At 36.4% G+C, this 72,089-nt stretch overlaps 2 protein-coding genes and 2 pseudogenes across 3 annotated transcripts; 3 read left to right on the forward strand and 1 right to left on the reverse strand.

The window, feature by feature from the left end:
* The first annotated feature begins 16,555 nt into the window (after nucleotides 1-16,555).
* LOC114294941 (putative ripening-related protein 1) lies at nucleotides 16,556-25,115 on the forward strand. The gene is made up of 2 exons (XM_082868009.1): nucleotides 16,556-16,580; nucleotides 24,580-25,115. Exons 1-2 carry the CDS (start codon nucleotides 16,556-16,558, stop codon nucleotides 25,113-25,115), a joined length of 561 nt encoding a protein of 186 aa, XP_082724135.1.
* A 6,227-nt stretch (nucleotides 25,116-31,342) lies between these two features.
* LOC114278909 (putative ripening-related protein 4) lies at nucleotides 31,343-37,108 on the forward strand (annotated as a pseudogene).
* Nucleotides 37,109-39,405: 2,297 nt separating this feature from the next.
* Nucleotides 39,406-42,049, forward strand: LOC114294944 (uncharacterized; annotated as a pseudogene).
* Nucleotides 42,050-44,327: 2,278 nt separating this feature from the next.
* On the reverse strand, nucleotides 44,328-58,351 carry LOC114294943 (AT-hook motif nuclear-localized protein 11). 2 transcript variants are annotated; one of them, XM_028239129.2, is made up of 5 exons: nucleotides 56,816-58,351; nucleotides 48,499-48,566; nucleotides 47,588-47,719; nucleotides 46,022-46,183; nucleotides 44,328-44,762 (listed from the first exon to the last, which is right to left on the reverse strand). In XM_028239129.2, the coding sequence occupies exons 1-5, from the start codon at nucleotides 57,240-57,242 to the stop codon at nucleotides 44,532-44,534; spliced, it is 1,020 nt and encodes a 339-aa protein (XP_028094930.2). In that variant the 5' UTR covers nucleotides 57,243-58,351; the 3' UTR covers nucleotides 44,328-44,531. The 2 variants fall into 2 exon arrangements, with proteins under 2 accessions (XP_028094930.2, XP_028094931.2); XM_028239130.2 differs by lacking the exon at nucleotides 56,816-58,351 and adding an exon at nucleotides 50,684-50,999.
* Between the last annotated feature and the right edge of the window lie 13,738 nt (nucleotides 58,352-72,089).

The raw sequence follows: 72,089 nt of genomic DNA on the forward strand, positions 1-72,089 counted from the left end.
GACAAATACTTTCTTAAAAATAAACCATCTATTTTTTTTTAGACAAATGCAATAAAATGAAAAAGTTATAATTATCGAATTGACCAAGTTTTTTTCACGTATGACAATGAACGACTCATATGATAGAAACGGGACCCGCAATAAGCCCTAAGGCTCAAACAATTTTCTCAAATTCATATTTGAATTTGAAAGGACAATCCTATAATTTTATATATCCACCCTAAGCTATGACTTTCAATGTACCAAAAAATAAATAAATAAAGAAGGGCTTGTTTTTTTTATATTCGCTTATGGTAGGGGTATCCGCGGTTCGGTTTGGGACGGTTTGCGGTTCGGTTTGGACCCGCCTGCATATATGCGATTTGAGGAAAAGTCAACCCGCAACCGCCCGCAATGCGGTTTGCGATTTGTGCGGATAGGGTTCGCGGTTGCACGGGCAGTTGCGGGCGGTTTGCGGATTGAACTTTTTTTCAAAATTTTTTTGTTAAACCCTTTTTTTCCCCCATTTTTTATCAATATTTCTTTTAGACCTTTTTCCTCCCATTTTCTAAAATACTCTAACATTAATAATTAATGAATTAAAACTTATAAAAAAGACTTATAAAATAAAAAACACAACAAAATCAATTCGTAACCTAAACAAATCATTCAAAATTTACCTTCATCGTTAACTTGCATTCATATCAATTCGTAACCTAAATAAATCATTCAAAATCTACATTCATCATTTAATTTGCATTCATCCTACATTCATCATTCCTAACCTAAATTAAAAAATCCTACATTCATCATTCCTAACCCAAATGCAAAAAAAAAAAAAAAGGTAATTCTTTATTAACTTACATTCATCCAAAATGTAAAAAAATAAATAAAAATAAAAGAGGTTTTTTTGAACGGTCAGATTTAAAAAAAAAAAAAAAAAAGTTTTATACGGGCGGGTTGGACGGATGCGGGTCAAATCCGCAACCCGCCCGCAATTCGAAAATTAAATAAAATCTAAACCGCACCCTATCCTGATGTGTTTACGAAATCGCCTATACATGCGCGGTTTGGATCGGATAGGACAATTTGAACGAATTGAATGACCCTATGCCCAGCCCTAGCTTATGGTGCCTTGTGCAAGTAGTCATGAACAAGGAATACTTAAAAACATCTTAGGAATAATTTGCCGGTTGTGAGTTTAGAAAAATTTTGTCTGTAAAGACAAAGTAAGAAAAATTTCACACGACACACATGGGAAACAAAAGGTGAGTCTCACTATATCTTTTATTTGTATCCTATTCTGTGAGAATTTTTAATACACTTAGATTTATTCATAATTTTTATCTATTTTTTTTTTCTGAATCAAAAAATAAACATGGTCTGAGGTGTCATCACGGCATTCGTTAGTGCAGATTCCGAGATAACTACTTGCCAACTTAATTTAATCCAATCTATACGAAGGAACCCACCACCGAAACATCAATAAAGTTCAACCATACACTATAAACAAACCTAGATTTCGATCGCAATACAGAACAAGATCACTGCAATAAACCACTGAAAGGACCAACATTTCACTCCCTCCAATAATCAAATCTGGGTCATACCTGCGAAAAATAATACCCTCTCCATTAAGCCAGTATAATTTTTACCCAATTGATATTACAACTTTTGTCCTTGCCTGTCTAGTTTGTTAAGCTCGTCCTTGTAAAATACTAGCACGCCAGTGATTTAATGATAATGACAATAGTGATGTGATAAGATGACCACTAAACAACAAAAAATATACTAGTATTCAAGTGATGATGTGATAGGATGACAATTACTTTAGACCCGGTGAAAGATATCAATTTACAAAATTTGAGAGAGAGAGTGCTCACCCACCCACCTATCAATGGGAGAACAATTTTCTTTTCTTTTTTTTGAAAAATATTTTTCCTTTCAAATTTTTATACGTTTTTTAATAGGAGATTGGTTAATAAATCTCATATTTTATACTTATAATTCATATAGTTTCATATTTTTTCTTGTGAATCATTTAACCCTTTTAAATGTATAATGACTTATTTATCCACCACATTAGAATATCACATTTGAAAAAAGTATATTAAAGAGTTTTTAGTGTCATATCATATCCGTCACGTTAGAGTGTTATATTTGAATAAAGTACACTAAAGAATTTTTAATTTTTTTACAGTGTTATATCATATCAACCACGTTGGAGTGTCACATGTCACGTTTGGGAAAAGTGCACTAAGGAGTTTTTAATTTTTTTAGAGTGTCACATTATACTCATCACGTTGTCACGTTTAGAAAAAGTACATTAAGAAATTTTTATTTTTTTTGAAGTGTCACATCATACCCGCCACGTTGTCACATTTGGAAAAAGTACAATAAAGAGTTTTTATTTTTTTTAGAATGTTACATCATAACCGTCACGTTGTCATATTTAAGAAAAGTACACTAAAAAGTTTTTAATTTTTTTTTTAGAATGTCAGATCATACCCCGCTATACGGTGTCACGTTTGAGAAAAGTACACTAAATATTTTTTTTTAAGTGTGACATCATACTCGCCATATTGTCACATTTGAAAAAAAATACACTAAAGAGTTTTTATTTTTTCTTTTTAAGTAAAAATTTTAAAGTGTCACATCGTATCCATCACGTTATTACATTTAGAAAAAGTAAATTAAGAAGTTTTTAATTTTTTTTTGGACTGTCACATCGTTGGAGTGTCACATTCATACTTGTCACATTGAAGTATCACATCATACTTATCACATTAATAAAAATGTATAGTTGTCTACCAAAACACTACCAAAATAAATAAAAAAAATATGACCATACAGAAAGAAACTCTCCACTGATAGGTCTTAACAGATCAATAGAAAAAACTTAAGGCTAATTAGAATACTTGTTTGTGAGATAAAATTTATTGGTAAATATCCCTATATTTTGACTCTCAAACTTTAATTAATATTAATTTTACACTTAAACTTTCAAAATTTTGATTAATCTGATATCTGTCATCACATTTTATTTACAATTTGACGGAATGTACTAACGTCACACCAAAGTTTATTTGAAATTTTATTTTACTCACCAAACTATACTTTAAAAATCAATTCTCCCAAAAAAATTAAAATCAATTTGCTCTTAAACTATATTTTAAAAATCAATTTGCCCCTCACATCAGTACATTCTGTCTAATTGTTAACAAAATATGATGACAGAGGCCAAATTAATCAAAATTTTAAAAATTGAATATAAAATTAAAATTAATCAAAATCTGAAAATCAAATTAAATATGCGTGAAAGTTTAGAAAGAAAAATGATATTTTCTCTTCTTTCTTTTTTTTTTTTTTTTTCCTGTAGAACTCTATACCGCAGTTAATAATCTAGTATTGGGAAGTTGTTATCTTGGCATGCAGAAACACTAAGGTAGTTACAAATTTTGTAAGTCCTCATTGTGTTTTCCTACCTACTGATTAAAATATGTCCTTTAATTTCTTACAAAATGACTTTCATGCCGCTTCAGAATATCTTCTCGAGGAAATATCATTTTACCCTCTAAATTTTTACGTATTTTTTAATTTGATCTCCAAATTTCAATTGATATCAATTTTATATCTAAATTTTTAAAATTTTGATCAATTTAGTCCCTGCCGTTACATTCCGTTTACAATTAAAAATAATATACTGACGTGGTACCAAAGTTTATATGGAATTTCATTTTACTCCGAAAACTATACCTTAAAAATCAATTTGCTCCCAAATAAATAATAATAATAATAATAATAATAATAATATTTAATGAATAATTTTTTATCTCAATAATAAAAAATTAGATTTTAAATAATATATACTTTGTAAAAAAATATAAAAATTCTCATTTAGAATTATCTTCAGACTATGAAGTATGGATATTTTGACAAACATGTTGTAACTGTACCGGGTTCTTACTAAATTTTGAATTTTTTTCACACTTAATTTTGAAATTACTATTAGTTGATCAATTATATTGAAATTAATTTTGGTAGCAAACCAGTTACAATTGTGTTTGTGCACAAACACAAAGTAGCCAAGAAATTTTCAGCTCAATAAGTTTATCCAGGATCGACTCGAGATAATTTGAGACCTATGAGACATAGGTACAGGTATAAGTACTGGTATTGGTACAATACGAGTACATCGACACAGTAAAATCCAAAAAAATAAATAAAGTAAAGTACGGGTGCGACTTAATACGTTTGTAAAAAAAAAATTGTTTATAATTTGAAATAATACAAAAATTGATTAAATGGTTTAATTTGTTAAATTCAACATACAATTGATATTCAATGCCAAAAGTACAGGTATAAAATAAACCAAAATTAAATATCATTATATTAAATAATTTACAAACTATAACTTAATTTTAAAACCATGCTAAGCAGAAAATTAAAAAGAGATTATTTCATTTTTACCCCTATACTTTGTCACGATTTTCAATGACTCCCCAGACTACTCTTATTTTCACACGTACCTCTATACTATTTAAGTTACTATCAATTTTGCCCCTGCCATCAGATTTGAAATGAAAAATGTTTAAAAAATTACATTTTGGCCCCAAATTTCACAAGAAAGATGCAGACCCACCCTTTTTTCTACCAGCAACCACTATTTCAAGCCATTCTATCTCATTCATCATAACTCTGTTTCGCCTCATTTTTACATCATGGGATTCAACTCACGATTTAGTTTTTGTATCACATCTCATACGTCTTATTCTTCCTTTTTTTGCATGCTGTCGGAGCTCCGAAAGTTGATAAACAAAATATATAAATAAAAAAAAAAAGACTTTTCTTCTCCTTTTTGACTTTTCTTCGAGACATCTTTCGGATTTCATATCTTTCTCGATTCTTGACGATTTTACTTCATTCTTTCGTCATTCTCTTCACCTCACTTCCTACTTTGCCCTACACTACCTTAATTTCTCACTTCTTCATGTAATTGATGGTTATTGTATGTCGAAAATTGTCCGAAAACTAATTTTGAAAATTTCAAAACGTTCATCTTTTTTTTTCTTTCTTCTCCATCTTCCTCATTCTTCTTCTTCTTCTTCACTTATAACATGATGTGGAACATGGTTCTATGTGGTAACGAAACTGGTGATGGTGGTGGTAGCGATCTGGCGATGGCGGTGGGTTTGGTATTGTAAGGTGCTAATGATGGTAATGCTCATGGTGGCGGTAATGGAACTTGGTTATGAAAAAGGTGGGTTTGGTGTTGTAAGGTAATGGTGATGGTAATGCAGTTCGGTGGCGGTGAAGTTGGTGGTTCGGGTGGTGATATTGGTGAAGTTGATGGTTGAGATTGCATATGTCCCGAAGAATATCACTTTCAACAATGTCATTCGAGCACTTTGTGTCGTAGGAAGAGTGAAGGAGGCATTGTCGGTATTAGTCCTCATGCGTCGAGGAAGCTCAGTCCCCACAAAGATTACTTTCAACATTTTGATTTGTGAGTTCAATCGACAAGGCAGGCGGTTGAGTGCTTGTAATGTGTATGGTGCTGCATTGAAAATAGGTGTAATTCCGAAGAGAGAGCCTAGAGGATATTCAACTGAGAGAAAAACTTTTATTTGACATGTTTAGATTCGTATCATGATAGAACAGTCATAGCAAATAGAGAAATTAATAGGTGCTCATTAATTTGTAATTCAACATCAATGGCTATAACATCAAAGCCTTTCTTCTAATACAAAATCAGCTATTTGCTACAAGATTTTTTTTAACGATACAAATTTCTTTTGTTCTTGGCAAAACGGTTAAGGTTTGCATCTCATTTACGATCCAAGTCTGAATGGACACGATGTTCCATTCAAATGGACTGAAAAATTCCAGTAGGAAAGATGATATGTATGTATATAATTGAAGAAGAAAAAGAAGAAGATTACTACTCGAACCACCAACTTCATCGGCACCGAACTCCATTACCGCCACCACTACCATCACTAGTTCCGTTACCACCGAGAACCATATTCCACATCATGTTATATGTGAAGAAGAAGAAGAAAAAGAATGAGGAAAATGGAGATGGAGAAGAAAGAAATAAAAGATAAATGTTTTGAAATTTTCTAAATTAGTTTTTAGACAACTTTCTACATATCAAAACCGCTCATTACATGAAGAAGTGAGAAAGCGAGGTAGTGTAGGGCAAAGTCGGAAGTGAGGTGAAGAGAATGGAAAAAAAATGAAGTAGAACCATCAGGAATTGAGAAAGATATGAAGTCCAAAAGATGGCTCGAAGAAAAGTTGAAAAATGAGACGAGAAGTCTTATTTTTTTTATCAACTTTCAGAGCTCCGATGGCATGCAAAAAGAGGAAGAATGAGACGTGTAACATGTGATACGAAAACTAGACCATGAGTTGAATCCAACGACGTAAAAATGAGGCAAAACGGAGCTTTGATGAAGGAGATAGAAGGGCTTGAAGTGGTGGTTTGCTGGTAAAAAAGGGTGGGTCCGCATCTTTCTTTTGAAATTTGGGTCAAAAATGTAATTTTTTTAACTTTTTCCGTTTCAAATCTGACAGCAGGGGCCAAATTGATATTAACTTAAATAGTATAGGGGTACGCGTGAAAATAAGAGTAGTCTGGGGGGTCATTGAAAATCGTGACAAAGTATAGGGGTAAAAATGAAATAATCTAAATTAAAAATGAAAAAAAAATTCTAATAAAAAGAATTTTATCTTTGTAGTAGAAGAAAATATTATTTCAACTGAGGTAGGACACAACTTATGTATATGCTAGATATGTATGGGTACGCAAAAATTAAGAAGGAAAAATTTGAGTACATGTTTGTGTACCCGGTATGTATGCAGAAATATTATACGTCGGCATGTTTGTCAAATTATCCATACATCATAGTCTCAAGATAATTCTAAATGAGAATTTTTATATTTTTTATTATTTTTTTGCAAAGTATGTATTCTTCAAAATTTAATTTTTTCATTATTGAGATAAAAAAATTATTTATTAAAAATTTAAATTTATTTTTTTATATTTGGGGGCAAATTGATTTTAAGGCATAGTAGTTTGGGGTAAAATGAAATTTTAAATGAATTTTAGTGTCATGTCAGTACATTCCGTCCAATTGTAAACGAAATGTGACGGCAAAGGCCAAATTGATCAAAATTTCGAAAGTCTGAATATAAAATTGGTATCAATCAAAATCTAGGTGTTAAATTGAAAAACGTGTAAAAATTTGAAAGACAAAATGATATTTCTCGATCTTATATATAGTTGAAACTTGCATTAGATTTCATATCAAACCACTACAATTAACACATTATCTAAAAACAAGAGAGTATGAAGACCTTCAAATTGGGAGCATTTTTTCTTATATTGCTTGTTTTCCTTATTACTCATTGTCTAGAAGCCGAGGCTCGAGTTTGCAAACCTAGTGGCAACTCTTGGACAATGCGCCATGGAGAATGACTCTAACTGTTGTATTGATGGTAAACCCTACCCAATATACAAGTGTTTGCCTGCAATTTCTAATAAAATTAAGGCAATTCTTACCCTCAATACTTTCCAAGAGGGTGGAGGTCCTCGAAGGCAACATGGGAAGCCTTGGGCATGTCTAGTGATAACTATGGTGAGATGAATATTACTTGGTCCAGGGGCGGAGCTGTGTTGGGCTCAGGGGGGTCAAGTACCCCGAGTTTTGAGATTTTTTTTTTTTTTTTTTAAAACGTAAAGAAAATATATTAAATAAAAATATTATAAAAATATTATTTAAAGTGAAATGTCAATGACATTTTTAAAATTATGAGAACAATAATAGTTATTTTGATTGAAAATAAAGAGGTTATAATAAATCATATTATTATTTATAAAAATTTCAATATAATGGTGATGTCTATCATTATTGATATACAAACATAATAAATTTCAATGAAGATATAGAATTTATTGAATTGTTAGTTACATTTAACATATGAAGTTTATCCCTCATGTGTTTCTTTCCATTTATAACTAAAATGACAACTATATAAATTATAATCAAATAACACATCTTCAATTAAAAAAATAAAAAAAAATTACAATAGATCATAACTAATATCAGAATGAGTCATAACTAACTATTACTTGATATATAGTCATAATTAAAATAACAACCACAAGAAGTTATAACTAAATTATATCTAACACTATCATGTGTTATAACTAAATTATATCTAACACTATCATGTGTTATAACTAAAGACCACGAAAATCATAATTGCGAGATATGATAGACATTTTTTTTGCGGTATGTTTTATAGAATTTCTCTACTAAAATATATCATTTCTGTCTCAACATATCTTCTTTTTTAATTTTTCAATCCACCTATAAAATAGTTACTCCCCAAAATTTGTATAAAATTTAATCTCAAATCCTTTAGTTTAAAATTCACATTTATCCAAATGAACTCCTAACATTTAAGTTTAATAATATCTCATTGTTGTTTATTATGGAAAAAAAAATTAATCAGTGTGTTTGGTTTGAGTTTTTTTAATTAAGTTTTTTGAAAATTAAATTTTTTGATTTTCGTGTTTTTTTGTTTTTAGTGAATATTTTTGAAATTTTAAACTTTTTTTTTACTTTTTTAAATGCACCTTACTTAGATGTATCTAAAAAGTAAAAAATTTGTGAAAAAAAAATTTAAAAAAATTAATAAATACATAAAAATACAAAAAATGTATTGAATTCTCGTTTTTTTTTATATATTTTTTGTATTTAGTGAATTTTTAAAAGGTTTTTTTCACAATTTTTTTATTTTTTAGGTATATTTATGTAGGTATGTCTAAAAAGTATTTAAAAAATTGTTTAAAATATTAAAAAAATAATAAAAACAAAAAAACAAAAAAACAAGGAAAACAAAAAAAAAAGAATTTTCTACAAAGTATTTTTAAAAAAATAGAACCAAATTATCATTAATTCGTGCCCCTTCTACACTGAATTCCTGATTACGCTGCTGACTTGGTCTGATCCTTAAAATTTTCCAACTACTTCTGTTTGTGTTGAGAATATTATAATTATAAATAATAAAGTTACCTATGTTTTTTGGCTCGCTAATAGAGAAGAACACATTCATACATGAAAGGAATATCAAGGATATAATATAAATAATAAAATTGTTCATCTCTTTTTAACTGTTTAAGTTTTTAGATGAGTTTGTGATTAATAATCTAATAGATCGATTGAAAGTTTTGTATGTCATTTGATCATATTGCTTCCCAAGTAACAATTGTATGAGATTCAAAAATTATGTTTCTTTATACGATATATCTGTTAAGAGTATCTTGTATTCAACATAGTGATCCTTTTTTGTGTGTTCGAATAAAACCTGATTCCGATGTATCTAAAAATTGAAAGTCCAAAACCAGGTAAACTTTATTACATTCTATTAGAATTTTATTTTTATTTTTGATGATATGAATACCCTTTAAGAATTCTTAAAAAAAATAAAATAAAATAAAATAATCTTTGACATCCCCATTATTATTTAAATGAATTTTGTGTGATCCCTTGGAAAAATTTTCTTAACAACCAAACATCCAAATCTTCATCGATTAAAGAAACTGAAAGTTGCTTTAGCAAGTAATTTAGAGATTTAATTTAGCTGAAACCATTTCAATTATTACTTTCATATTCCGATTAAGATTGATTACTTTGTAACTCTGAGTCAAAAGGAACTCGGGCCAATTTTTTTACTTTTATTTATGTTTTGTAAGGGCCTCTCAAGTTATAGCCATTAAAGTATGCATTAGAGTATCTCCAACTGTGCATCATTTATTTCATTAAATTTGAGTAAAAATTTGAGCAAAAACTCCATCTGACATCCAGCCTTCCAATGGAGCATTTTTGGTTGTGATCAACAACATCGGTCGACCGAGTGGTCAGGAGGACGGAAGTCCGGCCGATCGACTAGAAAGAGTAATCTTTCCCCACTTTGAGTATGCTTTTCTGTGGGTTTTTTGGCACAAAGTGGATGACTAGGGGGACATTCGGCCAGTCATCCGGTTTTGCAAAATTAACGGCACCAAACAATGAAATGCTGAAAGCTGTAGACATCCTCTATTTTCTAAAACATTTTTGATATTCTCGATTTGATGTTAGTTTGATGAAACCGTTGGAGCTGAAAAAGGACTCCTTTTTCATCAAATTCAAATTTGATGATAAATTTGATACACAGTTGAAGATGGTCTTATGTGTCACTTTTGGTCCTTCAAAATTTAATTTTATTAATTTTGTTCCTAAAATTTTCAATTTATGTCAAATTGGTCCAATTTGAAACTCCCATTTAAATCATTAATGAAACCACCACCATGGTCTCTAAAGTATATGTTTTGTGTCATTTTGCTCCGTAAAGTTTCACTTTGTTCAATTCCCTCACTCAATGTTGTAAATATATGTTTGATCGATGTTTCAGGACCAAATTGACAAAATCAAAAACTTTAGGAACCATAATAATATGGAATGCATACTTCAGAGACCATGTGTCTATTTTATTATCATTACATTAGCTATTTAGACAGTCCATTTCAAGTTGGACCATATTTATGCATTTTTTTTTTTTGGGGGGGGAGGGGGGGAATGAAGAACAAAATTGACATAATTAAAACTTAAATGATCAAAGTGACACGATATTTTATTATCATTACATTAGCTATTTAGACAGTCCATTTCAAATTGGAACATATTGATGCAAATTGGGGGAATTAAGAACAAAATTGACACAAATAAAACTTAAATTATCAATGTGACACAAAACGTATTTTTTAAAGACCATAAATGTATTTTATCCAAAGTTCAATTTGTCGTAAATAACAATTCACAACGAGGTGCATTTATTAGCCACATTTTCAAAAAATTTGTCACTAAATATCTATTTTTTACTTTTCGGGATGGCCTTTAAGTAACAACTCACATGGCGTTTGGAATTGGTTTCTTAATATTTTTTAAACAAAATTTTCACTTCTCGAAATGAAAATTTTGGTCTCTAAAATCCCTATGCTGTAGTTGATTCACTAAATTAAGATGGAATGAAATGGAATAGAATAATCATTAAATAATAATCACTCTCTTACACATGTGAATAATGAATCTACGGTGAAACACCAATAAATCTCAAATATTGATCTTATGAATTGTTTAGTCCTTCATTTTGTTCTTATGGAAATAAGGTTTCGTTCTAGTGTGAATTACATAAATGGCCAAATGCGCCAACATGTGTTATGTATTAAGAGATAGGTTTTCTTATAAAATTACCAAACGTAACACTTCAAAGAAACTTATTAGTATACTTTTCCCAAACATAACACTCCAATGTAACACTTGAAAAACGTAACATTCCAATATAACACATTAAAAAACTCCTTGGTAAACTTTTTCCAAACATAACACTCCAATCAATGTAACACTAAAAAACTCATTAATGTACTTTTTCCAAATATAACACATTAAAAAGCTCCTTAGTAAACTTTTTCCAAACATAACACTCCAATCAATGTAACACTAAAAAACTCATTAATGTACTTTTTCCAAATATAACACATTAAAAAAACTCCTTAGTGAACTTTTCTTAAACGTAACGTAACATTCAAAAAAAACTACTTAGTGTATTTTTTTGAAATGTAACACTCCAATCAATGCAGCACACAAAAACTTCTTAGTCTATGTTTGGTTTGGGAATTTTTGGAGGAATTTAGAAATAGAAAGGGAAAAGATGTGTGAAACTAGGTGCAATGTGAATAAAATAATGTAAGTATATTTTATTCACATTTCACCTACCTTTTTCCTTTTTCTTTCTAAATTCCTTCCCAAATCCTCCAACCAAATACAATGTTAGTGTAGTTTTTCCAAACGTAACAACGTACCATTTCAAAAAAACTCCTTAGTGTATTTTTTCTAGATGTAACACTCCAATCAATGTAACACACAAAAAACTTCATCGTGTACTTTTTCTAAATGTAGCATTCTAATGTAACACCAAAAAACTACACTAATAGAAATATAGATTTCCACACTCAAAAAAAATCTTCCACAATCTCACCTTTCCATTTCCATCACAAAAACGAATAAGAAAATTAGAAAAATGAATCATAAAAGAGTATGCACTTAAACTCAAATGGCATCAAATCAAATAAATACAACTTTTTAAAACAAAAATGATTAATTGGTTCATAAAAAAACTCTTAAGATTAAATAATTCATCATTCCTCCATATGGATATTTATGAATAAATTTTCCATGATTATATTTGTAATATATTTTTATTATTTTTTTAATCAACCAAAACACCATTTTAGTCTTACTACAAATGTTCAAGATTTGCAACCAACTAAATAGAAGAATCAAGATTGATGCTATGGCTATTGTACGGGGAGGAAATAATTCTCCTCGTATAATCCTGTTGACCAAGTTCACGCTCCTCCGTACGACGTCGCTTTGTTACCTGAAAACACAAACGTAAGCTAGCCGGCGGGTGTGTACCGGAAACCTCTCCGATGCCTAAGTCAGTAAGCTTGACAAATAGACAAAGTTTTATGCTCTCAGAAAGAATAATGTTCAATTACCTCCTCCAAGGTGATGTTTGTGGGCTTTTATAAGTTTCCCGTGGCACAATCCTAGTAGGACTTGTATTTCTACTTACAGAGTCCTCCTAGGATTCATACTCCTAAGGATAATGCTTATCCTTTTACACCCTCCCCCACTGCTTAAACCAAGTGGGATGGTTTTCTCCATGGCCGAACTACCATTTGACCGAGGTAAAGTAGGCCGAACTAACCTTAGTTCAGCCCTTCCCTTTACTCTTCCTTATATCGGTTTCTCATCTGTTCAACCCATGGTGTGTTTGGACCGAACCAACGACTCTCGACCGGTATAACTCCCAAACTGGTATACCTCTAAGGTCGGTATAACTTCAAGTTGCTCCCAGACCGAAGTACATTTACAATCCTCTAACCGAAGTAACTTTATCATTTGTGAGCCGAAGTAATTTCACCTCCTTGGGCCGGAGTACCTTTGTCTCTCCAAGGCCGGAGTAACCCTGCTCTCCTGGGTCGGAGTATCCATTACACCCTTTTTACTTAGTCCTTCGCGTTTTGGGCCTCAAAGCCCAACTCGCAGCTCGGCCCAATTTTTCCCAAAAATTACCCTCTCAATTGTCCCTTAATTCCATCTGCGCAACATGATTGGGATTACCAGTCTACTGGCCGAGCTAGAGTTTATTAAGCCTTTTCAGCCAAGCTAAAAACCCTTTAGCCTCTCCAGCCGAGCGAAAAACCCTCGGGCTCTCCAACCGAGCTAATTTTACTTCGGGCTTCACTATGTCCGGTCAAAACGTCTCTTCAATCACAGCGACTGTAACGCTTCCCTTTCCAATAACACGTGGCAGATTCTGATAGGCTGAGGACGGCTATCACGCCGTCTTTCGTACTTCGTGAATTTTGAACAGTCCCGCCCAAATTTTGGGCTTTCTAACAAAAACACTCCCTGAGGCTAGGGTCCCTTCACTTTTGCTATTCCTTCATCTTCTCTCTCCGCTCTCTTGCTGCTCGTGTTCTTCCTTTTACTGCAACAGATTTTCAACTTCAGTCCCTTCTTCTTTAACCTGGTAAGCAAATCCACTTTCCCTTCATGTTTTTTTTTTTTTTTTTTTGCTTTCACATTTGTTTTATGCACCTATATATCTTGTTTCGTATGTTTTTTGCAAACATTTTGTCCATTTCTGGTTTGCTTCTGTATTTTCATGAGAAAACCATAGAACTTGTACGTGTATGAAATGTTATGTAGAAAAACCAGTCTTAGATCCAAAATCACATAGCAACCGAACTAGGATCCTGTTTTCCCCAAATACGTAGATCTCTGTAGTCAATAACCGAACTAGAACTTAAAAGTTTCAAAGGGTTACCAGAGCCTGACTTACTTAAGCCGAAATAAGATCACCGAGTTTTGAATATAGCAAACTAGGAACCTCGGTTGTCGACCGAACTCAGTTTTTGGGGCCAAACCGGCTTTCTTGGTTCCTAAACCGAACTCAGAAAGCCGCCCCAAGGGGTTCAACCGAAGTAACTTTCTTCACACTGCAACCGATTTAGGCCTTGGGGCTAAACCAGCTTTCTTAGTTTTTTAGACCGAACTCAGAAAGCTGCCCCTAGACGTTAAACCGGTCTACCGAGCAAACTGCTCAAACCGAGCTACCAAACCTTTTGATGAAAGAACCAGTTCTTTGAGGCCGAAGTAGGGCTTTTATACCTTGCTTTTAAATTGTAGCACGGTCCGTTGATCAGTGCTTTAACCCCTCTGTTTTTTACTTTGCAGACTTAGGTTACCCAGGCACTCCTGCGTGCGCTCAACCGAGCTACTGAGCACGATTTTTGCACCGATATAAATTATAAGTAATTTATTCATCAGATGGGTAAGTATAGGTATCTAGTTGAGACCCCTGGTGGCATGGCCGAATTTAGGAAAGATTACCAAATTCCTGATGACGTCCACCTGGTGTTGGCCAAAAGAGATGTTATTCCTTGGGAAAACGAAGGCTTCGTCCCTTTTACCCTTCAATCCATAATAGAAACCGGACTACGGTTTCCTGTCCAACCATTAATCTGTGAATTTCTTAGGCAGACTAGATTATGCCCCACCCAACTGTCCACCAATACATACCGCATTATTATGGGAATAGCCGCACTAAACCATCAAACCGGATTAAACCTTGGCCTGGCCGAAATATTCCATCAATACTCCATCGGTTCAAAAGATGCTGGGTGGGTCTATTACCTTAGGATTCGCCGCCGCCGAGAGAAGATAGTTAAACACACACCGGACAAAGATCTTAATGACGATAATTTTTTCTGGGTCTCTGGGAACTTTGAGGACTTTCAAGCCCAAATTCCTGGCCGACTTATAAATTGGAAAAAGGGAGAGCTCGGTAATTTGACTTTGGTCTTCTTCCTTGTACTTTATTTCAGTTTTTTGGTCTATTGAACGAACTAACACTTCTCTTTTTTGCAGATTTCGCCCACCTCCGTTCCCTGTATAGCTATCCCAACCTTGCGATTTTGCGAGCCGCACTACGGATTAAAGAAAGAAGTTGGGCCAAGCTTCTAAACTTTGAACCGACCTACCGATATAGCGGTCGCCGAAAAGCAAGAGTAACCGATTTCCTTCTTGAGGAAGCACCAAAACCGGACCCAACCTTACCAGAAATACGACTTGTCCCATTAACTGCTGAAGAAGAGATGGCAAAGAAAAGCAGAGTTAGGGCCCTTCTGACCTCGACAACCAGAGCCGAAGTACCACCGACGATTGAGGCGCAGCCTGCCGTTGTGGCCCTCCCTTCTCAACGGCCTTCTTCATCCCGCCCTTCCAAACGCGCCCGATCTACATCGACCGAACAGCCACTTGTTGATGAGGTTGAATCCATCCCCCGAAGTCCTGAACCTTCCCCCCAACCGGAGCAAACTGACCGAGCTGAATCTCCGAAGTGGGCTCCACCGCTGACCTTCAACGACCGAGACATCAAAGCTACTGACTCGGTCGTGGCTGAAAAAGACCACTAATTGGCCTTTAACCTGGCCAAAAGTGTGTGCCTCCCCAAGGACATGGAGCACCACTTGAAGCAACTGAACACCGAAATGAAGTCAATTCGGTCTGCTTCCAAGTCCATGATCTTGGTAAGTAGCTCTGTCTGTTTTTTCTGCCTAAATTTTTTCAACTTTTACTTCGGCTCACAGGAAATCTTTGTTTTGCCAGGCCTTACAAAAGAACAATATTACATACAAGAAAGTCCAAGAACTAAGAAAAACCACAACGCAAGCAATGGCGGAAGCAGAGGCAAAGGCGGCCGAACTAGCGGAGGCCGAAAGGAAAATGACCGAGCTTCTAGCAGAGAACGGTCGACTTGCCGATCTGGTTAGCTCGGCTGAAGCGGAGAGGCAAAAAGCAGCCATTGCAATGAAAGACAAATATCTGCGTGAGCTGCTAAAGCTGGAAAAGAGAAAGGATACCGAAATAAGCCAACTAAAAAAGAGTGCGGAGGGAGCCGAAAAGCAGGGTTACAAGCAGGGCTACAAGAAGGCGGAGGAAGCCTATGTGAAACAATGCGATGCTGCCAAGGAGTTGTTCTTCAAATGTGGCTGGAGGGCGGCTGTTGAGCAGCTCGGTCATGACCAACAGACCGAGGTCTTCAACCCTCCAGACTATTTTATACCGAAGTCCCTTGCGGAGTATGCCGATACCCTGCAGCAAGAGTTTCTGGAAGACTCAGATTCCGATGACTCCTCTTCTGAAGATACTCCGGTCGATAATGTAGACCAGCCAGCCACTGTTGAAGACCTAACTGTTGATCTTCCCAGTGAAACCGTGGTTCCAGCCGAAGTGACTCTCCCCATTGTGAATGAGCTCCCTCCAGAAGCCGGTCTTCAAGTTGGTGGTGATGCAGGTTTTGATGCTGATATTGAAGAACTCTTTTCCTGATTTTGTATTTTTTCTTTTTTTTTGTAACCGAACTATGCCCCTTTGTAATGACTTTTCTTTGAATGAAAAAATTTTGCTTCAACTCTTGTTCCGGTTCTGATGGGTATGCCTGTACTTTGTAATGCTTCAGTTACTCCAACTGTTATTTCGGTTTTAGATGGTTAAACTATACTTGCCAGCCAACCACTCCTTAGCCGATATGATTACTTCGGCTGAGGAGTACAAAGTGTTGGTTTATTCCAGCCAACCACTCTTCAGCCATGCACTTACTTCGGCTGAAGAGTAACAAGAGTTGGTTTATTCCAGCCAACCACTCTTCAGCCTTACCCTTACTTCGGCTGAAGAGTAATAAGAGTTGGTTTATTCCAGCCAACCACTCTTCAGCCCTACCCTTACTTCGGCTGAAGAGTAACAAGTTTTGGTTTATTCCAGCCAATCACTCTTCAGCCTTACCCTTACTTCGGCTGAAGAGTAATAAGAGTTGGTTTATTCCAGCCAACCACTCTTCAGCCTTACCCTTACCTCGGCTGAAGAGTAATAAGAGTTGGTTTATTCCAGCCAACCACTCTTCAGCCATGCACTTACTTCGGCTGAAGAGTAACAAGAGTTGGTTTATTCCAGCCAACCATTCTTCAGCCATGTACTTATTTCGGCTGAAGAGTAACAAGAGTTGATTTATTCCAGCCAACCATCGAAGTTAGTTTTTCCAGCTAACTTCTAGTATTTGGTTATTCCGACCAAATGTCCTGCAGCCTGGATCCTTATCCTGGGCTTAGGAAGGGTGTTGGTTTAATTCAGCCAACCTCTAAGTTAGTTTTTCCCGCTAACTTAGAATAGAATGCTCGCAATATACTTAATCTTTACTAAAGCTAACAAAAAATAACTTGTGGTAAAAAAGAATTGCTTGTTTTATTGAAGGAAAAAGAAACTACATATGTTTGAGGAAGAAAAGCTAAAAGTAAAATAACTTGAGATTGGCCGTATTCCATGGCCGAGGGATTGCCTTGCCATCCTTGTCTTCTAGGTGGTATGCCCCTTTGCCTGCTAACCCAACCACCTTATAAGGACCTTCCCAATTTGGGCCTAACTTGCCGTCTCCTGGGATCATGGTGTTTCCCATTACTTTGCGTAGTACCCAATCCCCAATCTTGAATTGTCTTGGATGTACCTTTTTGCTGTATTTTCTGATTAACTCTCGTTGGTATGAGGCGATGTGGACTAGTGCTCTTTCTCTTCTTTCTTCTGCAAGGTCGAGTTCTAAGGCTATGGCTTCTCCATTTAGGTCTGGATCAAAATTTTCGCTTCGAATTGTGGGGAGGCCGACTTCTAGTGGGATCACTGCTTCCATTCCATAGGCCAAGGAGAATGGTGTTTCTCCAGTTGATCGCCGAGGCGTGGTGCGGTAAGCCCATAAGACGTGAGGAAGTTCATCTGCCCACTTGCGTTTTGCTTTCTCTAGCCTTTTCTTCAGGCCATCCAAGACGACTTTATTTGATGCTTCAGCTTGCCCATTTGCTTGAGGATATGCCGGTGTAGAATTGTAGAACTCTATCTTGTATTCTTCACAAAAGCTTCTAAAGATACTGCCGTCAAACTGAGTTCCATTGTCTGAGATTAGAGCTTTTGGTATACCAAACCGAGTGATGATATTCTGCCAAACAAACTTTTTCACGTCTTTTTCTTTGATTGACGCCAATGCTTCTGCTTCCACCCACTTTGTGAAGTAGTCTGTTGCTGCGAGAAAGAATTTTCTATCCCCGGGCGCTGTTGGAAGTGGTCCTACTATGTCCAAGCCCCACATTGCGAAAGGCCATGGGCTAGTTAATGGTAGGAGTTCCCTTGCTGGTTGATGTATTTGGTGCGCGAATTTTTGGCATTTTTCACACTTTTTTACATATTTTTCTGAGTCTGCTTGCATATATGGCCACCAATATCCTTGCGAAATAGCCCTGTAAGCGAGCGACCTTCCCCCTTGATGACTTCCACACACCCCTTCGTGTATTTCGAACAAGAATGCTTCTACTTTGCTGGGATAAACGCACTTGAGGTAAGGCCCAGAGAATGACTTCTTGTATAATGCCAAAGATGGAGATAGCCAAAATCGCTGCGACTTTGCCCTTATTTTGTTGGCTTCTTTTTTCTCTTCTGGTAGGATGCCGTCTTTCAGGAACAGGATGATGGGATCCATCCAAGAAGGGCCTAACTCTGCACAACATACTTCTTCTGCTTCTAGGTCTTCTATGCTTGGTCTTGGTAAGAAGTCGATGAGTAATGGATGAGGGATTGATGTGTCTGCCATTGAGGCCAGGCCTGCTAGTTCGTCCGCTCGGCAGTTTTCCTCCCTGCCAATTTGTTCTATCCTTACCACATCAAACTTCTTGATCTCTGTTCTGACTAACTCTTGGTACTTGGCCATTCTGTCGTCCTTTGCTTCGTATTCGCCAGAAATTTGGTTTACCACCAGCAGAGAGTCACTGTATACCATTAGTTCGGTTGCTTTCATGAAGTGTGCTGACTAGAGTCCTGCGAGAAGCGCCTCATACTCCGCTTCGTTGTTGGATGCTGGGAAGCCAAGGTTGATTGCTTGCTCTATAACCAGGCCGTCTGGAGAGATGAGGACTATGCCAAACCCTGCACAATGTCGGTTGGATGCTCCATCCACAAAGAGCTTCCACATCTCTCCAACGAATAGTTTCCAGCAAGTGGAAGGATCAGATGATGTCGTGAGGTCAAGAATGGTGTTTTCTTCAAGGTCCATGTTGGCTGTCTGCCCTTCATCTTCTATTTGAACTGTTGGTGAGCCTTTGTTTGCCTCTTCCTTGTTGTCCTTAGTATGGTCTGCCTTGGTACTTGATTGACTACCTTCCACTAGGGGTTGCGCTATTCCGGCATCAACTTCTGTCCCTAGTTCGGTTGTGTCAGTTAGGTCGACTGGGCAGATATGATGACTTCCAGGAGTAAACTCTGCGACGAAGTCTGCCAAAGATTGGGCTTTTATTGCGGTCTTGGGTTGGAACTTAATGTCGAATTGTCCCAACTCTACTGCCCACTTCAAAATTCCCCCACTAAAGTTCGCCCTTTCAAACAGAGCTTTTAATGGAAAGGCTGTGAGGACAACTATGGTGTGGGCGTGAAAGTAGTGCGCCAACTTTCTGGATGCCATCATTAGTGCTAATGCCAGTTTCTCCAGGGGCAAGTACCTTGTTTCGGCTCCCAATAATGTCTTGCTGACGTAAAAGATGGGCAAGTGTTGTATTCCTTCTGCACGAACCAACACTGCGCTGACTGCGTGCTGAGAGACTGCTAGGTACAAAAAGAGTTCTTCACCGGGTACTGGAGTAACAAGTAGTGGTGGGGAAGACATGTATTCCTTCAAGCTTTCCAGAGCTTGGTCGCATTCTTCATCCCACTCAAACTTGGACTTTAAAGCTTGGAAGAATGGTCGTAGTCTGTCTAATGACCTGCTTATGAACCGGTTGAGTGCAGCCGCCATACCAGTGAGATGCTGCACTTCTTTGACCGAGTTTGGTCTCTCCAACTCCTGGATTGCTTTGATCTGAGAGGGGTCTGCTTCTATACCTCGGTTGGTCACCAGGAAGCCCAAGAATTTGTCAGATCCAACTCCGAATGCGCATTTGGACGCATTGAGGCGCAATTTGTGTTTCTTCAGGATCCGGAACATCTCGTCTAGGTCTTTAAGATGGTCATTCTCATCCTTGCTTTTGACCACCATGTCGTCGATGTAAGCCTCCATTGTTCTGCCTAACAATGGTTCGAACATCTTGGTGACCATCCTTTGGAATGTTGCCCCTGCGTTCTTTAGGCCAAAGGGCATGACCTTGTAGCAATATAACCCCCTTGGTGTTGTGAAGGATGTGACCTCCTAGTCTGGTTCATGCATGGCGATCTGGTGGTAGCCTCTGTATGCATCCAGAAAGCTAAGTCGGTTATGCCCTGCCATTAGGTCCACCAGTTGATCTATCCTTGGTAGAGGAAAGCTATCTTTTGGGCACGCCTTGTTGACTGTTTTGTAGTCGACGCAGACACGCCATTTACCATTCTTTTTTGGCACTACGACTGTGTTGGAGATCCATCTTGGGTAGTGCACTTCCCTTATTGCTCCTGCCTCCAGCAGGTTGCCTACCTCTTCTGCCACTATTTCGGCGTGGTGGAGTGCCGATCTGCGTGTGCATTGAATGACAGGTCTGGCGGATGGGTGGACATTGAGTTGGTGACTGATGAAGTTTGGATCAATGCCTGGCATGTCGTAAGGTGTCCAGGCAAACACTTCGATATTAGAGGTCAAGAATTCCAAGACCTCTAATCTCTCAGTGCTGGACAACGATGAGCCAAGCAAGAAGAACTTATCCGGGTTCTTCTCATCTATTTTTACCTCCACCAAGTCCTCCACCGCTTTCTGATCAGCCTCTTTGCCGACGTCCGCGAATAGTTCATTACTCTCTGGTTCTTCCACCGAATGAACGTATCCTTTGGCAGCTCGGCTTCCATTCGCTGTGGCGAAGCATTGTTTTGACATGATCTGATCGCCATAGACTTCTTCAATTATGCCGGTGTCGTTGGGAAACCGCATTACCTGATGGTATGACGATGCTACCGAACGCATGGCATGCAGCCATGTTCTGCCCAAGATGATGTTGTATGTGGAGGGGACCTTCAATACCCAGAACTCCACTTGTTTTGTTACACTCCCTGCTCTGACTGGAAGGATTATTTTGCCGACAGGCCACTCTGGCATGGAGTTGAATCCAATCAGGGGAGAAACTGCAGGCGCCAAGTCTTTGTCTTGCAGCTTCAGTTGCTTGAATGTGTCGTAGTACATGATCTCACATGAACTACCCTGGTCAATCAAAATCCGCTTAACGTCAAAATCCTTGACTCGAAGAGTGACGACCAGCGCATCATTGTGAGGACAGTATATTCGATCCAAGTCCTTATCCGAAAAGGACATGACATTTGTTGCCTCTGTCTTCCCCTTCTTGGCGGCAGGTTGGGCACTTAACACTTCCCTGAAGTGCTCAGCCTTCTTTATTGATCCCCTGAGCTCGCATACACGCTCAGGTTCAAAGACTCCATGTATTACATTGATGATGCCTTGTGGTGGGGCGTCGATTGGCATTCTGTTGGGATGGTTATTATGATCTTGGGGGGCCGGTTGCGTCTCTCCTTCAATGTATTTGTCCAAGTGGCCTGCTACCACCAATTCTTCCAAGTGCTGTCTTAGTGGCGTGCAATTCTCAGTTCGGTGCCCCTTTTCTTTGTGGAAGGTGCACCGTGATCTGTCATCGTAATTTTTCTGAGCTTCCCCTAGCTTGGCCGGCCACTTGACAAAAGGCTCGTCTTTTATTTCGCTCAGAATCCGATATATTGGTTTTTTGAACACCGTTGTTATGGCAGTGCGGATTCTCAACCATCTTTTGTCTGGGTCTTCTCCGTTATCTCGTCTGCCACGCCCGTTTTTATTCTGTCGATCTACTGTATTGACCTTTGCTGAGGTCTTCTTTTCAGGTACTGTGGTTGTACTAGATTTTGTTTTTGCACGTGCGCCATCCTCTTCTACCCTGATGTGCTGATGCACTCTTTCCATCAGGGCCTCCATGGTGAGGGGTGGCGTCATGGTAATCGAATCCCTTAGTCTGTTCCCTACTGGAAGGCCTCTTTTATATTGCGCAATGGCTAGATTGGTGGGGCAGTCTCCAATCTGGTTGAATGTCTCCCAGTAGCGACTATTGTAAGATCTGAGGGTCTCTTTTTCACCCATGTCGATGGAGAGTAACTGGTCTATCTCCACCGGCGTTTTAGTGTTTGTTCGAAACCTCGTTACGAACGCTTCTGCCAATTGGGCCCAGGAGGCTATGCTGCCCTCTAGGAGCTTTTCGAACCAAGTCAAGCCTAGGTCGCCAAGACTTGACGAGAAGAGTATACACATTAAGGCCTCGTTTCGCCTGTACACAGCCATGACTTGGCGAAAGTGGCTCAGGTGTGAATACGGGTCCGTCTTCCCTTCATATGTATTGAATTTCGACTGAAGGAAGCCTGATGGTAGGGGCGCGTTTTCGATCGCTGGGACAAACGGCGAAGTCTGTAGTCTTGCCAATGCCTTGTCCGTTGGTTCGTAGGCCGGTCGCGGTATTGGCATTCCAACCTCGACACTTCCATGCGTCCGAGGAGCCAACCGTTGTAAGGCCGAAACTCGGTGTGGATCCCTTACCCTGGCATCCTCCTTGCATCGTGCTTTTTCTTCGAGCACGGTTCGTAAGTCGGATGACCTGGGCAGCTCTGTTTGTCTAGATCTGGTTTGGTGTGAATGTGAAGGCCAATACGTGCTTCCTTCAGTGTATGATCTTTCGGATCTCGTCCTCTCAGATCTGGAGTGACGAGTTCTGGAAGATAAAGAATGAGTGTCGCCTGTCCTGAGGCTTCTGCTCCTTCCTTGGGAGGGTGTAGTATTCCTACTATGATTCTCTAAGTGGCGAGGGGGCGTCTTGTGCTTGCGCCCCTCTCCTGTCGCCATATCTTTAGTCTTCATCTGGCGTTTCAAAGCCTCCATGTCCGCCGCCATCTTTCGAATTAGTTCATCTTGCTCCTTCACGCGATCTTCCAGGACTTGAGGATCAACCCTCCTCCTTTGCCTGTCAGGACTTTGAGAGTGACGAGGGCTGCTATTCCGCCTTCCCCTGCCACTCCTCCTGGAGTTATGTTGTTGGGGCTCCAGATCTGCCATAGGAGGGACAGAGGGTAATCCTTCTCGCCTTGCGCCCCCGTCTGGAGTTAGCCCGTCGACGGCGGACTGCGGTAGTTCTTCAATGTGTGCCATTGATTGAGAACAGGAGGAGCTTAGTCAAGAGGTTTTTGTTCTTGTCTGTTTGTTTCCACAGACGGCGCCAATTGTACGGGGAGGAAATAATTCTCCTCGTATAATCCTGTTGACCAAGTTCACGCTCCTCCGTACGACGTCGCTTTGTTACCTGAAAACACAAACGTAAGCTAGCCGGCGGGTGTGTGCCGGAAACCTCTCCGATGCCTAAGTCAGTAAGCTTGACAAGTAGACAAAGTTTTATGCTCTCAGAAAGAATAATGTTCAATTACCTCCTCCAAGGTGATGTTTGTGGGCTTTTATAAGTTTCCCGTGGCACAATCCTAGTAGGACTTGTATTTCTACTTACAGAGTCCTCCTAGGATTCATACTCCTAAGGATAATGCTTATCCTTTTACACCCTCCCCCACTGCTTAAACCAAGTGGGATGGTTTTCTCCATGGCCGAACTACCATTTGACCGAGGTAAAGTAGGCCGAACTAACCTTAGTTCAGCCCTTCCCTTTACTCTTCCTTATATCGGTTTCTCATCTGTTCAACCCATGGTGTGTTTGGACCGAACCAACGACTCTCGACCGGTATAACTCCCAAACTGGTATACCTCTAAGGTCGGTATAACTTCAAGTTGCTCCCAGACCGAAGTACATTTACAATCCTCTAACCGAAGTAACTTTATCATTTGTGAGCCGAAGTAATTTCACCTCCTTGGGCCGGAGTACCTTTGTCTCTCCAAGGCCGGAGTAACCCTGCTCTCCTGGGCCGGAGTATCCATTACGCCCTTTTTACTTAGTCCTTCGCGTTTTGGGCCTCAAAGCCCAACTTGCAGCTCGGCCCAATTTTTCCCAAAAATTACCCTCTCAGCTATATATGTCTATTACTATCTAGTTTATTTAATCAAATCCTTGTAAAATTTAAAAATAAAAAAATAAATCTTATTTAACTTCCAAGTGATTTAATGGACATGGAAATTGTGATGTTATGTGATAGGATGGCCATTAAACAAGAAGAGTTTAGAAGTTTAGTACACACAAAACTCCATAGTGCAACTCATAAACTAATAATAATGAGGCTTTTAGTTATTCAACTCAGTAGGCTATAACTTAAAAATTTTGATGTCTCCAATGTATTTTTTCACCATGAGATCTATATATAGCAGAAACTTGAAATATACCTCATATCAAGCACTACAACACATTGTCTAGATAGAGAAATTGGGTAGACAGAGAGAGAATGAAGAACTTGAAATTGGGAGCATTTCTTCTTATATTGCTTAGACTTGTGACATATTGTGTAGAAGCTGAGGCTCAGGTTTGCAAACCTAGTGGCCACATCAGAGGTACACTTCCTCCTGCACTATGCAAGAAGAATGACTCTGACTGCTGTGCACAAGGCAAATTCTATCCAATATATAGATGTTCACCTACAGTTTCTAATCAAACTAAGGCGGTTCTTACTCTTGACCCCTTCCAAGGGGATGTAGATGGTGATGGTCTATGTGCATGTGACAATGAGAACCACTCTGGTGACACACCAATTGTGGCACTATCAACTGGATGGTATAACGGAGGGAGAAGGTGCCTCAACTACATCACTATAAATGCTAATGGACGGAGTGTGAAGGCTAAGGTGGTTGATGAGTGCAACTCCTCCATGGGTTGCGATGCAGACCATGATTATGAGCCCCCATGTGCTAACAATATAGTCAGTGCCTCAAAAGCTGTGTGGAAAGCCTTGGGCGTGTCTCATGATAATTGGGACGAGTTGAATATTACTTGGTCTGATGCTTAAGTCTTTCATGCTACTTCAAGTCAATTAAAAGTTCTCCATCACTTGATCATGTTGTTATGAGTGTTATGTTCTCAATTAATGATTTTACGAGAATCAAAAACTATATTGACTTTATATGTGATATATATGCTAAAATACCTTGTCTTCAACTCTTTGATCTTGCTTCCATGTTCTCAATTCATGGTTGTATGAATTCTGAAAGCAAATAAGTTTTATACCTGCAATATCCACTTAGATTATCTATTCGGTGAAAAAATTATTCAATGTCTTGTGAAAATTTATCAAAAATGGGTCTCACACCTCAAAGGTGTGGGTAGAATTGAACCAAATGTTTATTTTATTATCATTTTGTTAGCTATTTAGACGGTTTATTTGAAATTAAACCAAATTAACTCAAATTAAAAAATTTAAGAATGAAATTACCAAAATTGAAACTTAAATTATCGAAGTGACACGAAACACTTTCTTTTTTTTTTTTTTTGATCGGCAAAATAAGGATTTATTGATGATTAAGCAAGATACAATCCACAATACATCAACAAATCAGGGGAGTGCACTATGCACTTGACCCATGATTGGCGAGAAGCCAATCAAACACCCAAACTCCAACAAATTAGCAAGATACAAGATACAATCCACAGACTACAATACAGCAGCAACCACCAATGCTTGGCCCCTAAACAGCAGCCAAGCCAGGCCACTTAACAGACTGAAAATGCACCTAGCATCTGGCAAAGTGTGCTACCATCCCAAGTTCATATTTGCCATAGATAACAATTCCCAACAAAGTCCAAATTAGCCACATTTTCAAAATTTGATACTAGTTGTTTGTAAAGTACTAAATTAGTATATTTTTTGATTTTTTACGAAATATAGATTGAATTTGTAGTAATGTGATACAGATATAATGTGACTTAAATAAAAAAATTATGAACTAAATACGATAATGCGCTAAAATAACATGTGCTATAGCACATGCTAAACAACCATTAAATGTCTTTTTTGAACCTTTTGGAATGGCCTTTCGTGACAACTCACATGACGGTTAAAGTTGGTTTCCTCATTTTTTTTGCAATAAAATTTTTAAATTTAAAGACAAGAATTTTGATTCCTAAAACTCTTACACTCTACCTGATTCACTAAAATACAATGGCATAAAATGATTATTAAAGTGTTTGGTAATATTTACGTTTTTTGTTTATGTTTACAAAAATTTTATAAACTTTGTTTATGTTTACAAAAATTTTATAAACTGATTTTTGTTTATTTTAAAAAAATATAAATTACAAACGTATTTGGTTTAAACAAAATGTTTGAAAAATTTTAAAAACATAAATTAAAGAATATGTTTATTCATGCCTAAAATATTTATATTTATTTTTTATTATTTATGACAATGGGATCATACACATTATAATTGGAAAAAAAATAGTTAAAAAAAATTAATTGGAAAAAAAATTAATTGAAAAAAAATTATTTAAAAAAATAACTGAAAAAAAATATTTAAAAACATAAATTACAAACGTATTTGGTTTAAACAAAATATTTAAAAAAATTTAAAAACATAAATTAAAGAATATGTTTATCCATGCCTAAAATATTTATATTTATTTTTTATTATTTATGACAATGGAATCATACACATTATAATTGGAAAAAAAAATAATTAAAAAAAATTATTTGAAAAAAAATTATTTGAAAAAAAAATTAATTGAAAAAAAATTATTTAAAAAAAATAACTGAAAAAAATATTTAAAAAAAATTAATTAAAAAAAATTATTAGTCAAATTTTTAAATTTCTATTTAAAAATCAACATAAACTAATTTTTTGAGTATATGCTTTTTTTTCAAATTTACAAATTGAGACAACTATTTATAAATCAAAAAAATTATCAAACAAGTTTTTATGATAATTTTTTAAATTTTCGTAAATAAAAGTTGAAAATTAAAAACAAAATAGTTACCAAACACACCCTAAGTAATGATCATTTCCTTACACACATGAATGAGGATTTCATTTACAAAATATTTTTCATTTTTCTGTTATTTTTAGTTAACCAAATAAAACACCATTTCTAACTCTTACTACAAACGTTCCAGATTTGCAGCCAACTAAAATAAAAGAAACGAGATTGTAGCTTTGGCAATATATGTCTATTATTATTTAGTTTATTTAGTCAAATATCATTGTAAAAAAAAAAACTAAAAACAAAAACCACCTTTATTAATTGTCAAGTGTTTTAACGGTTATGAAAATTGTGATGTGATGTGATAGGATAACATTAAACAAGAAGTCTAGAAGATTTAGTACACATAAAATCTATAATACAATTCATAAACTCATAAGCTAATAATAGTGCTTTTAGTTATTATTTAACTCAATAGTCTATGGCCGCTATCGTGACTTGTAAAAATAAAAACTTAAAAAATTTGAAGTCTTCAATGTATTTTTTCCACCATGAGATCTATATATAGTTAAAACTTGAGATATGCTTCATATCAAGCACTATAATGGGGTGTTTGTTTCAGCTTTTCAGAGTCAACTTATGACTTTTAGCTTTGAAAAAGTTATTTTGGACTGTTTGGTTAAACTTATTTCAAACAGCTTTTGATTCTAACAGCTTATTTTAACTCAAAAAAGCTGATTCTGAGAAGCTGCTCACCCCTTACTTCTGATTATCAGCTTCTGCTGTGGACATTTTAATTTATAGTTATACTCTTAATTTTTTTTATTTTTTATTTTTTTAAAAATAGAAAAAGACTCAAATGGACTATAGATTATTATTATTATTATTTATGAGAAATGTAGACAAACAAAAAATAAAAATTAATTGAAAAAATTATTTCACAGTTTATTTAACAAACACTACTCAGCAACTTAAATGTATAATCCAACAGGTACACCAAACAGATTAACAACTTCTGATTAAAGTCATAATCTATAATCTGTTAAGTTATAATCTATAAACTGTTTAAACAGCTATACCAAACGGGGCCAATACATTGTCTAGATAAAGAGATTGGCTAGAGAGAGAAAATGAAAACGTTAAAATTAGGAGCATTTTTTTTTATATTGATCACACTTCTAGAAGCTGAGGCTTTGGTTTGCAAACCTAGTAGCAATATCAGAGGAAGACTCCCTCCTGCACTATGCAAGAAGAATGACTCTGACTGCTATGCACAAGGCAAATTCTATCCAATGGCCCTGTTTGGTAGAGTTGTGGGAAAGTATTCATAACTTATGTCTTAACAGCTTATAACTTATAACTATGAACATAAGTTGATTTCTGACTTATAAATTAAGCATCTCCTGTCCCACCCAAAGAATAAACTGATTTCTGACTTACAAAAAGTAATAAACTGTATTGTTAAGCTAAACCAAACACATCAAAATAACTTAAATTAAGCTGAAAGTTGAAATAAGCAGCTTTTAAGCTGCACCAAACAGGCATATGTTCACCGACAAGTTCTAATCAAACTAAGGCAGTTCTTACTCTTAAGAGCTTCCAAGGGACTATAGATGGTGATGGCCCATGTGAATGAATAAATTTTCACAGATTGAATTTTCAAATTTCCAACAATGACGACCAAAAGGCTCCACACTGAGCCCCACTGTTGTAGGACTCGTTGGACTCGTTGGACCTCAGCCATTTAACTAGACTGAACCCACGGCTGCAAATTAACAAAACCGTTCGTTAATAGATTCAAATTAAACTTAGTAAGAACTCATTCGAGTTCGATTTGTTAAATTTTTTTTACGTTCAAATTCAAGCTCATTAAATTTTTAATAAACAAACCCAAACATAAATTTCAGCCAGTAAACTCGGCTCATTTAACATTTATTATTTATATATTAAATAATGTAAAAAGATGTATAAAAAATAAAATAAATATGTTACTTATATACTTATATAGTTTACTATGGATAGTATATTTATATAATAGTGGTGGTAGATATTATTTTTCTGATAAAATAGACTTCTTTTAAATATGTTAATATATATAATTGTATAATCAAAGTTTTGATTTTAAATATGCAAGTATAATTTATAAATTTTTTGTCTCGTTGAGACCCATGAACAAGCTCGAACTCGAGTCAAGCTAAGCTAAATCAACTCGGCTCGAACTCAATTCGTTAAATTTTTATTGATTTCAAGCTCGAACTCGAACTCGTTAAAATCCTAATAAACAAGTCCAAACATACTAAAATTCGGCTCGATTTGATTCTATTCAGCTCGATTCAATTGCAACCCTAACTGAACTTGAGAAAACAGAGTCCCTTTCATTATACTCCAATTATCTGGATTTATACAAATAATCATTAACATGGTGTTAGGAAATCCGCAATTCCTTATCAGATTTGCGAGACATAAAATAAGAAATAAGAAAACAAATCAAATCAATCACACACAATAATACAAAAATTTACGTTGTCCACCCCATAATAGGATTACATCCACAGCCACTATAATTTAAACTATGATCAAAAAATGATTATAACTCTGTTCTTCACTTCCACAATACAAGAGACACCCCTAAATAAAATTATGACACCAGTGATGCAACAGAAAATTAACTAAGACATTTGAAAAAAGCAGGACAAGACTTGTTGAGAGTTAGTTATAAAACCGAACACATGGAATTATCAGGGATTCACAACACCCAACACATGGAATTTCAAGACTTGTTGAGACTAGTTAAAAAACTAGCTTATTAGCTCAAAACGAACCTAACTTTTTTCTGGCATTATAGAGATAATCGAGCTTTTTGACACCAAAAAAAAAAAAAAAAACATTTCGTCAAACGAGTAAAGGCTTAGGGTTGAAGATAAGAGAATGTAACCACAGGACTTCTTATGCAAGAAGTTGAAAGTTCGAATCTCATAAAGGTCAAACATTCTAAACCTTAGGACCACTAGAGATTTGTCCAGTCATTAACATCAGGGCTCCGGGATTAGTTGAGGTGCGCATAAACTGACCCGAACACCCGGTTATCAAAAAAAAAGATAAAAAATAGTTTTAATCTCTAAAGTATGCATTGTTTTTTATTTTAGTCCCTTAAGTTTCAATTGTCATTTTGGCCCTCAAAGTTGTCAATTTGAGTTAATTTACTCCGAAATCTAATGTCAGTTTACATTGGTAACAGGAAGATGGTTAAAAGACAGTTTTGTTCATTAAAGTATGTGTTTCTTGTCATTTTAGTTCCTCCAGTTTTAAATTGTCATTTTGATCTTCAAAGTTGACAATTTAAGTCAATTTATAAATTGTCATTTTGATCCTCAAAGTTGACAATTTAAGTCAATTTAGTCCTAGCTCAAATCGACACTTTTGTTGACCAAAGTGACAATTTAAAACTTAAGGGACTAAAATGATAAGAAATACATACTTTATGAACCAAAATTATCATTTTATTTAAGAATAAAACATTTTTTCAGCTATCAATGTTAACGGACATTAGAAGTAGGACTAAATTGACTAAAATTGACAAATTGAATGATCAAAATGACAAAATTGAAGCTTGAGAGACTAAGACAAAGAATGCATATTTTAGAACCTAAAATTGTCGTTTATCCTACAAAAGAAAAAAAAAATTGAGCCAAAATTGTATTTGTTCTTTAACAAATAACGTAGCTATTACGCCTCAGCCAAACAAAACCTAAATAACAAGGATCGTTTTATACATAAACCAAAGAAACAACTAAAACCGATGCACCCGTCTTCATTTATTTTGCAGCACAAAAATAATTTTCACCCAATTGAGACTGCAGCTTTAACCGTGTATGTCTGTGGTCTACTTTGTTTCATCTCATCCTTGTACAATACTAATAAATAAATAAAAACTTATTCAACCATGCAAGTGATTTAATGCCAACGGCAATAGAGATGTGACCATTAAACAAGAAGTCTAAAAGATTTCACATATTACAGTACAGTCATTATTCTATACCAGATAAATACAATTTTCAATCCCTTCAACGTATGGAACTATATTTTAGTATAACAATAAATTCTATAGTGCACCTAATAAATTAATATTCAGGTTTTTAGTTAACTAGTAAACTAAAGAGGCTAGAACTGCTATCTTGGCCTGTATAGACAGTAAGGTAACTTCAAAATTTTGAACTCTTAATTGTTTTTTTTTAATACAAGATCTTAAATATAGCTGAAACTTGCAATCTTATAATTCATATCAAGCAGTAAAACACATTGTCTAGAGAGAGGGAGAGAATGAAGACCTTGAAACTAGGAGCATCTCTTCTTATATTGCTCACTCTTGTAGTAGCACAATGTCTAGAAACTGAGGGTCAAGTTTGCAAACCTAGTGGCAGCGTTAGGGGGAGAAAGCCACCTTCTGGACAATGCAACACAGAGGATGACTCTGTTTGCTGTGTGCAAGGCAAACTCTACCCAATATTCAGATGTTCGCCAGCAGTTTCTGGTCAAACTAAGGCTGTTCTTACTCTCAACAGCTTCCAAAAGGGTGGAGATGGTGGTAGCCCATCAGAATGTGACAACAAGTACCACCGCGATGACACACCAGTTGTGGCACTGTCAACCGGATGGTACAACAGAGGAAGCAGATGCCACAACTACATCACCATAAGTGCTAATGGGCGAAGCGTAAAGGCTATGGTGGTTGACGAGTGTGACTCCGCCATGGGTTGCGATGGAGGCCATGACTATCAGCCCCCGTGTGGTAACAATATTGTTGATGCCTCAAAAGCCGTGTGGGAAGCCTTGGACGTGCCTCATGAGAACTGGGGCGAGTTGGATATTACTTGGTCCGATGCTTAAGTTTTTCATATAATGTTCAATTAGAAGTTCGTGTATCCTTGATCCTGTTGTTAAATTTCTAAATTCATAATTGTATGAAGCCCTAAAACTATGTACTTCTTAAATGTTATTCAACTTGTTGCTCCTACCTCCTTTGTTTCTCAATTCATGGTTTTATCAATTCCAAAACTAGATAAACTTAAATGGTTTATACCATGCTATATCTACTAGAGTATTTCTTGTTTCTCTGAACCCAGAAATTCCATTACCAACTACTCCAACATAAAAATTCAATCTCTGTCAAATTAGTCAAATTATGACAATAGCCTCCACTTGCTTTGATAGAAATGGTTTAATTATCGTTTGATCTATCAAATAAAAATTAAATTATCATGATTGATCGAAATTCTTGATTGATCTATCAAAATTCTAACTTACGAAGCACGGACACAGACACAGACGGCAATTTCTAAAAAATAGAGACATGGACACAGCAATGGACACGGAAAATTTTTTAATTTTTTTATAAATATTTTTATTTTAATACACATTTATTATTTTGTCTATTTATTATATTTTTTAAATAATGTGTTATTGTTAATTTGTTTTTTTTATTTTTAATTGATATATATCATAAATAAAAATATATATAACAAATAAGGAATAATAAAATATGTTAAAATAAATATAAAAAAAAAATAGATATTTTATTTTATAATTTTTTTTATTATATACGATTTAATTAGATTTCTTTTAAATAATTAGATGATTTATTTTATATATTATATGTTAAAAAGTTAAGAAATAATAATTTACAAAAAATTATTATTATATATGATATTTTAAGAAATAACAATTAGATATTTTATTATTCATGATAAAAATTATAATTTATAAATTTTATTATACATATTAAATATGATCAATTATATTATATATGATCAATTATCTTATATAAAGTAAATTTTATGCAAAGAGAAAGAGAGAGAGAGAGAGAGAGAGAGAGCACAGAGATGAAGACAATCGAAGATGATCGAAACCCTAAGAAGATGATCGAAGCCCTTAGAGATCAAAGAGAGAGAGAGCATAGACGAAGACAATCGAAGATGATCAAAGCCCTCAAAAGATGATCCCATGATATGTCCAGATTTGGACACACGTGTTCCTGCCGTGTCTTCGTCGTGTCCCTTGTAAAAAAATAAATTAAATTAAAGGGACAAGCCATCTGGCATGTCCCGTATGTGTCCCTAGCGTGTCTTCGTATCCGACACCGCCACGACTTCTAGTTTAGCGTGTCCATACTTCATAGATTCTAACAGCATGGGTCGACCATTCTAACAGTATGGGTTAACAAACTGAATCAACCCATGGATGTGAGTCCCTCAATGACAAATGTCAGCATCTTCAACATGGACGCACTCAAATTCAAATTTGTTTCTAAAATTCTAGGAGACATTCTCGTAATTTCAGCCAAACAAGTATTTAACGTGGGGAATTCTAAAATTATGTAGCCCCACCGACCTATAAATACAAGCCCATTTGTGAAAAAAAAAAAGTCTCTACAAGAAAAAACCAAAACTCTGCCAAAAAGTTCTCTCACACTCCTCATACCAAGTCTATACAAAACTCATATCAAGTCTCTACAAAACTTGCCGCCTCCATTGAAGAAGAACACGCTCAACAAGTCTCCATTGTTCTTCAACAAATTTACACTTTTAAAGATTAATCTTCTACACAAAATTTGTAGGGATTTCTCTTTCACTTCCCAGTAATTCAACAAGTTCAAGACTCATCGGTCTGCCATTCAAGATTACGCTACTTAGATCTCGATCAGATTTCTTCAATCTTTTTGCATTTGAAAATTTGCAAAAAACTACTAGTGTTTGATTCAGAGATCAAACTCATGAAATCCAATGGCTCCGAACCCGAAAAAGAGAACAAATTAGAGGTTCACCAATGGTAATATGGTGTAAAACCATTAAGGATTGTACCCATTTCCATTTTTATTTAAACTAACAAGTGCCACACATGATGCGTGTTCATTTAAAATATGTAAAAATAAATAAAAAAATAAGAAAAACTATCAATAGATCCTAATAGTTAGACTTAATTCTCATCACGTCCTATTAAAAATAAATCTTGATAAAATTGTCGCTAAAAGTAATTTTTTTTATGACAAGTTTTTATATATGTTGCTAAAAATTACCAATTAGTGACTTTTTTTGTTATGATTTTTATAAATTGTCACTAAAATTTACAATTAGTGACTTTTTATGACAAATTTTTCTCATAAGACCTATTAGACAATAAGTCTACTTATTAAGACCTGCACATAAGTACCCCATAAAAATAAGCTTTTACTATATATGACATGTTATGCAAGTAGTAAAAGTCTTATTTATTAAACTCAAGGTCTAAGGTTTGAGTCTTACTCTTGTTGACTATTTGATTTTTGTTTTTATTTCAAATAAGAAAATAAAGACACATGACATAAAAGAGAATCCACTAACAATTGGACACCAAATGATTTGTTCATTTTTATTAATAATAGTACAGATTAATAAAATCAAATTTTGAACATGTATTTGTTGCTCTTTGTTGCAAGAGACGAAATTTGTGTTTACAACTGCTTTCTTTTGTGCTCAATTCATGGTTGTATGAATTCCAAAACTAGGTAAGCTAAATAATTTCTACCATGCTATATCTACAGAATATTTCTTGTTGAGATTCGTGGTTAGTATGAAAAATGAGCTCTCATTGGCCCCGTTTGGTAAAGCTGTAAGAAAGTGATTATAACTTATACCCTAACACTTTGTAACTTATAATTGTGAACATAATCTAATTTTTGACTTATAAATTAAGACTCTCCTCCCCCACTCAAAGAATAAGTTGATTTTTGACTTACAAAAAACTATAAGTTGTATTGTTAAACTGAACCAAACACTTCAAAATAACTTAAATTAAGTTAAAAGCTGAAATTAGCTGAAATTAGACCCTACCAAACAAGGTCATAATCTTGCTGAGATGAATATCGACTATGACTTAACACAAATTTCATTTCCAACTACTAGCCCCATGCAGAGACGCATTTGCTCTCTCAAATCACGTAATAGCCTCTTCACTCGCAATGCTAAAACCGCATACATCTAACCCTTCCGAGATCCAAAAGTTGGTAAGAGCCAAGGGCACTAAGAGAGACTATTCTTTATCCTACTATTTACATATTTTTCTAGAGATCGAAGATCAGGTTTGTAAGCCAAGTGGAAACCCCCTCCTGGAAAATGCAATGATGAGAATGATTCTAACTAACATCAAAGGCGGTAACTCTCACTCTTACCAGTTACGAGAACGGTGGAGATGGGTGGCGACCATCAAAAATCAACCACCAGTGCCACCACAAAAAATAGGAAGGCGTGGCGGTTCAGGAGAAAAAGCAAAAAGCAGGAAGTAATTAGCAGCACACTAAAAATATATGAAAAATGGTGTGTCAACAATTTTATGGGATGCATTTAGAGACTCCTTAGAATGACCTCAAAGTGCTAAGCAAACAGACCAAATCGACCACAAAATCTAAATTTTATATACCATTGAATCACCAGAGTAATCTCTCTAAAAACTTTAAAAACTTGCTACATATATCTAGTAAGTTTTTTGAACTTAAGGCATGGCCCACGGATGAATCTGAATCATGGGACTCTTGATTATATTTCACAAAAGACATCTTTAGTAATTGAAGCCTGAAGTCCAAAAAACATATTTTTTGGATTTAAACCAAAATTTGAAATAAAATAAAATAAATAACAAAAACTTTCGACCCTACAAAATAAATTATGAAACATTGAATCCTAAAATTTCTAACAATAAACCAAACCAAGCCAAGCCTTAAGTCTCATCAAATGGGACCAACTGCATGAATCTTTATTTTCCACTCGACTCTATACAATGCCATTTCGTTAGTCAAATTAAGGAGATTCACATATCTATTTGCTACACTAATCCACGTCAATCTAGGTCTACCCCTTCCCCTATCACTATCATCTACTATCACTGTATCGCATCACTTCACTACTGTCTCTGTTGATCTCCGTTGTATGACCAACAATAAAAAATTAAAAATTAAAAATTTTAACAATAAAAAAAAAAAAAAAAAAAAAAAAACTAAAACCCAATGCACAATTCATTTAATTTGCTCCACAAATATAATTTGCAGCCAATTGAGACTGCAGCTTTAGCTGTAAACTACTAATGAAAAAATAAAATAAAATAAATAAAAAACTTATTTAACCATGCAAGTGATTTAATGGCAGTGATGTAACAGAGTGACCATTAAACAATAAGTTTCGAAGATTTAACATATTATTCTCAGCATTTTATATCTCTGTCACAATTCTCAATCCCTTAAACATATGGAACTAGTCTTACACATCAAACTCTAGAGTGCAACTCATGAACTAATAATAGGGTATCTGGTTATTTAGTTAACCAAACAGGCTAGAACTGCTAACTTGGCCTGTATAGACAGTAAGGTAACTTCAAATTTTTGAACTCTTCATTGTTTTTTCCAACATGAGATCTTATATATAGCAGAAACTTGCAATCTGATGATTCATATCAAGCACTAGAACACATTGTCTAGAGAGAGAGAGAGAGAGAATGAAGACATTGAAATTGGGAGCATCTCTTCTTATTTTGTTCTCTCTTCTAGTAGCACAATGTCCAGAAGCTAAGGCTCAGGTCTGCAAAACTAGTGGCAACATTAGGGGGAGAAAACCTCCCCCTGGACAATGCAACAAAGAGAATGGCTCCGACTGCTGTGTGCAAGGCAAACTCTACCCAATATATAGGTGTTCGCCGTCAGTTTCTGGTCAAACTAAGGCGGTTCTTACTCTCAATAGCTTCCAAGATGGTGGAGATGGTGGTGGCCCATCAGAATGTGACAACAAGAACCACCCTGATGACACACCAGTTGTGGCACTATCAACCGGATGGTACAACAGAGGGAGCAGATGCCACAACTATATCACCATAAGTGCTAATGGACGAAGCGTGAAGGCTATGGTGGTTGATGAGTGTGACTCCACCATGGGCTGCAATGGCGACCATGACTATCAACCCCCATGTGCAAACAATATCGTGGATGCCTCAAAAGCTGTGTGGGGGGCCTTGGGTGTCCCTCATGATAACTGGGGCGAGTTGGATATTACTTGATCCGATGCTTAAGTTTTTTCAGCTACTTGTGTTCAATTAAAGTTTGTGGGACCCTTGATCCCGTTGTTAAATTTCTCAATTCATGATTGTATTAAATCAAAAAACTATGATATGATATATTTGCTACAATATCTTGTATTCAACATGTTGATACTACTTGTTTCCTTCTCTCAATTCATTGTTGCTTAAATTCCAAAACTAGATAAACTAATGGCTTGTAGTAAGCTATACTAAGCTCCACACACCGCTTTCTCACTTCTACTAGTTATGAGAAGGGTGGAGATGGGTGGTGAGCCATCCAGATGCAACCACTAGTGCCACTCTACTGACAAAACAATTTTGGCGCTGTCAACAATGTGGTTTAACAGACAGCAAAAATACAACACAACCAAACCATAAGCACACTGGCCAACAGTTGCAGCCATGGCAGTTGAATGTAGTAATTGTTGGTGCCATTTAAGACAAACCATCAAAACATTCAAGATGTAATGTGTAGGACTAACAAATAAAAATTTAACTAATTATGACTAAATCAATAAACAAATAAAAGCGCAGAGCAAGAAAACTAATAAACAAAAATAATAATTCAAATTAAATAAGAAAGAAAAGGATATAGTTTCTGAGCCAGTGAGAAGCACCAAGTCAATGCCCTAACTTAAAGTCATATTCATCTGCCTTTAATTCTAACAGTAGAATGCTACTCCAAAATACAAATCAAAAATTCACAGATGTCAAATTCACGTTACACAATTGGTGATAGACGGGGCAATGGTAGCTCCAAGAATTTTCTTTGATAGGATTATTCTTTCTTTTTTTTAACACCAGGACAATTGCATGAAACCAACCTTCTTGAAATAATTCATAAATATATATATATATATTTAATTTCAATTCAACATAATTTCCCACAATTTTAGAAATCAAAACCATAATTTGCAAAACTATTACTCACATTCAAACAATTTCAACTCTACTTCATCTTAGTATAATCAAGTAATGCATTAATTTTATTTAGAAACAAGTGAATAAGTAATCAATTATGCCCAATAAGTAAAAATAATAATAACATTTTTTTTGTGTGGATAGAATGCCCTTCAAGTTCAAAGTAAAAAAGGTTAAATTGACCCAAAAATCTAAATTTTATATACTTCCAATTTGATAGTGTCAAATACGGCCGCAAGCTTTCAACATGGCAACATCATGGATGAATCGGAATCTTAAGACTAGATAATTTTTCACAAAAGATATTATTTAGTAAATGATGCCTTAAAATATATAAAAAATAATAATAAATAAATAAACAACATTTCATTTCGATTTAAACCAAAATTTGAAATAAAATCAAATAAATAACAAAACAAAAATGGCCCTACCAAAAGAAAAAATTTGAAAGATTGAATCTTAAAATTTCCAACAATAATGACCGGTGGGTCCCACATTGAGCCCCAATGTTGTAGGACTCTTTGGCCCTCTCCCAGTCAACTGGACTAAACCTGAGAAAAAGGATTCCCTTTCATTATATTTTGGCATGGTTTAAGCAAATAGTCATGAACATGGAATCATAAGACTTGTTCAGAATTAATTACAAAATTAGCTTATTTGATTCCATATTTTTTTAAAATAAATTAACTTTTTTAAATCTTTTTAGAGTTGCTAAATTGAGTTTTTTTTATGGAAAATTGGTTTACCAAATGAGCCACGGTTATCGTAACAAATGGGTTGTCTAGCTAAGGTAGCTTTCAAGTCACAGCAAAACGAAACCTAAATAACCAACAAGGATCCTTTCATACATAAATAACAGAAATAACTAAAACCCACACACCCTTCATTTATTTTGCTTCAAAAAAAATAACTTGCAACCAATTGAGACTGCAGCTTTGGTTGTGTATGTCTATGGTCTACTTTGTTTAATCTCATCCTTGTAAAATAAGAGACGTTACAGCAGAGCAGGGGGAAAAAACCAAAAAACAGAAACAAAAGCAAAAACAAAAACTAACCTTATTCAACCATGCAAGTGATGTAATGGCAATGGCAATAGCGATGTGATAGGATGACCATTAAACAAAACATTTAAAAGATTTAACATATTACTGTCAAAATTTTATATTTGAAAAACACTATTCCCGATCCATCAACATATGGACCTATATATCAGTATTACATATCAAACTCTACAGTGCAACCGATAACTAATAATCGAGCTTTTAGTGATTTAGTTAACTAAACAGGCTAGAGCTGCTATCTTGGCCTGTATAGACAGTAGGTAACTTCAAAATTTTGAACTCTTCATTGTTTTTTCCCAACAGGAGATCTTATATATAGCTGAAACTTGCAATCTGATGATTCATATCAAGCACTAAAACACATTGTCTACACAAAGAGAGAGAAAATGAAGACCTTGAAATTGGGAGCATCTCTTCTTATATTGCTCACTCTTCTAGTAGCACAATGTCTAGAAACTGAGGCTCAGGTTTGCAAACCTAGTGGCAACATTAGGGGGAGAAAACCTCCTCCTGGACAATGCAACACAGAGAATGACTCCGACTGTTGTGCACAAGGCAAACTCTACCCAATATACAGATGTTCGCCAATAGTTTCTAGTCAAACTAAGGCGGTCCTTACTCTCAACAGCTTCCAAGAGGGTGGAGATGGTGGTGGCCCATCTGAATGTGACAACAAGTACCACCCTGATGACACACCAGTTGTCGCACTATCAACTGGATGGTACAACAGAGGAAGCAGGTGCCACGATTACATCACCATAAGTGCTAATGGGCGGAGCGTGAAAGCTATGGTGGTTGATGAGTGTGACTCCACCACGGGATGTGATGGAGACCATGACTATCAGCCCCCATGTCCTAATAACATTGTCGATGCCTCAAAAGCAGTGTGGGAAGCCTTAGGCGTGCCTCATGATAATTGGGGCGAGCTGGATATTACTTGGTCTGATGCTTAAGTTTTTTCAACTACAAATGTTTAGTTTAAAGTTTGTGTGTCCCTTCATCCTGTTGTTAGATTTCTAAATTTATGATGGTATGAAATCAAAAAAACTATGTACTTTTAATATAATATATTTGCTAGAATATCTTTTGTTCTCAATTCATGGTTGTGTGAATTCAAAAACTAAGTTATATCCACCAAAATATTTCTTGTTCCTCTAACATAGTCTAAACAATGAGGTCATATTATCTCGTTGAGATGAATATCCATTGAGACTCGTAAAACACAAAAAAAAAAAAAAAAAAAAAAAAATATCATTTCCAATAACTAATCCATTACTAAGCCTAAAACAAATTCGAAGGCATATGTGTTCCATTTAATGGGGTCAAATGACCCCACAAGCTTCAATGTGGCATTGCCCACAGCTAGGGTACCAATCATGCCTTGATTGTCCAAAGAAACTCAACAACATAAAAATGTAATATGTTTAAGGAGAAAGAGTGGAAGTGTAGATGCTATGATTTCAACATGAATTGTAGGGATATCTAGATAACTTTTTTTCACAGAAGGCATATTCTTCAGTAATTGATGCATTAAAAAAATATATTTAAATGTCTTTTGGTTTAAAACCAAAAGTTGTATGTAAAAAAATAAAATAAAAAATAAATAACAATAAAAGTGGACGCCGCAAATTAAATTTGAAGGACTGAATCTAAAATTTGCCAACTGTAATGACCAATGAGTCCCACACTGAGACTGCAGCTTTGGCTGTGTATGTCTAGTTTGTTAAGCTTGTCATTTGTAGAATACTAGCTAACCTTTAAGCAAAAACCTTATTTAACTACCAAGTGACTTAATGGTAATGGCAATAATGTTGTGATAGGATGACCATTAAAAAAGAAGTTTAGAACATTCTCATCTTACTATCATCATTTCATCTCTGACAATCACATTTCTCAACCCACTTATGAACAAAACTATATATAACAAGTCTAATTTTGTTCACCCACTTGCATTACCTTCATTTTTCATTGGTTCTACACTAGGATCCAACCCTACTCAAAGCAGCGGACCTCGGTGACCGAAAAGGAATGTAATGTTCACCCACGTATCAAATGGGTGATCAAATTTGTTTTCCCTATAAACACCATAATGCACTTGATAATCTAGGGAGTTTTTAATTATTGTCTGACTAAACAGGCGATAGCTGCTATCTTGGCCTGTAGAAAAAGTAAGGTAACTTCAAGTTTTGGAAATCTCCATTGTCTTCTTCCACCATCAGATCTTATACATAGCTGAAACTTGCAATCTACTTCATATCAAGCACTACAACACATTGTCTAGAGAGAGGGGGAAAAAAGAGAGTACGAACACCTTCAAATTGGAAGCATCTCTTCTTATATTGTTTGTTTTCCTTATAGCACATTGTCTAGAAATTGAGGCTCAAGTTTGCAAACCTAGTGGCAGCGTTAGGGGGAGAAAACCACCTTCTGGACAATGCAATACAGAGGATGACTCTGTTTGCTGTGTGAAAGGAAAACTCTAACCAATATTCAGTTGTTCGCCACCAGTTTCTAGTCATACTAAGGTCGTTCTTACTCTCAACAGCTTCCAAAAGGGTGGAGATGGTGGTGACCCATCAGAATGTGACAAGAAGTACCACCCTGATGACAAACCGGTTTGTGGCACTATCAACTGGGTGGTACAATAGAGGGAGCAGATGCCACAACTACATCACCATAAGTGCTAATGGGCGGAATGTTAAGGCTATGGTGGTTGATGAGCGTGACTCCACCATGGGATGTGATGGTGACCATGACTATCAACCCCCGTGCCCTAACAATATCGTCGATGCCACAAAAGCCGTGTGGGAAGCCCTAGGTGTGCCTCATGATAATTGGTGCGAGTTGGATATTACTTGGTCTGATGCTTAAGATTTTTTAGCTACTTCTGTTCAATTAAAAGTTTGTGTGTCCCTTGATCCTGTTGTTACATTTCTCACTTCATGAATGGATGAAATCCAAAAGCTATGTACTTTCTATATGATATATCTGCCAGAATATTTTGTACTCAACCTTTTGATCCTACCTTTTTTTGCCCTCGATTCATACTTGAATGAATTCCAAATCTAGGTGAACTTTATTTGATGCTACATTTATTAGAATATTTCTTGTTTCTCTAACATAGTATGAACAATGAGCTCTTATTATCATGCTAGAAGAATTAGAGGTGTGAGAAAGAAATAGAAAGATAAATGGATTTGGTGGGTCCGCAAATAAATGATGAAGAAGTGGGTTTATGGCTGAGGGAGTGGTGACTGAAGGTGAGGAAAAAGGGTGAAGGTGATGGTGGCTGAACTGTGTGGCTGTGGTTTTGGAATGAAAGAAAGAGGAAAGAGAGAAGAGAGGTCAATTGCTGTGGGGAACCCTTTTGGGGGGGGGCGGTGATGGGTCTTCTGCTGGTGTGTGGTTGTCGGTGGTGATGGAGAGGAAGAGAGCAAAAAATTGAAATCTTAAGGTCAAGGTGAACTGCAACAATGGTGGAGATGTGGCTGAGAAAGTGTTGGTTCTATGGTGAAGAACAGAGACTGTTAAAATAGTCGTGGCAATGAAGAAGATGGAGAGTCATGGATGTGAGAGGTTAATGACAGTGGAAAATGAAGAGGGGAAGAGAGATGGTGGAAGATGAGTCCGTATTTTCATCAAGGTGGTGGTGGGTCTGTCATAGTTTTTTGAGAGAGAGAGAGAGAGTACAAGAAAGATAATGAGGAGATACAAATAAATGGTATTTCTTCATTTTGCTATAGCCATCACATCAGTGTGTTTTCAGTTTCACTACTGTGTTTTCACACTTAACCCTGAATACGTGGGGGTTCAGGAAGTGTGAACACTTCAAAACAAGTGCCATGTCCATATCCATGTCCAACACGTATCGAACACTGACACATCGTGCAAACACGTCCACATGTATGACACGCCACATGGCATGTCAAATTTTTTTAATTATTATGTTTCTATAGGACACATTGGATGCACTTCACAAATCCTAGGTCACCTAATTCATCCAACTAGGTGGCTGAACTGCGCTCCAACGCACGGATTGGCGGATTTTGCACAAATTCAGGTCAAATCCGCGAGTTGAATGGGTCCAATCCACAAATCTTATGCAAATCTCCTTTTAAACTGTGCAAAAAGTCAGTACTTCATGAAAAGAAGATACACACAAGCTTTTGGCACTAAATGCATTTAATAGAATTTAACATTTGTGCTAAAGTGACACAAACTTGGCCATGTAAAAGTTTGACCCGCTCAAGCAGTATGCTAGCGTGGTAGTGGTAGTGGTAGTGTGTGTGTGTGTGTGGGCAAAAGGCCCTCAATACTCCTATATCCCAGGCGATGTGGGATAGAGTAACAAATGGGTGTGAAGCCCCTGTTGATGCCTAGTTGCTACTCATGTGGGATTATACAAATTGAATTTTTTTGGTGTTCAACAATCTGTTGAAATATATGTATACAAACTTTGGGCACGCGGGCTCTCAAGGTATTTCAAAAAAGCCCGCTCTGGCTCCCACTCCCACATCGTGAACCGGTGACTTAGCTCATGACACCTTTATGGATTTTTGTTATAATTTTAGAAAGCTATTTTGAGGTCAAAGTAAAATATATAAAAACAAAGAGCAAAGAAAAGTGAAAAAAAATTACATAACATGTGCATTGATATCTCTAATATCTCGATGCCCTAAACTTATATTCATATACATAGCAAATATAAATATATATATATACTTTTTGTTGTGTCCATATCCTAAATTTTTCAAAATTGTTGTATACTTGTCCATACCCGTGTATGTATCCGTGTCCATGCTTCATAGTTGGGGGTTAAGTGTAGATTTCTAGACCTGCATGTTTTTTGAGCTAAAACTAGTAGATGCAGAGTGTGGTACTTAAACTAAATTTTTAGGGTTTACTTTTGTATATCCATTTTGAATACCAATGAAACAAAAATAGTTTATCCCTACTAAAGAGACCGCATTTTGATTAAATCAAAGACATGAATGCTCTGATCTCTCTTTTACCAACCAAACCATACTAAGTATTATGTCCTAATCAAGTGGGGTTGGCTATATGAATCTTTATTCGCTATTATGCTCTATCAAAGCATATATGTTCAATTAAATTAAATAAATTCATATTTTTTTCACTAATGCATCCCATATCAGCTTGAGTTTTTTTTACAAATTCCACTTTAAGACAAACTATAACCCCATAGAATATAAATTCAATAGAATAGCTTAGCAGTGAACTCCAACTAAATTTCCATTAAACTAAATAGATAGTAGTACAACCCAACCGTCTACAATGGGATATGAAGTAAGATCCCTCCTCAAGCCCAAAACCATCAGGGTTTTTTTTTTTTTGCGTGGGTCTTAAGGAATTAGATTCAACTGACTAAACAGCAAATATACACATTGCTCAACTATCTACTAATAAAACAGTCACTCACGCATCAAATCAATGTCAAAATGTGCATTTTGCATATCCATTGGTCGTGAACCTGGCCAAACACCGACTGAAGAGGCTGGAGTAAGATTCTGACCTGAAGGAACAGTAGTTGGAACAACTGGATTATCTGATGTCGGACCGTCTAAATCTCCAGCACCTTCACGACCTCCCCCAGCCTTGTTCTTCGTCTTTTGACTACCCCACAAGAAGCTTCCAACAATTACCTGGAATCACACATCAGCCAGTTTAGTCCATAAAATCATGTTTTAGTTTTATCAATTGCTAATGGTACAAAAGTATGAGCACAGGGAGGATTAGCCCAGTAGCTAGAAACCCATAGGGCAGTAAAGAGAGCTTAATCAGCAGCGGAATCAGGAGCAGGAGCTGGGGCAGGAGAGTGAAGGCATATAACAGTTTATAAGGTTGAGAGCGCATATGGTAGCATGTATATGTTTATTTCATTAATTAAATATATAAACATATTCTAACAATTTTTTTTGTTAGAATCTCATTCAATAGGGATTCTTAGTCAAACAAGATTCATGGGAGATATAGAAAGACACAAAACTCTATGGTGGTGTTTGGGAAGCAAGTTCCCAAATTTTTTTCTCATTTTTTCCACTAAAAGACAAAAGTTTTGCAAAACCAAAAAAAACACATCCAAACAAAATATCACATCCAACCCCATAATCATTTCACTTTTTCTCTCACAAACATCACATCCAACCACATAAAAACCCAACTATCTTCCCAAACACCAAAAATTTTTTATCTCATAAAAACCTACATCTACTAAAATCTACATAAAAACTCACTTCCCAAACACCTTCTATATTTTCTATATCTGAATTGAGTATATACACTTATGTAAGAAGGGAAGATGAAATTCATTACATTTGCCCAGTTTCACGAAAGAATTAGTTTGAGCATTTTTTCTTTTGTTTTCGTCAGATTTATATGTTTGAGACATTATCTTAGTTGGTAACCAGTTTCTTCCTTGACGGGAGCAACTTTCTCACAAGTTTCTTATTTGGGAGGGCAGAATCACATTTCTAAGTAAGAAATGTCACCCAAATAGGATTTTCTTGCTACCAAGGTTTGACTGCCAAAACCCATGGTATAAACAACTAAATTCACATAGATGAATTTGTTTCTACAGTTCAGCTATTATATATTTGCATATAGATTATAAAGTGTTTAAGCTGCTAAAATGATACTGAAGCTTAAAATGTAGGAGCTGGTAAATAGAGGTAGACAAGGGACAAATCTTGCAGAAATAATTTAACAGCTAATCCTCGGTAACCATGTTTATTGTATATCTTGCCCTAGATAACCTCGTTTCTGGATTAAAGGTGATCATAACAATATATTTGTAGAGAAACAGTAGAAAATCTAGATATTATTAACGTGAAATGGCAAGAGGAGAACTGTGAATGAGGAGAACATAAAGTAATGGAGAGTTTTAAACGAACAAAAAAGTTACCTGAACTGGGCTGGCTGCAGTAAGCGCTCCCCCAACTCCACCACCAATGACACGACCGTCAGGGCTAGCAAGCAAAACACTCAAACCACCAGTTCGACCACGGGGACCACCATTATCGGTGAGCAGGTAAGAGCCTGAAAGACACAGTATCTCAAAACGCCCCTGCACAAATTGCAGCAACAAATATTTGCTTCTCAGTGACAAAAATGCAAAAGAAAATTTTTCACAAGAAAAAGGCCGATATGTCAAGACTCATGTTAAAAGTAAAACAATTACAAAGAATTATATCCAACATTAGCAAATAAAAATTAAAATACAAGATAGCACAAGAAAGAGGAATACCAACCAATGCAATGTTGAAAATCTATGGGCAGAGGGAATGACATTCTTCATAAAACAGTATTACTCGGATAGGGCCCACTTTATCAATATCCAATAAAAAATACTAAAGACCCCAAAAAAATTACCAAATACTTACATGGGTTGGCACCCACACCCATGTAAGTATTTGGTAGAATATTTGGTAATTCATTTGGAGTCCCTAACATTGCTCATATCCAATAGCATTACAACATGAGTAACTTTCGGCTAATTTTGGAATGTCAATTATTTTCCATAACAAAATCTAATCAAGCATATCACAGAAAATATTGCCAGATCGATTTTTCGACATTTGAGTTCTACTGAGACAGGTAAGGGAAAGCCAGGACAGCATCGAAAACTAGAAAGTTTACATGAAATTTAGGGATCCAAATATTTTCAGTTCTTTCACAATTTATAAAAGCATAATCAACCAACAAGAAAGTACAACCAAACTCTTTCAAGCAAAGCTTAAGGAGCAAAGAAACACAACAGGAAAGCTAATCGTACAATTATCTTCATTTCTTTACTAGGGATCCTGTAAAAAGCAAAACATTTAAACAGAAACATGCAAGCACCCAAACAGATACACACATTAAATGAAATTGGAGATAAAGAATCACAAATACATATTCAAATAGCCAATACAAGGAAAAGTAGGTATATTTTTTTATCTGAACTAGAAACTAGATCCATGGATCCCTAGTCATTTTTACACATAAATACACAATCAATCCAAATATATGCAATAAATAACCTAAAAAAAGTAACAGGAAACAGAACGAAGCCTTTTCTTATCTTTTGAAACCACCATAAAAGTAATCAGAAAATAGCATATGACAAAATAAAGCATTGGAAGGATGAGTATTGTGATTGCCAAAAATATAACAGATTAATGTTTATTTTATTGAATTTTATGGATGCAAATCAATGTTAACCTCAAAAACATAACATAACAAGAATATACATATGTACATTCTACAACCAAAACACGGACATTTATCCTCTGTCAAGAGTTTTCAACTACACCTAAAGCCTGAACCATCATTCTCAAAATTGTATCACTTTGGAATATGATAATACATACCCATCCTCCATTAAACACATATTTATGTGTGTAGACAGACACACTCTCTCAAAGATTAGCAATTAATCAATGTCCTTAAGGAAAAATAAATAAAAAATGACAATATTACGTCCTTAAACCTCATATGTAACTGAGCCACCGGATGTTGAGGGTTGACGGAGAGTCACGGTGGAGACAGAACCGTTGGCTGACAAAATACATATAGCTCTTGGGCCCTGCTGTGAAAATGACATTATTTTTGTTGTGATGTCCTGCAAGAAAAGATAAACAATTTCAAGAAATTTCAAGAATCGTCAAAGGAGATATTACAACTCTAAGAAAAACAATCCCATAAATTAATTCAATGAGAAACACCAGGACAGTTAACCTAAAACAGAAGAAATGACTAATTCAATCATGATCAAAAATGCTCCTCAATGCAAAGACTTAGAAAATATGAGAAAGTTCCAGGCCAGCAATTCAAAGAGTCAAGCTTCATCCAGATTTTCAAGCATTCAAGGACCACATCAAGCAAGGTCAAGCCACACCTTTCCCTTTGTCTAGTACAATTATCATTTGTCTTTATGTTTTTCATCTTTACTCATCTTTACTTATCCTAAGATGACTTATCCTACTGAACACGGCTTTTAGGTTCATAGACAAACAAAATCCATCCCAGGAATTCCTTACCCTTTTCTTCCATTTCCAATCTCCCTTCCATCAATATCTATTTTTTATTTCGCTTTAAAGTTATAAAATCAACTCCTCTCTTCAAAAAATATACTCACTAGCATCTGTGCCTGTTCAAGCAGATTTACTCAACCCTTTCCTGGAAAATGTTTACATGTTCATGTAAGGAAAAAATAATCAGCGATGAATTTCATCTTTTCTGACCCTAGACATTATGTCAGGCATCAACTCAACTAACTGATAGAGTGCACCCTTGCACCCTAGACATTATTACCGGCATCAACTCAACTAACTGATAAAATGTTTATTTCTTTATGAAGTACTAATGGTCTAATACAGATTGATAGAGGGTATGACATACTTCTCCTACGGAAATGGTGATGACATGTGGAGTAAAGCCCATCCCAGCCGAACCAGACAGCCATCCACCTAACAAAAACAATAAACCATATGCAACATCATTTACAAAGCACAAAGATCAACTACATATAAATAAAAAAAAACCGCATTTTCTGATAAGTTTAAAGAAAATAACTGCACATAAACTACTCATTCAAAGTGCTTGGGGTTGCAAAGAAACAAACAAAATTATAGGCCAGCACGGAAGTGTGCTTTAGCAAAAGCAATGCATCAGTACGGTAAACAAGTTCAGGGGAAATTAAACAAAACCATAAAAAAAATGTAGATGATACGAGCAACTAGTTCAGCTGACAATTCTTTCTAACCCCAGTTTATCAAACAATAAGACAACAAATCTAGAGAAGATTGACAAGAGATGTTATCCAAATTTCAAAAGAACTATGGTCAACTGATTCAAAAACCAGTTCTGGGCTTGAGTCAAAACATTCCGAAAAATTAACCCCATTCCAAATAACAAAACATAATAGAATAATGCAATTGAACTGTAAATAACATATGAGATTTTTTATCACACATAAGAAAGAGCCAAGAGATGGGAAAGAAAAGAGGACATCTGAAATTGTGTATGTGCACAAAGAGAGTTTTTCTGTCTATGAAGCACAAACACTTTCCCGGGCTCAAGTATCCGTGTCCGATGCATTTGGGACACAAACACATTCCGAACACATGAAAATTGGATGCTTTTACTTGGTTTAAAATTATAAACCATGACTGAATTTATAATACACCAAGGGTCACCAGATACACACCCACCGATATGACCAATCATGAAGAGTCGCAACTCTTCCCACCATTCATAATATATACACATCTCTTGCCTACATGGGAACTGTCATTCAGTGTTTATACCATTTACTGCAGTGGGCATGTTCAAATGTGTCTACCAATATCAACCATACATAGACTGGATTATATCTCGGCCTGCCCAATTCTATGCCTCAAATTGCTCTCAACATTTGTACAAAACTTAGACTTGGGTATTATGGTCAGGAACTATGTTATGTAGAATGTGTATTGTTCCAGTACGTGGAACAGGAACATAGTACACTACATGCTCTAAAATTTAGTATAATAGGAGTAGACTTGTAAAGATTATACTACAAGAATTTAAGGTATTTCTAATGTAATTTTATTTCAACAATTAGACCATCAATAAAATGTGGGTCTTTTTTGGCCCAAACTAAACATCTATAGCAACACATTTTTATGGCCATTATAACCCATTTTTGACATTTTTCCTTGGCAAAACTTCACTCACCTTAGATTTTAGTTCATTATATTTGATTATTTTACTCCTGAGGGAACCTTCAAGAAATATATTGGAAAAACTTTTAGGATCACTAAATTAACTCTTTTGGAATCAAGGTATGCCACTATGCCATGTTTCGCAACATGCGTTCTAAAATGTAACTCGCTAAGTACTAGCATTTTCTGATAACACTAATCAGAAATTTTATGCACAACCCTTTAAATGGACAAAACGTCCAAGCTATCAGAACAAAAAGTGAAATACAAAGTTCAACAATTGCATCTTTTTTTTAATATTGATCCTGAAACCTTTTTTTTTCCCTTAAATAATGATGAACATAAAAGTTGCTACATAAAATAACAGCGCGGTTAACTCTGCCAAACAAACTTATAATGCAGGAAATGAGGATATTTTGTTTTTCTAGTAGTGATGATGGGCACTTTTAGAATAATATTTAATACAAAACATACTGATCAAAGTGTCAGCACATGTAATATTGCATCAACTCATTTATCTTGTACAAGTGGGCCAGGTGGTACACATTTTAACCAATTCCATTGTTCCAATAAGCACTTGTTCCTACATGTAATATTTTATTGGTTATTTTACTTTCACACTAACTTTTCCATGTTAGAACACATCTAGTATCCAATTATCAATACTAAATCATGCTAAAACACACTAGAAGCATTCAAGGCTGGTGCTTAACAACATGATCACAAGGAGCAATAGATTGTAAACTGCGAATTCACTCAAGTGTTAGAATTTAGAAAAGATGAAAAGAACTTCTCCTAAATAAACAGACAATGTACTGCATAGTTCATGATGGTTAATCTAAATATCACACAAAGGGATAAAGCCACAATAATATGTTTACCAAGAGAAGCTAATTGTTGCTTTCGCCCGGTCCCCGGTGGCCGTCCCCTACCCCGCTTCTGGGTTGGGGACCTTGGAGTCATGGCCGGAGGAGTAGATGAAGTGGGAGACAATGCCAATGACACGTTCCCATCGGGCCCATATTTTCGAGGCCTTCCCCTTTTTCTTCTTACAGGCTCACCGGGCTGCACAGCAGATGGTGCAACCGCATTACCTCCATGAGGTGAAATTGCCAATGAAGGCTCTATTGGTGCCGTTGATCCAATAGAATTGCCCCCAACATTTGGTTGAAACCCCATTCCAAATAACAAAGCTGTTAAAACCTACCAAAACCTACTCCACCTACTACACCTACCACCACCACCTACTCCACTACATCTCCTATATAAGGAGCCCCTCACCATTTGTAAAATATAACATACATTATTCAATAATACATCTATTCTTACATGGTATCAGAGCAGGTTTAGAACCTAGTATTTTCGCTTCACCGGCGGACGGCAACGTCACCTAAGCCGTCCGCCGGACCTCAACCTAGTCCGCTAGAATTTTCTACACATACCTTGAAATTTCTTCAAGTCCACCACCTTCACGCCCAACTCCTTCGAGTCGCTGTCCTTGACTCACCCAGTCAACCCATCACCACCAATTTTCTTCCTTGAAGCTTCCTCTGTTCTCGTCCCATCCCAGTCTCTCTTTAGCTAAGAAGCACGGACACGGACACGCGACACGACACGGACACGACACGGACACGCAAAAACGCAAATTTTCAAAAAATAGGGGACACGACACGCCGGGGACACGTTCAATATATATAATTAATTTTATTTATTATATGTCATAAAATTATTAAAAAAAATCAAATAAAGGTAATAAAATATACAAAATAACACTATTAAAATTATAAAAAATAAACATTTAATTGATTTAACATCATATATATCGTTCACAATTAATATAAAATAGCATTCCATCAAAATTAATAAAATTAATAAAATTATTAAAATTAATAAACATACATTATTAATAAACATACATTATTAAAATTATTATTGGTCCCTATAATAAAATTAATAAACATACATTATTAAAATTATATCCTCAAATAATAGAAAAGAAAAAATAAAATCAGAATATAAAAAAAATAAAAGAAAAAAAAAACAAAATCAGAATCAGAATTAAAGAAAAAGAAAAGAAAAAATTAAATTAATAAAAGAAAAAAAATAAAAGAAAAAAAAAATCAAAATCAAAATCAAAATCAAAATAAAAGGAAAAGGAAAAAAAAAATGAAATAAACGAAGAAAGAAAGAGAAGAGGCTGAGACAGAGAGGGAGAGAGAGCTATCGAAGAGAGAGAAATAAAAGAAAGAAGAGGCTGAGACAGAGAGAGAGAGGGCTATCGAAGAGAGAGGGAGCGATCGAAGAAGATCGAAGAGTCGTACCAGCAAATCGACTGAAGATCGAAGATCGCCGACTGACGACAGACGGCCGACGACAGACGAGAGACGACAGACGACCGACGTGGAGCAACGATCGACGAGAGACGACGTACAACGAAGTCAGGTCTTCTTTCTTTCTCTCTTTCTCAGCTGTTTATCTTCTATTCCATAGTCGATTCCAAGAGATTAGGGCTAAACAGATTAGGGCAAATTTCATCTGCTTTTGGTTATTTTCAAATTGACCCCAAAATTTTTCATTAAACTGTGAAATTGCCCCCGCGCGTGTCCCAAACGTGTCTATAACGTGTCCAAAACGTGTCCGGATGTAAAAAAATTAAAAAAAAATTGGGACACACTCTCATGCGTGTCGGACACGTGTCCACTGCGTGTCCGACGCGTGTCCGTGTCCGACACGTGTCTGACACTGGTACGGAGCCCTCGGAGAGGTGTCCGTGCTTCATAGCTCTTTAGTCTGTAAAAATAGGGTCCGATCGAAAGAGGAAGAACTCTTCTTCGATCTCATCATCAACAGATCGAACCGACAAGCACAAGAAGAAGACCACAATGTCTTTCGACAAAGTTAGGGCTTCGCACATCCTGATCAAGCACGAAGGTTCTCGAAGGAAGGCTTCATGGAAAGATCCAGAAGGTCAGGTCATCATGAACGCTCTCACTCTCTTCTGCACCGCCTCTCTCATCGACGGCAGCCTCTACGGGTTCGTCTGCGTCCTCGGCCCTGCCGAACAGAAAGGCAAGAGCGCCGTCCACCTCTCCGGCGGCTCCATCTCCGCCGACAAAGTCCAAGACAATTACAAACAGTCCTGGTCCTTCTTTCGCCGCCCCAAAGAAATCGAACTCACCGAGAACGTCCCTGCCTTCGTCTTGTTCGGTGAAGACGAGGTTGAGACAATGGGCCCAAGTGGTGGCTTGTTCGGTGCGTCAATCTTCTAGCTGATCCAGATCATCTCATCAATGGCTTCAATCAAAGCAATCCAACCATGGTTTATTTATTAAACCACCAACCCCACTCAACTTTCTCTTATTTTAATATATATATATATATATGTTTATTTTAATATATTGCACAGACCATCATCCTCTTCTCTCTCTCTCACTTTCAAGCCCACGGTTTTGATCAAACCCAGCATATAGTTTCCAAGACACCCATGTGGGCTTGTCCCCTCTCTCCTCCGTTTGATTCCCACTTTATTTTTCATTGTTTTTTTCCATTATTATTATTATTATTAGAGAAAAAAAAAAAAAAAAAAAACAGCAGAAGAAGAAGACGAACTGCACACCAAATTCATTTTATTCATGTCGGGGCTCACCCCGATCACCATTTTACACCAAAAAAAAAAAAAAAAAACAGAAACAAAAACAACCCACACACAACAACCTCATCCACAGGCGGGATTTTTCTTCTCTACTCTGCCGCCGGTCTTTTCTTCTTGCCTCCGTCCTGGGTGGCCCTTGCCGTTGTTGCCTCCATGTTTCCCACTCCACTGGACACGATCACTACTCCCTGCTGCATCACTGCAGCATAAGGCGGACCTCCAAATCGGAGCATAACGGTGGCCTTCCGCTTCAGCTCCTTATTTTCCGCCTTTAGCACACTTATCTCTGTTCGCGCATCCTTATACATGCGCTGGAGCAGAGCCAGTTGGGCGTTTAACTGTTGCACCTCATTTGTCCTACTCTGCAGCCGATGCGACAGGTTTGTGACCGCCGTCATGGTCTCCACACATGACTTCAAAGTATACTGATTGGCCTCAATATCAGTTTGCACCGCCATTTTTTGCTCCACCGACCGCATCGAAAAGTTCAACGGAGCAAAACCAGAGGCGCTTGGTTAAGGTTCACTGGCCACCGCACCAGTTATTTTTCTTGTGGACTCGTTCAGATCTGGAAAGAGCGTGAGCAAACCACGGGAAGAGGAGGCCATGTTCTGGGTAGCTGGACGGGAAGAAGAGGCCATGTTTTTGGGTTGCTGAGTGTTTCAGCGAAGCAGCGATTTCCGACTGGTACTTTCAGAGAAGGATTGGTTACAGAGTGTTTACAGAGTATTTCAGAATGCAAATGTTCGGCGGTTTCAGACCGGTTTGCACAGCCTTCGCCTCAACCTTGGTTAAATAGCCAAGGCAGACACGCGCATCATGCGTCGCTCGGCGCTCGACGACAACATGGGTGCTCCTTTTGATGGCACGCCTTTTGATGGCACACCTTTTTATAGATTTGGCACGCCTTTTGATGGCACGCCTTTTAACAGATTGGACACGCCTTTTGAGGGTGCGACTTTTTAGGGGTCCGACAAGACTCTGTAAACTGTCCTGACATTAATTTCGGTTAGCTCCTTCATGGGTCCGACAAGACTCTGTAAACTGTCCCGACATTGATTCCGGTTAGTTCCTTCATGGGTCCGACAAGACTCTGTAAGCTGTCCCGACATTGATTCCGGTTAGTTTCTACAAGGGTCCAGCAAGACTCCGTAAACTGTCACAACAACTGTCACAACATTGTCTGCTACAACGGTCCGACATGACCCCATAAACTGTCTTCTACATCGGTCTGCCATAACCATACAGTCTTCTACAACGGTCTGACACAACCATACAGTGTCTCCTATCCATTTTTTATTTTCAGATTATTTTCTTATTTTGTTACTCTCTCCAAACTCAAGTTGGTTAGTTCCTACCCCCCTTGAGTTTGCGGGGGGCTGTTAAAACCTACCATCACCTACTCCACCTACCACCACCTACCACCACCTACTACACACCTACCACTACCACCTACTCCACTACATCTCCTATATAAAGAGCCCCCCACCATTTGTAAAATATAACATACATTATTCAATAATACATCTATTCTTACAAAAACATAATAGAATAATGCAATTGAACTGTAAATAACATATGAGATTTTTTATCACACATAAGCAAGAGCCAAGAGATGGGAAAGAAAAGAAGATATCTGAAATTGTGTATGTGCACAAAGAGAGAGTTTCTGTCTATGAAGCACAAACACTTTCCCGGGCTCAAGTATCTGTGTCCGATGCATTTGGGACACAAACACATTCCGAACACATGAAAATTGGATGCTTTTATTTAGTTTAAAATTATAAACCATGACTGAATTTATAATACACCAAGGGTCACCAAATACACACCCACCGATATGACCAATCATTAAGAGTCGCAACTCTTCCCACCATTCATAATATATACACATCTCTTGCCTACATGGGAACTGTCATTCAGTGTTTATACCATTTACTGCTGTGGGCATGTTCAAATGTGTCTACCAATATCAACCATACATAGACTGGTTTATATCTGGGCCTGCCCAATTCTATGCCTCAAATTGCTCTCAACATTTGTACAAAACTTCGACTTGGGTATTATGGTCAGGAACTATTTTATGTAGAACGTGTACTGTTCCAATACATGGAACGGGAACATAGTACGCTAAATGCTCTAAAATTTAATATAATAGGAGTAGACTTGTAAAGATTATACTACAAAAATTTAAGGTATTTCTAATGTAATTTTATTTCAACAATTAGACCATCAATAAAATGTGGGTCTTTTTTGGCCCAAACTAATCATCTATAGCAACACATTTTTATGGCCATTATAACCGATTTTTGACATTTTTCCTTGGCAAAACTTCACTCGCCTTATATTTTAGTTCATCATATTTGATTCTTTTACTCGTGAGGGAACCTTCAAGAAATATATTGGAAAAACTTTTAGGATCACTAAATTAACTCTTTTGGAAGTATGCCACTATGCCATGTTTCGCAACATGCGTTCTAAAATGTAATTCATATGGTACTATCATTTTCAGGTAACAATAATCAGAAATTTAATGCACAACGCTTTAAATGGACAAAACGTTCTAGCTATCAGAGCAAAAAGTGAAATACAAAGTTCAACAATTGCATCTCTTTTTTAATATTGATCCTGAAACCTTTTTTTTCCCTTAAATAATGATGAACATAGAAGTTGTTACATAAAATAACAGCGTGGTTAACTCTGCCAAACAAACTTATAATGCAGGAAATGAGGATATTTAGTAGTGATGGGCACTTTTAGAATAATATTTAATACAAAACATACTGATCAAAGTGTCAGCACATGTAATATTGCATCAACTCATTTATCTTGTACAAGTGGGCCAGGTAGTACACATTTTAAGCAATCCCATTGTTCCAATGGAGCAAGGATTCTCTAGAGTGATTTTTTCTTAAAGTTTCCTAGAGTGCTACATTGTGTGGTTGAGATTTACTGGCAAGTCTCATACTTGTCAGTAAATCTCAACCACACAATGTAGCACTCTAAAAAACTTTAGAAAAATTTCACTCTAGAGGATCCTTGTGGTTCCAATGAGCACTTGTTCCTACATGTAATATTTTATTGGTTATTTTATTTTCACACTAACTTTTCCATGTTAGAACACATCTAGTATCCAATTATCAATACTAAATCATGCTAAAACACACTAGAAGCATTCGAGGCTGGTACTTAAAACATGATCACAAGGAGCAATAGATTGTAAACTGCGAATTCACTCAAGTGTTAGAATTTAGAAAAGATGAAAAGAACTTCTCCTAAATAAACAGAAAATGTACTGCATAGTTCATGATGGTTAATCTAAATATCACACAAAGGGATATAGCCACAATAAAATGTTTACCAAGAGAAGCTAATTGTTGCTTTCGCCCGGTCCCCGGTGGCCGTCCCCTACCCCGCTTCTGGGTTGGGGACCTTGGAGTCATGGCCGGAGGAGTAGATGAAGTGGGAGACAATGCCAATGACACGTTCCCATCGGGCCCATATTTTCGAGGCCTTCCCCTTTTTCTTCTTACAGGTTCACCGGGCTGCACAGCAGATGGTGCACCCGCATTACCTCCGTGAGGTGAAATTGCCAATGAAGGCTCTATTGGTGCCGTTGATCCAATAGAATTGCCCCCAACATTTGGTTGAAACGAAACATTTGGATTAGTAATTGATCGAAGACCTGGTAATCCTTGTACCCCAGACCCAGACCCAGAACCGGACATCCCTCTCTGCATATAGTAAGAAGCAGACCCTGACAGTGCCATAGCTTCCCTTCGATCCATACATTTACTCTGGAGAAAATTACTGGAAACCAACTTTCACCCAAAACTCAATTTCAACTAATTTACCAGTCTTTTTATTAAAATTAGGAGATCCACTCTATGATCTTAACTTTCTGAAAATTCAACCCATCAAAAGCACTTGAAGTTCAAATGAGATAAAACAGAACCCAATTTTTGAATACCAAACAGTGTTTTCACAATGTTCTTGAATTTTAAAACTAAATTTAAAATGAAAAAAAAAAATACAATAAACAAAAAGAAGACAGTAAGGATTTTTTTGGGGCTTCAGAAGAGTTCACATTTCGAGCAAAAGATAAACAACAAAATCCCAAAGCACATGTTCATAGTACAAAGTGACGCATCATTCAATCTACAAATAAAATACTAAAATATAACATATAAAATATAATAAAATCTTTAAAATAGTCAATGCTTATAATAAACTGACCAATGATTTAAGACATGAATACAAAGAGATCAAAAGTTCAGACAAAGGATAAATAAAAAAATAAAGAAAACCAGCGAAAGGGTTTGAATTCAGAGGAGCTTAGAGCTTTAAGGACAAAGCAAGAAATATAAACTAATTTTACATCTTACCAAACCCTAGAAAGAGAAAAAAAAAAATGCTTCATTTTGAAGACAAAGAAGAGAGAGAGAGAGACTGAACAGGTCCACCCTCACCAACCCTTTTTTTTTTTTTTTTTCAAACCTTATACACCAAGCGTCCTCAAACCCAACACAAAACCCTCAAAACAGAGCTCAAATCAATGCCATTGCAAAACCCAAACCCTAGTTTTGAACAAGAAGCTCTACCACAAAATGGGTTCAACCAGAATAAGACAAAAAAACAGCTGGGTTTTCGAATCAATTATGTGAATTTGAAAGTGGGTTTTGAATTGAATGATCGGTGGCAGAAATTTATGACTCTGAGAAATGCACAGAACACGCCATTGGTGAATCACAACTGTTATAACATGTCCTTATCTGAATTTTTCTTTTTCCTGGGGCAGAGCGCTCTCTCTCTCCTCTCTCTCTCTCTCTTAGTTTTTTTCTCCCTCTAAAACTATTTGTGTATGAGAGTACAGTTGTGATGATGATAGGATTCAGAGAGACGTGAAGAAGAAAGACAAGCAAACAAATATCGAACAGAAAAAGAGGGCTCGTGGATAAGACTCATCAATAGTCAAATATCTAATTTTTTTTCTTTCAGAATCTTTTTTTTTTTTTTAAAGAAAATAAATTCTCACGCGCAGTCGAGATGGAGCGCAGAATTAAGAGCTCCACTCGCCTTTTTTTTTTTTTTTTTTTTGACAAATTATAAACATATTCTTGACATTTATTTAAATTATAAATAATTTTTTATAATTTTAAACATTATATTATATTTTAAAAAATTTTAATTTCGTAATAAACAGATCTTTTTATTAATTATCATAATAAATAGACCTTTTTATTAATTAATTAACAGTTTTTAATAATCTTAAAATTTTATTTCAATTTATAATTTTCAAATAATTTTATTATTATATAGGTAAATAGTTAGAAATTCACTTTTTAATTAATTATGCTAAATAAAAAAATATGATAATAAGATATTTGTAATTTTTTAAATCACAAAAAATAATTTTTATTTTAAACAAATTTTAAAGAGAGTATTTATAATTTGCCTTCCTTTTTTGGGAAGGGGGGAGTTGACCTAGCGGATTCCTATGAATAAATTATAAGGTTATCCTGCTGAGGCTCTGTTTGGGAAGAGCTAGATTGGATTTTTTTGACTATTTTAGTCATAAAATATAAAATAGGCTATTTTAATTACAAAAAATAAAATATCACATTCAACTCATAATCATTACACTCTTCTCTCACAAAAAAAGTTTAAAAAGCCAAAAAATCATTCTCAAACCAAACTTTTTAGCCCAGGATAAAATAGTCATAAAAGCCAAAAAGTTAAAAAGCCAACTCACTTCGGGTTGTTTTGGGAAGAAGGTAAAAAGTGACGTTTTGGCTTTTAACCAAATTTTTTACTTTTTTAGACAAATGATTTGGGAAGTTGGTAAAAAGTGACTTTTAACTTTTTTTATTAATATTTGTTTATGATGTCAAATCATAATAAAATGACTAAACTACCCCCATTTATTTAAAATATTTACAACTGAACCTATGTAACACATTGTGACCCATGAGGGGTAAAATTGTAATTGCACCGTTGGCTAAAAACCAACTTGCCAAATGAAAAAAAAGCCAAAAAAGCCAACTTATGACTTTTGCTACTAACCAAAAAAAGTGACTTTTAGCCAAGTTCCCAAAATAGCCCGACCCTGAATCGTATTATTGGATCTTCAGGAATCCATTATGAAGCTCATATTAATAATTTAAATTATTTAATGTATATAACTCATCGAATATATTATTTTTATAAAAAAAATTACGTTAATCGAATATCAATTACTACTTGATCATATCGCATTTCTATTAATAATTATTTTTTAAATCAAACTAAACGTCAACAAAAATATTATCTAATTATGTAGTTATCAATATCCGATCAACATGATTTTTTGCATGAATGAAATATTCGACAAGCCATATACATACAACGATTTGGATTATCGATACAAACTTTGTAGTGGGCCCATGTGCCCAATACTACCGTCTAATCCAATTACGGACTGGACACAAGCCACAGTCTAAATTATATATACACTTAAAGTTTGTTTAAACTATAAATTATCTCCAGCAATTTTAGAAATTACACCTCGCCTCTTCAAATTTTTAATTTTATAATAAATAATTTATTTTATTAATAAATTATCAAGTCAATTAACAATTTTTAATGATATCAAAATTTTATTTTAATTAATAATTCAAGTAATTTTATTATTATATAGAATAATCAGCACTGCTGCAGACCCCAAGTTGGGGGTGACCCCCACTATCCCCACACGCGGGGGGTCAAAGATAAAGAAAAAAAAAATGGACCAACTAACACCCACTGGGGGTTCTGGGGGCTCCCCTATTTTCCTAGAATAATAGTTATGAATTTTATTTTTTAATTAATTTTGTTAAATAAAAAATTCTGACAATAAAGTATTTATAATTTTCTAAACTATATAGTGCAATCCGTATTTTAAATAAGGGTAAATTACACTAGCACCCCTTGAGATTTATGTTTATTAAGTTCCCCCTCACCTTTTGGAAATTACATCTCCCTCCCTAGGATTTAAAGTTTCATTATAGATTTCCCCCTTAACAATTTAATTTTTTTAAATACCAATTTTGCCCTCACTGGATAAATTACATTGGCACCCCTCCCATTTTAGAAATTACAATCCCCTCCCTAAGATTTAAAGTAGCATTACCAATTGCCCCTCAGTTAGTATTAGTTAGAAAAAAAATTCATTGAAAAAAAAAATTAATTGGAAAAAAATTACTTGAAAAAAAAAATTACTTGAAAAAAAAATTAATTGAAAAAAAATTTGTTAGTAAAATTTTTAGATTTTTGTTTAAAAACCAACGTAAACTCATTTTTTTCTCAAATTTACAAGCTAAGACAACAATTTATAAATCAAAAAAATTATCAAACAAGTTTTTATGATAGTTTTTAAAATTTTTGTAAATATAAATTGAAAACTGAAAACGAAATAGTTACCAAACAGACCTCAGATGGTAAAAATATCATAAAATTAACAATTAATTAAATAAGTTACCAACGTAAGAAAATGACTTATCAAAAGATTCTTAGACTATGTATGGTTTGATTTTTAAAATTTTTTTAAAAAAATTAAAAATTAATTTGGTTAACAAATAAAAACTAAAAAATAATTATCATTTAAGGGTAAAAAATAATTATCATTTTAACTTTTGGGCATGTTATATACATACGTATGGCTGTTTCAATTTAATTTGTAAAAATTATTTCTAACCACTTGAAAAATAAAAATTATATAAAAATGATAATTATTTTTTATTTTTGTAAAAAATTATTTTTTATAAATGGTTGTCTCAGTTTGTAAATCTAATGAAACAACGTAAATTCAAAAAATGAGTTTACGTTGGTTTTTAAACAAAAAATTAATAATTTTACTAACAAAATTTTTTTTCAATTAATTTTTCTTTTCAATGAATTTTTTTTTCAACTAATACTAACCGAGGAGGCAATTAGCAATACTACTTTAAACCTTAGGGAGAGGATTGTAATTTCTAAAATATGAGGGTTGTCAATGTAATTTACCCAGTGAGGGCAAAATTGGTATTTTAAAAAATTAAATTACTGAGGCGAGAATCTGTAATGAAACTTTAAACCTCAGGGAGGGAGATGTAATTTCTAAAAGGTAAAGGAGGGAACTGCAATAAACATAAACCTCAGGGGTGTCAGTATAATTTACCCTTTAAATAAAACTGAAATATGTATTTGTAATTTATCCTTGGTTTTACTTTGGGAGAAATCGGTCCAGTTTAAGGGCTGTTTGGAAAGACACAATTTCAGTTTAATGGTTTGACATCCCCAAAATATCTATATTTTTATCTTTTTTTCATCACATTACCTCTCGATTTTTCTATATATCTTTTATAAAAAGTTAAAAAGTACACTTATTTAGATCATCCTAAACAACCAATGTCAAAAAATAATTATAAAAAGTCATCTTACTTCTTTTTTTTAAAAAAAAAAGTAAAAAAAAATACTCAAAAATAATTATAAAAAGTCATCTTACTTTTTATTTTTTAAAAAAAAGGTAAAAAAATTGGGAGATTTACCAATAAATCCCAAATGTTAAACTTGTGAACCAATTGTTCCCAATTTTTTTCTAATAAACCGTTTAGTCATTGGATATTTTGAGGGACCTTAATGCCCTCATTTAGATGTTATAAGATGCATGCTCTTTATGAGGGTGTGTCACGTAACGCACGATATATCACGTGACACACACAATGGGTGTCACACATCAACAAAGTACACTAAGGCTCTTTATGCTTTTTGCCTTGGAGTGTCACGTGACACACACAATGGGTGCACACATCAACAAAGTACACTAAGGCTCTTTATGCTTTTTGCCTTTGAGTGTCATGTGACACACACAATGGGTGTCACACATCAACAAAGTACACTAAGGCTCTTTATGTTTTTTGCCTTGGAGTGATGTATGTCACGTGACACACACAATGGGTGCCACACATCAACAAAGTACACTAAGGCCCTTTATGCTTTTTGCCTTAGAATGATGTATGTCACACGACACACACACAGAAGGGTATAATTGACCACTCAGTGTTACTAAACAAAGGAAATAGGATCAATTGGTAAGATATTTCCCCACTAATAGGACTAATCAGAACAACAGAAATAACCTTAGGACCAATCGGTAAAATTATTTGTGAGATAGGATTTATTGGTAAATATCCCAAAAAAAATCACTCAAAAGTCATTTTTAGTCGGATATGACTCGTTTGAAAATTAGAAAGTTGGTTTTTTTAACAATTTAAATTTTTTTTACTAAAAGATGTAGATAGAATAATTTTTAAAAAATTTTACTAAAAGACGTATGTAGAGTAATTTTATAACATATAGCAATTTTTTTTAGTTTTTGACTAAAAATTTTGGTAGCGTTTGGTAAAATTTTCTAAATATGATTTCAGATTATGAGTTATATCTTGAGTTTGTGAGTTTCTGAATTATAATTTAAGTGTGAAAAATTTGTTTGGTTATGAGTTTTGAAAAGAGTTTTGAATTGAGTTTGAAATGAATGATGTGACATGTGATATTTAATTCAAAAACTTATAACTCATAACCAAACACTTAACCCAAAATCCTATTCAAAGCTCATAGAAAATTTAAAAAAAATTCTAAAAATATTTTCTTATTTAAAATGTAAAAATACCAGGTGCACAAAAAAAAAAAAAAGTACACTGTTCCGGTCAACCGGCCGGACGTCTAGGGGGATGTCTGGGGGGACAACCGGGCTAGCCAAATTTTCCCGCATGCAAAGAAGTTTTCAAAAGTGAGTGTAGAATTAATTTTTGAAAACTACAACCAAACACCACTTGCAAATTAAGAGGTGGAATTACAATTCCAAAGCTCTTTCAAACAATGTTTTGAAAATATGATCAATGAATGAACTATAAAAGAAACTGCGTAAGCGAGTCACTGATTCAACTGTCGAGTCAAACCGGATTAAATTATGACGTTATAATTATCTCATAATAAATATATAAATACAAATATTGCTAATAATTTACGAAATAAAACTTGATTTGTAATTTTTAGACTTCCTAAATTTATAAATATATATAATTATATAAAATATTATATATTATAGGTACTTGATAGAAATCATATATATATATATATATATAGCAAAGTAGCTTGTTGGCAATAGAGGCTCTATTTGTACCAGAGGCCATGGTTTCAAATCTTGGCACCTTTATTTGGTATATCATTTTTAATGTAAGGAAGACAGCCACTTCAATTCGGTTCATCTGAATCGTGACTGGGTCAACTAATTTGGCGATTTTAACTGAAGATTGAAATGAATTTTGTAAGAGCCATTGGAGAAGCCAAATTCATTTTATAGCTAGTGTGGACCAATGGTGTTCTCCAATGGTAAGTTTTGACGGTTGTTATATTTGTCAAATGTCAAAACTTGTGTCAAATATGACACAAGCTTTGGCAATTGTCAAGTCATTGAAATCAACCGTTTCTTCCCTTCGTTCCTCTTTTTCTCATCATCCTTCCCAGCAAAAAGTTCTAAAACAAAAGCAAAATTCACTCAAAAATTCACCCAAAAGTAAATAAATTCTGAAGTTAAAAATTCATAATCAATAAATCAACTTGAAGCCCAAAAAAAAAAAATATGAATTTTAAGAATTTCAAACAATATGAATAAATCAATTTCACCAATTTCAAGCAATCAATTGCAAAAATAAAAATTGAATTTCAGCAAGATAATATCATAAAAAATACCTGCAATTTGAAGAGGAATTTGGCTTCATATTCTTCATCTTCATATTTGGATCATATTCGTTACGACTTTGGGTTGATATTTTTCGTTTTCTTTGGATGGTCTTTCTTATGGTTTTGAGTTTGGATCATTTTTTAGAGAGAAGGATCGTTGGAGAAGAGGTTTAGAATAGAGAGAGAGAGAGAGGATCATTTTGGTTAGGGTTAGGAAAAGGGTTTAGAATGAAAGGAGAGAAAAAGAGATCGAAGAGGAAGATGGTGAGAAGAAGGTGAGAGATAGGGAGTTGTGGTAGAGAAGAGGGTTGAAGAAGAGAGAAGAAAATTTAGGATTTGAAGGTTGGAGATTGGCAGTGGGTATGGTGATGGTTCTGTTGGTTGTGGTGGTAGTGGTTCCTGTGGTTGTAATATGGTTGTGGTGATGAAGAAAGTAAGAGACGAAGAGTGAGAGTAATTGAGGAAGAATGGAGACGGTGAGAGAGAGAGAGAAAGAGAGAGACAGTGAGAGAGAGAGAGAAGGGAGATACCAATTCTTGTGTCTGGTTCTGGAATGGAAAGAGACAGAGAGATAGATAGAGAGGAAGCAGAATTGGGAGATGCTTCTCAAGATTATTCTAGAGGGTTCATCTGAACCGTTAGATAATAATCCAGTGGTGCTCTTTTTGTCATTGAAATACATATGGATTTAAGCAATGGCTCTACCTCATTTGGGGATCTTAAGTAAACGCCTTCATAGATAGTAACAATCGTTCTAGTAAAAAAATTCAATGCGGTAATTGTAGTAGTTTCGCCGATTCTGATGTACTAGTCCACAGCATCAACAAGTATCCAGTATTGCAGGATTTGAAGTGCAACAGTCATCTTCTGTACACCAAATAATCCAATCTAGGAACACCAGTGACATCTTGGGTTTGGATGAAGTATTCATTGACTTGTAGAATATCATGTAAGATACTAAGAAATATTGACCGCTTCATTCAAAAACGTCTTCGGAAGTATTCTTCTGAGTAGACAGAATTATCTGCAAAGTAATCTCTGTAAATTTGTTTGTCGCCTTTGACTCTCTCACAATTAATGTATCGATGACCACTTTGTGGAACAAACATGTATGGTTGGTTGGTTTAGGGTTAACGCTTGTATTCTTTGTTGCGTTATTAACAGTTGCATCATCAGATGATGAAAATTCATCAAAATCTCCATTCAATACGACTTTAGTGAAATTGTTCATTGTGGATGGGTGGGTGAGTGGGTGGGTGAATACGAAAATTTAAAAAAAAAATCTTGTGGGTGGGCATAGAGAGTTTAGAATATACAAAAACTGTAGGTAGGTGAATATGAAAATTGTAAAAAATCTTATAGTATAATTTATAGAGAAAATTGTGGGTGGGTGAATGATGGGTGGTTATTAGTAAGTGAATGGTGGATGAATAATGGTTGGTTGTTGAGTAAGTAGTTGTTGGTGAATGAATGCTGGGTGAATGATGGATGATTGTTGGTGGGTGGTTGTTGGTGAATGAATGTTGGGTAAATAATGGATGGTAATTGGTGCATGAATGCTGGATGAATAATGGATAGTTGTTGGTGGATAGTTGGTGATTGTTTATTTTTTAATGTAGTTAATATATATATATATATTTTTTTAGTGTTATGTTTTTTGGTGGGGTAAATTATATTTATTTTTTTTTCAAATTTTATTTTTTTTATATTTGTCTAATTGAGTATAATATAAACATATAATTTTGTTTAGAAACATTTGAAAAAAGGTCACAAAAGACAGAAAATAAACACACACACACACACAAATCATTGAAAAACTTATATCCAAACAACAACTACAAATTTGGAGGGAAAGTTGGTTGAGATTTGCCAAAATAGCATGTGACCATTGGAGCACCATTGCTATAATTTAGCAATTTACTACTATTCATTGCTATAATTGCCACTTTGTAGCAAATACCATTGGAGATGCTTTAAAATAGGCCGATTATTTGTGTAGAATGGTTTTAGCAGAGACTCAAACTAGACCAAGGACCGGTTCAACTGACTGGGTTAATCTGGTCCGGTTTTGAAAACCATACTCCCAAACACCTAAGGATTCTAAAGAGCCAACTATTTTACTTTGTAAACTCCTTCAAAAAGTAGTGTTTTCTTTCTTAAGGACAAAAAAAAAAGTGTTATTATTAACACATACATTTATTCGTTGGAACCTTAATTTTAACTTTTTTTATTACAATTATAACGTACAATAAAATTACAATAAATGACAACTTCTAATAGAACACACCCACCAAATCAAGACAATTTGGCATAATCTATAAAAGTGCACTTTTTTTTTTTACCTTTTTTGGGTCAAATCACCTCTATACTTTTTTTCACATCTTTTCATAAAAATTTAAAAAGTATACCTATTTAGATCATCTCAAACACTCTAGGATCACATTTTTTATTGTACACCTACCTCCACCCCCACCAAAAGAAATCACCATTCAATAGATGGACGACTATGACTAACCTAAACCATAATCACAATTCGTCTTCTCATGACTACCATAAACCCTGATCATAAATCAATATTGTTTTTTTTTTAGCAACAACAAAACCATAGATATATGTATTAGATATAGAAATCATTGTCGTTGGTTTCACCAAAAGACAAACAACGATCGACGGTACTATTGCAGCATCGAACGAACCTATTGGTTAGATGAGTCGAACAATTGAAGACAATGACAACAACTCAAACGAGGTTTCCATTACATTGGTAAATTTATCTATCTTTTCGATCCTTGCATTAACTAATCATTTATATTTGGCAATACAATGCTAAACAAATCCTTTATGTTCAGAAGCATAATGTTGAACGAATCCTTTTAGTTCAGTAACACAATGCTGGACAAGAGAAATTTATTTGGTTACTTAGTTCTGAACATAAAAACCCAATTGGAGGGTCGATTTCCAACAAATCTAGGAGTATAAACTTCGATTCAAATGACAATGTTCTCAGTTTCTATCAAAATCGAAGAGCCCAGTTTTCTTGGATTGGAAATTGCATTCAATTAGGGTTTCAAAATGATTCAATCAATTTTCAACACGGTCAATCTGCACCATCAATGATGGAGAGGGTATCGCTAATGGAGAAGGATCGTTGTTTTTTATTGTTGATGGAGAGAGAGGGTGTGCAAATGAGGTGGGTGTACATAACTTGGGTGATGATATTATAAATATGGATAAATTTTGGTATTAAGTGGGGCGTTAAAAGAAATATTATTAAAATTGAATTTATAAGGCGTAGGCTCAAAAAAATAGGAGCTTCAAAGAATAAAGGTAGGTGTTAATAGCAAAACTCTAAAAAAAAATTGTTTCCATCTTTCCATGGATGATTTTGCCCTTTGATATTATTCACTATTTTTTTTTTTTTGTGTAAAGCAAATTGTTATTCGTTTCTTGATAATTCCATATACATCTATAGGTAAAATCTATGGGTTGTTTATAGACTTTCATCCTTTTTTTGGATAAATTATAAATACACCCCTTGAGAATTGCTTAAAATACTGATTGCCCCTATGGTTTGAAAAATTACAAATACCCGTTTATTAGGATTTTTTATTTGAAAGAATTAACTGAAAAAATAAAATTCTTAATTACTCTGCTATCTAATGATAAAATTTACTTGAATTATTAATTGAAATAAATTTATGATATCATTAAAAATTGTTAATTGACTTTATGATTTATTAATAAAATGGACAATTTGTTATGAAATTGAAAATTTCAAGCGACATGATGTAATTTTCATAACCATAAGGGGCAAATCGTATTTTAAGCAAACCCTAGAAAGTGTATTTATAATTTATCCTTTTCTTTGGAGCTATTCTAGAACAAAAAAAACTCGGTTTTATTTTTTTTATGTCTTTTATATACTTCCTTCACACATACATATACATCTTCTTATACATATATATGTACGTCTGTACACATATTCATACATATTGATGAGGTTATAAGTTTCTGCTTCCCGGGTGGATGGGTCGAACCGGTCCAAGCTCTTCAGACTCCGGCTCAGGGTGATGACTCCGTCAGGTGACCTGCATGCAAGCCCAGAGGGGAACGGGGTAGTCCCCCAGTGAACCCTCCGGTGTGAGAATTAGTAGAGTAGAGTATGAGAAAAACTGTGTAGAGAGGGATTGAGAGAGAGAGATAGCTTAACCTTCTTCTTGTCCTCCTCCCCTTCCTTATATTCTTTAGTTATCATTTTTCCTGTCTCTTGTGACGTGCTTTTCTTCGCCGAAAGCCTGTGCCGTAGCTTACCTTGTTCAGGGTGATGGAGGCTCTGTTCCGACGGGGGGGGTGTTGTCGTAATAAATGCCGTGATGGGATGCATTAATGGTGATGTGTTGTGATAATAACTCTGCAGATCTTTGTCTGCTGATGTGGCCCGTGTCCTACCTGCCATGTGCCCAAATGCCATTGGCCCTCCATGTCTAGATGGCCTCCAGCTGTCTTGGGCTTTGCCAACCGGGTTATGCCATTGGTCCCAAGCGATGGGTTTGGGGTGGTTTATTGTGGGTCGTATGCCTTGTGGGCCTATCCATGTCAGTAGTCCCCCATTTCCGAGTGCAGCTTTAGACCAACGAAGGGAATAGTAAGAAGGAAGAGAAGTGTGAAACGAGTGGAGAGGCCGACTGGAAGGTGTGCCGACCGCAAGGGTGACTGGGCGGGTGGAACTGACCGTGAGGGTGGTCGGGCAGGAGGGGTCGACCGTGAGGCGTGCCGACCGCGAAGGTGGCCGAGCGGGAGGGGTCGTCCGTGAGGCGTGCCGACCGCGAGGGTGGCCGAGCGGGAGGGGTCGTCCGTGAGGCGTACCGACCGCGAGGGTGGCCGAGCGGGAGGGGTCGACTGTGAGGCGTGCCGACCAGGACGGCGCGGGGCTAAAAAATGTGCTGATGTGAAAATGGAAAGGACAGAGTAAGGGGAGGGGACAGTGCATCGTGGCCACACACGTGGCAGTATCGTGGAGGGAAATGAAGCGTTGGGGCAGAAAATGAAACGATAGGTCACGGGGGGTTTTGAAAAGGCGGTTTTGGCAGTTGATTTGAAAGGTTTTGAAACGGGCGAAAATTAATGTGGATCCATGGAATACGGGTAAAACCGTAGGTTTTGGGTATAATGCGTTTCACCTACCTTTGTACAAAAACTCAAAATATCCAAGTGTCAACTCCTTCACGGCGTGCGACATATCTGTGTAGCATTCTCTCAACTTCCTTGCGTCTGCGTCAGAAGTGTTTTGTGAGCAAGCCCTAGAAATGGCACAAGAAGAAGTAGTTAATGTGAGGGTGGACCCGTTGGGGGATGATGATGGGGAGGAGTTAGCAGCGCAGTACAGGACGGAGGCGTCGGCCTTGATATTGGCCCCAAAGCCACTAAACCGGGTGGAGTCGGAGCAGTGGCACACTAAGGCGGACGAATCCACACTCACGGTGGCGGATTTGGAGGCGATTAGGGAGCGGTACCAGATTCCGGCGGAGGTAGATTTACGGCTGCCAACACCAGAGGCAAGGCCGTCTATGGTGAAGCCAGGGGAGTTTTCCCTGTACGAGGAGGCGCTGAAAGGGGGGCTGAGGCTGCCATTGCCTCAACTGGTGGTTAATGTGCTAAATCGCCTGGAGGTAGCGCCGGGGCAGTTGATGCCCAATGCGTGGAAGATTCTGATGGCCTGTGCGAGTGCGTGGCCTAAGGCGAATGGAGGGGAGGCCATGACGATCGACGAGTTCTTCTCATGTTACAAAGCGTCGGGGCAGCAAGAAACTTGGGTCACCCTACAGGCGGTGATGGGCAGGGGTTGGTGGCAGGGCTGCCTACGTCGATCAAGGGGTGGCGGCCACGGTGGTTCTTCGTGTCAGTTAATGGGGGGATGGGGGTGCGCACCATCTGGAAGGTGCCAACTCGGTCGATGGAGTCTAGGCTGGGGGCGGTGGCAGAAGAGAGGGTGAAGAGAGTGAGGGAGTGGAAAGAGAGAGAGAAAGCCAGATGGGACGATCTTGTCCAGCCGTCTGCACTGTTTGAGGCGGGGCTGGGACCGCAGCCGAAAGGTGGAGACCTCGGCCGGGCGGAGTTGGAGGAGAGGAGAAGAGCACAGGAGGTAGAGGATCGAGCCATTATGACCAAGGCTGCGAAGTTGATAGAGGCGCAGAGGGACCGACCGCCTGAACCGATCTCGCGGGAGAGGATCCGACCGCGCCCCAGGCCGTTGGGGGAAAAAGACTTAGGCAGCTTTGAGCCGCGGCCGCCGCCTGTAGATCCTGTAAAAGAAAAGGCCAGAGAGGCGGTGGCAGCTATGAAGAAAAAGAAGGAGAAGAAGAAGAGGGGAGCCCCAGAGGAGGCTGCAGAGGAGTCTGGGGCCAAGAGGGCGAAGGTGGCCCCAACGGATGCGGAGGTCCCGGCGGCAAAGGACGCCCCAGAAGTGGTGGAGATCATCCCAACGGTGGAGGTTGTGGAGATGGCTCCACCAGTACAAGTGGAGGCTGGGGTGGGTGAGGCGGCGCCGAGCGGGAGGGAACAGGTCCAGAGGAGGCCCGACCCCCAGGAAGGAGGGGTTCGTGTGGCCACGGCGATTTATCATGCGCGCGGGGTAGCTGGAAGGTTGGAGGGAGAAGAACGCCCAGCCAGGGCGGGAGCCGACCGCCTGGTGAAGATTGTGGATGAGGGAGCTCTGCGCGCGGCATCTGGGTATAGTGAGGCCGACCTGCTGAGGGGGCTATGCTCCGCCCAAATGGAGGTAACCACCTTGGCGGGGGCTCTTCTCAGGAAAGCTGGGGCTGCCAAGTTGAAGGCTGAGGAGGCCAGGGCCCAGTTGGCCAAATTAAGGAAGGACAGTGCCGATTGGGAGACTGCCTATGCCGATCTGCCAGCAGTCAAGTTGGAACTGGAGGACACACGCCGTAAGGTTGTGTCGCTGGAGTTCCAACTGGCTGGTGAACAGAAAAAGTTGGAAGAGTCTGAGAGGGCCTGCGCCGTGGCAGTCGAGCGGCATGAAGAGGCTATGACCAGCAATGAAGAGCTGGTCAGGCAGAAGGATGAAGCGGACTCCAGAATTGGAGACCTGTTGAAGGAGCTAGGGGAGGAGCGCGCCAGAGCAGAGGAGGACAAGGGGAGGCTTCTGAGGGAATGGGAGATGGAGAAGGCAAAGGTGGCGGCGGAGCTGGAGAGTCTGAGGAAGGGGATGGAAGAGGAGAGGGCGACGGCGGCTGCTGAAAGGGTGGCCCTGCAAAGGGAGCTGGACGATGAGAGGGTGAAGGCGGCGTCTGAAAAGGCGGCCTATCCTGATCTATGCGTCGCAGCAGTGGAGCAATATAAAGGGTCCCCCGAATTCCAGATGATGGTGGATGCTGCTGTCGCCAGGAGTCTGGCTGGTCAAGAGCCTGGGGGGGTGGGCCCATCAAGGAAGACTGCTGGGGGTAGGATGGAATCAGAGGTGATTGAAAGTTTCCAGCAGTCCGACTTCTATAAGCACGAAATGGCCGAGTTCTGGGACAGCGGTTGGAAAATGTTCAAGCGTAGAGCTGAGGAGCTGTTCCCAAACTTGGACCTGAGTAGTGTGACAATAGGCGAGGATGATGTGGCCCAGACCCCCCTGGACGAAGGTGTTGAAGAAGAGGATCTAGCATCCAGCGAGGAAGAGTAGCCAAGGAGAAGAAGATCTGGGCGTGCTCTGTGGTTTTTTTTTTTTTTTGTTTGTAAACACATTGTAAAGGAATAAATGAAGGTGTGGAGAATTTAACTGTAATGGAGTTGTCTACAAAGATTATTTAATTGGAATGGATGAATGTATAGCCAGTTGGATTTTGTGTATTTTGCTTATGCTGTCAGTGTGAATGAAATGTTGTGATTAAAACTGG

Source organism: Camellia sinensis, chromosome 5, assembly GCF_055761805.1.
Source record: "Camellia sinensis isolate YWXY chromosome 5, ASM5576180v1, whole genome shotgun sequence".
NCBI lineage: Eukaryota > Viridiplantae > Streptophyta > Magnoliopsida > Ericales > Theaceae > Camellia > Camellia sinensis.

Bases quoted from the DNA above. Each gene is read 5' to 3' on its own strand.
- LOC114294941 (XM_082868009.1), top strand. From the start codon at position 16,556: ATGAAAAAATTTTGCTTCAACTCTT. The intron at 16,581-24,579 runs GTTCCGGTTCTG...TGAAATTGGGAG, and splicing joins AAAATTTTGCTTCAACTCTT to CATTTCTTCTTATATTGCTT.
- LOC114294943 (XM_028239129.2), bottom strand. From the start codon at position 57,242: ATGGATCGAAGGGAAGCTATGGCACTGTCAGGGTCTGCTTCTTACTAT. The intron at 47,720-48,498 runs GTATGTCATACC...CTTTTCTTGCAG, and splicing joins TCACCATTTCCGTAGGAGAA to GACATCACAACAAAAATAAT. The intron at 44,763-46,021 runs GTAACTTTTTTG...GTGTGATTCCAG, and splicing joins CTGCAGCCAGCCCAGTTCAG to GTAATTGTTGGAAGCTTCTT.